This window comes from Diplotaxodon limnothrissa, linkage group LG4 (assembly GCF_057381915.1).
Source record: "Diplotaxodon limnothrissa isolate DT_005_m linkage group LG4, D_limnothrissa_male_GT1.1, whole genome shotgun sequence".
NCBI lineage: Eukaryota > Metazoa > Chordata > Actinopteri > Cichliformes > Cichlidae > Diplotaxodon > Diplotaxodon limnothrissa.
In genome coordinates, this window is record NC_140599.1 from 16,717,990 (window position 1) to 16,790,078 (window position 72,089).

General features: G+C 40.3%; 3 protein-coding genes across 3 annotated transcripts; 2 read left to right on the plus strand and 1 right to left on the minus strand.

The window, feature by feature from the left end:
- Positions 1 to 30,713: 30,713 nt before the first annotated feature.
- Positions 30,714 to 46,029, plus strand: sgsm3 (small G protein signaling modulator 3). Its single transcript, XM_085352316.1, has 21 exons — positions 30,714 to 30,890; positions 34,648 to 34,716; positions 34,856 to 34,941; positions 35,690 to 35,753; positions 36,388 to 36,599; positions 36,722 to 36,829; positions 37,058 to 37,201; positions 37,325 to 37,520; positions 37,650 to 37,795; positions 37,994 to 38,227; positions 38,365 to 38,547; positions 38,729 to 38,884; positions 38,983 to 39,037; positions 42,736 to 42,785; positions 42,984 to 43,136; positions 43,228 to 43,298; positions 43,525 to 43,573; positions 43,710 to 43,795; positions 43,901 to 44,023; positions 44,237 to 44,297; positions 44,996 to 46,029. Exons 2-21 carry the CDS (start codon positions 34,710 to 34,712, stop codon positions 45,077 to 45,079), a joined length of 2,268 nt encoding a protein of 755 aa, XP_085208442.1. The 5' UTR covers positions 30,714 to 30,890; positions 34,648 to 34,709; the 3' UTR covers positions 45,080 to 46,029.
- Positions 46,030 to 48,152: 2,123 nt separating this feature from the next.
- gtpbp1 (GTP binding protein 1) lies at positions 48,153 to 55,399 on the minus strand. The gene is made up of 13 exons (XM_085352317.1): positions 55,046 to 55,399; positions 53,424 to 53,535; positions 53,106 to 53,286; positions 51,301 to 51,484; positions 50,886 to 51,050; positions 50,626 to 50,749; positions 50,353 to 50,467; positions 50,125 to 50,269; positions 49,850 to 50,032; positions 49,529 to 49,664; positions 49,147 to 49,325; positions 48,793 to 48,954; positions 48,153 to 48,317 (listed from the first exon to the last, which is right to left on the minus strand). Exons 1-13 carry the CDS (start codon positions 55,238 to 55,240, stop codon positions 48,201 to 48,203), a joined length of 1,998 nt encoding a protein of 665 aa, XP_085208443.1. The 5' UTR covers positions 55,241 to 55,399; the 3' UTR covers positions 48,153 to 48,200.
- Positions 55,400 to 64,422: 9,023 nt separating this feature from the next.
- On the plus strand, positions 64,423 to 68,731 carry LOC146633537 (beta-galactoside-binding lectin-like). Its single transcript, XM_085352318.1, has 4 exons — positions 64,423 to 64,506; positions 67,200 to 67,279; positions 67,770 to 67,941; positions 68,191 to 68,731. The coding sequence occupies exons 1-4, from the start codon at positions 64,498 to 64,500 to the stop codon at positions 68,335 to 68,337; spliced, it is 408 nt and encodes a 135-aa protein (XP_085208444.1). The 5' UTR covers positions 64,423 to 64,497; the 3' UTR covers positions 68,338 to 68,731.
- Positions 68,732 to 72,089: the final 3,358 nt, after the last annotated feature.

Genomic DNA, 72,089 nt, shown 5'->3' on the forward strand with positions numbered 1-72,089 from the left:
GCCACTAGTGTCATTTCAAGCTGCTGTGAAATGTAAATGTACGTCACAGCACAACAATGTGTATACCAATACTGAATGGTGGCTGTGCAGAAAGATGAATTCTATGAGGTACTTAAAAACTGAAGAATTAATGTCTGTAGCTAGTATCAGAACTGTGTTTGTGCATGGGTAATTCTATTTTGAGCAGTCAGTTTTATTGCCTTTTCCTGAGAAATGTGTGTTTGCATCTCACAGTCACAGACTTAAATTGTGCCCACTTTCTGATTTGTGATGTGATAACAGCCTATGTCTATACTCGTGCAGATAAATTTAAAAGCAATAACCTTGTTTTTATATAAAGTCTTTCAGTCCATTTGCTCTTTGCAGAATGTTTTCACAGCGTTCAACACAGGTTTTGTTAAATTTGGCAAAACACAGAAATAATTCATTGATACACATAAAAACATAAAAACTATAAACAAGTATAACATTAACTGAACCACCCATTGCTTTGTTGCTGGAAACCTGGTATAATGCCCATTTGAGCCAAGTTAGTAAAAAGTTCAGATTACTATTCATGAAGTAAACCAATCACTCACCAAAATAAATTAGTTTAACTAATAATCTGGATTCAACTCTTATGGAAACTAATGGGGAGAATGCAGGAAAGAATCAATGGAGAAGTTAAATCCAGCCATCACTTTGTGAATATTTAACCCTCTCAGGCTCAAATTGAACTTTTTGTTGCTAATTCACAACCAAGTCCTGCAGTGGTACTTCTGAGCAAAATAAACTCATAAAATATGTATGTGGGGTAATCAGGTTGTTAGTTTTTAACTGTTGCAAATCAGCAACGCCTGCCTCGAGAGGGTTAAGGAATTTTTTTTCTTTTATCAGCATTATTTAAAATGAAGTTATCATTAATATAAGTCATGATTTGAGTCACAATGAGCTTAAATAGCAGGCTGGTTTGATTGTTATTTGTTCCTTCTTTGTTGAACAGTAACTTCACAGAATGTTGCTTAATTTACTGGAAATGGGAAAACACAGAGTCAGATTTATTATTGGTTCACATCTGAACAAAAGCCTCTTTTGATGCTGATGCTGTCTATTTTGTGACACAGTTATGTTGCAGCTGGCCTTACTGCAGATGTGACTGTAGGAGTTTCCCTTTCAGAGCACAGAATTTGTGGAGGAGAGTAAATGAGTCATGCAATCTGTCATAATTTACTTAGATTTACTAAGGTTTAATTGCTCTGAACATCACCCTGAAACGAAGTATGTCTTTTTTAAAATCTTTTTTTAAACAGGACAGTTGATTTATTTGAAATATTTGAAGTATGTAGAGCCAAAGCTTCCGTGTGAAATCTCACCCTGCATGTTTAGCATCTAGCATCATATATTTCTGGTCCTCACTTTAAACTGAACAGAATGTGGAATGTCTGAGGGAAGGGGAGCATCGGAAAGAATCTCAGGGCTGCGCACAAGGTCACAATGTCACTACAGGTTCAATACCACAGACTTCCCATCAGCTGTCCGACCTTGAATACGCAGTTTGGATGAGAGATGAAATGTCTTTAAGAACGTAAAAAAGAATTCCAGTTGCAGTCAACTGAAGCCCTTATGACCTTGTATGTGTCTTGTATTATGCAGTTTACTTTTCATATTATTGGGAGCCAAGTTGGTTTTTACAATGATGCTGTTCCATTTGCTGTGTTTTACATTTTTAGTCACATTTCTACACAGAAATTGGTTTAAAATAAAAAAATAAAATAAAATATTCTCAGGTGGGGAAGGAGCCTGAGTTAGTGCGCGAGGTTGAGAGGTACCGGCTAGATATAGTCGGGCTCACCTCTACACATGGCTTGGGCTCTGGAACCAGTCTCCTGGAGAGGGGCTGGACTCTGTCTCAGTCTGGAGTTGCCCCTGGTGAGAGGCGGCGGGCTGGGGTGGGTATCCTAATATCCCCTCGGCTTGCTGCCGGTACGTTGGGGTTTTTCCCGGTGGACGAGAGGGTTTGTTCCCTGCGCCTTAGGGTCGGGGAACGGGTCCTGACTGTCATCTGCGCTTATGCGCCGAGTGGCAGTTCAGAGTACCCAGCCTTCTTAGAGTCCCTGGGGGGGTGCTGGAGGGTGCTCCACCTGGAGACTCTGTTGTCCTGCTGGGAGACTTCAATGCTCACGTGGGTAACGACAGCGAGACCTGGAGGGGCGTGATTGGGAGGAACGGCCTCCCTGATCTGAACCCGAGCGGTGCTCTGTTATTGGACTTCTGTGCTAATCACAGTTTGGCCATAACGAACACCCTGTTCGAACATAAGAGTGCCCATAAGTGCACGTGGCACCAGGACACTCTAGGCCGTAGGTCGATGATCGATTTTGTAATCGTATCAGCAGACCTGCGACCATATGTTCTGGACACTCGGGTAAAGAGAGGGGCTGAGCTGTCAACTGATCACCACCTGGTGGTGAGTTGGATCAGGTGGCGGGGGAGGACGCTGGACAGACCTGGTGCACCTAAAAGCGTAGTGAGGGTGTGCTGGGAACGTCTAGCAGAGGCCCCAGTCCGCGAGATCTTCAACGCACACCTCCGGCAGAGCTTCAACAGCATTCCGAGGGAGACTGGGGACATTGAGTCCGAATGGACCATGTTCAGCGTCTCCATTGCCGAAGCTGCTGCATTGAGCTGCGGCCGCAAGGTGGTTGGTGCCTGCCGTGGTGGTAATCCCCGAACCAAATGGTGGACACCAGAGGTGAAGGGAGCCACCAGGCTGAAGAAGGAGTCCTATCGGGCTTGGTTAGCCTGTGGGACTCCGGAGGCAGCCGACAGGTATCGACAGGCCAAGCGGAATGCGGCTCGGGCAGTGGCTGAAGCAAAAACTCGGGTGTGGGAGGAGTTCGGAGAGGCCATGGAAAAAGACTTTCGGACTGCCTCGAAGAGATTCTGGCAAACCGTCAGACGTCACAGGAGGGGAAAGCGGTGCTCTACCTGCACTGTGTATAGTGCTGGCGGAGCGCTGCTGACGTCGACTGAGAAAATTGTCGAGCGGTGGAAGGAATACTTCGAGGACCTCCTTAATCCCACTGACACGTCTTCCGAGGAGGAAGCAGAGTCTGGGGATGAGCGGAATGACCCGCCAATTTCCGGGGGCGAGGTCACTGAGGCAGTTAAACAACTCCTTGGTGGCAGAGCCCCTGGTGTTGATGAGGTCCGCCCCGAGTTCCTGAAGGCTCTGGACGTTGTAGGGCTGTCCTGGTTGACACGCCTCTGCAATGTTGCGTGGAGATCAGGGGCAGTACCTGTGGATTGGCAGACCGGGGTGGTGGTCCCCATCTTTAAGAAAGGGGACCGGAGGGTGTGTTCCAACTACAGGGGGATCACACTCCTCAGCCTCCCTGGGAAAGTCTATGCCAGGGTGCTGGAAAGGAGAGTTCGTCCGTTAGTCGAACCTCGGATACAGGAGGAACAATGCGGTTTTCGTCCTGGTCGCGGAACACTGGACCAGCTCTTTATCCTCTCCAGGATACTTGAGGGTGCATGGGAGTTTGCCCAACCAGTCTACATGTGTTTTGTGGACTTGGAGAAGGCATTCGACCGTGTCCTGTGGGAGGTGTTGCGGGAATATGGGGTGTCTGGCCCATTGCTACGGGCCATTCGATCCCTATACAACCGTTGCAAGAGCTTGGTTCGCATTGCCGGCAATAAGTCGGACTCGTTCCTGGTGGGTGATGGGCTCCGCCAGGGCTGCCCTTTGTCTCCGGTTCTGTTCATAATTTTTATGGACAGGATTTCTAGGCGCAGCCAAGTGGCGGAGGGCTTTCGCTTTGGTGGCCTCAGAATCTCATCTCTGATTTTTGCAGATGATGTGGTTCTGTTGGCTTCATCGGGTGAGGGCCTCCAGCTCGCACTGGAACGGTTCGCAGCCGAGTGTGAAGCAGCGGGAATGAGGATCAGCACCTCCAAATCTGAGGCCATGGTTCTCAGCCGGAAAAGGGTGGAGTGCCCACTCCGGGTCGGGGATGAGTTCCTGCCCCAAGTGGAGGAGTTCAAGTATCTCGGGGTCTTGTTCGCGAGTGATGGGAGAAGGGAGCCGGAGATCGACAGACGGATTGGGGCTGCAGCTGCAGTGATGCAGACGCTGCACCGGTCCGTCGTGGTGAAGAGGGAGCTGAGTGTAAAAGCGAAGCTCTCAATTTACCGGTCGATCTACGTCCCTACCCTCACCTATGGCCACGAGCTGTGGGTAGTGACCGAAAGAACGAGATGGCGGATACAAGCGGCAGAAATGAGCTTCCTCCGAAGGGTGGCTGGCCTCTCCCTTAGAGATAGGGTGAGAAGTTCGGCCATCCGGGAGGGGCTCAGAGTAGAGCAGCTGCTGCTCCACATCGAAAGGAGCCAGCTGAGGTGGTTCGGGCATCTGACAAGGATGCCCCCTGGGCGCCTCCTGGGTGAGGTGTTCCAGGCATGTCCCACCGGGAGGAGGCCCCCGGGCAGACCCAGGACACGCTGGAGAGATTATATCTCTCGGCTGGCCTGGGAACGCCTTGGTATTCCCCCGGATAAGCTGGAGGAGGTGGCTGGGGAGAGGGAGGTCTGGGCCTCTTTGCTTAGGCTGCTGCCCCCGCGACCCGGCCCCGGACAAAGCAGATGAAGATGGATGGAATATTCTCAGCAGTGTGCAAGTACAGAAAGATTTTTTTATCACATGTATGTAAAAATGCTCCTTTAATGGAAGTCAAACAGATCTGAAATGCTTTACATTAAAGTGTGATGCTAACTACCCATACTGGTACAAGTGGTTGACTGTGGTGTCTACCAGTTGGAAGGTCGGTGGATTCATTTCTGACTCCTCCAGTCTGCCAGAGTTGCCCTCAATCTACTTTATGAATGAGCGTCTGTGTGTTTGGTTGAATACTATTTGTAGGAAGATATAGCTTTGAGCACTCAAATGAGTATAAAGTGACCATTTATCAGACACCAGACCTTTTAACATCTTATAAATAAACAATAAACACCTGCAGCCTCATATATGCACATTTTGTCACAGTAACATTAGTTTATTGTGTTGTTTACCCGTGCTGTTTTGGCTTGACTAATCTTACTACTACTACTACTACTATGGGCAGCACGGTGGCACGGTGGTTAGCACTGTTGCCACACAGCAAGAAGGTCCTGAGTTCAATTCCAACATCAGGCCGGGGTCTTTCTGTGTGGAGTTTGCATGTTCTCCCCGTGTCTGCGTGGGTTCCCTCCGGGTACTCCGGCTTCCTCCCACCGTCCAAAGACATGCAGCTTGTGGGGATAGGTTAATTGGATAACCCAAATTGTCACTAGGTGTGAATGTGCAAATGAATGTGAGTGCGAATGGTTGTTTGTCCCTGTGTGTTAGCCTTGCGACAGACTGGCGACCTGTCCAGGGTGTACCCCGCCTCTCGCCCTATGACAGCTGGGATAGGCTCCAGCGCCCCCCGCGACCCTGAAAAGGATAAGCGGAAGTGAATGGATGGATGGATGGATAATCTTACTACAATGCTGGATTTTTACACTGTCCTCTAGATTTGCATTCCATGAGCTGCTTAAACCTCTCTCCCTAACCCTAATGCTTCCTGTTGCATTATGACTAACCTTTACTTCTCTCCCCCTGCCTGTAGAACTGACCTTCCCAGAAGGCTGTGCACCATCAGCCTACTGCCAGGCCTGTCATGCTCCACTTGGAGCTCATCACGCTACGGACCCCAACTGACAGCCTGTCACGGCTGCAGATCTTTTTGCCCTCTAGTGGGACATGAAGGTGTTCATTAAAAAGGCATTTGTTCTGCTGCACGTCCACAAAATCACCAAAAAATAGCACAATTTTTATGACAGCTTTTTTAAACAACATCCTTCATATGCATTTTCTTTTCTAAAACATGGTATTATAAATAAAAGATGAATCAGGAATAACAAAGTGGGATAAAGAAGCATTCACAGAGATCTTACTGAATTTAATTGTTATGTTATTGTTTGAATGAATGAATTTATTTCATTATTTTATCCGTATTCTTATCATACTTTAATATTCACTCGACACTGTTCTCTAAAACAAACTCAAAAACCAAAAGTCAATTCTGTGTATTTTAAAAGTTAAAAAAACAAAAAAACAAAACAACAACAATTCTGATTTGGGCTAATTTTGTAGTTCTACTACTTCAAGTTAGATATGAAATTTGAAATCTTTTAAACTTTAAACCTGGCCCATCTGGGCATGAGGTCCATCACTGTAAAGACACCAAAGATTAGTCAGTGCCAGAAATATGTGGTTACAGTGGCTCTGAAAGCTAAATACTCAACTAAATGACAAATCAAGCAAAAAAATGTCCAAATCTGATGGAAATTGAGAAAACAAAATGTGGCAAACACAGAAAACATTGAAATTTTGGAAAATCTGACTGACAGATTTCTGTAACTTTTTGATTCAGCAACCATTTTACTATAGAACTATCCCCTGGACTGTTGTTTTTATTCTAGTGCTTTTTTTACGTTGTTTCTGCCTTCAGAGCTTTCTTTCCCAAAGCGCAGCACCTGTATACTGTGTTGTCAAATTGAGGATGTTTTCCAAATTTGCTTGTGTTTTATGTATTTGCATGTTTTGTCAATCTGCAGTGTTTTGGGCTCTCGAGTCCCAGCATCAGATTAAGGGACAGCGTGTCGCAAAGCATATTCTCAAAGCACCTTTCACCTGCCCTCAGGTTGAAGTGAGATATGTATATATGTTCTCAGGGTGCTACCAGGGAAAAAACATTAAAATTTCAAGGAGGAATAACCTCTCAGAGTGCCCTCATAAATGTTGAATGTGCTCTATTTCTCCATGAGAGACCTCTAGCGTGTGTGTACGCAGACTGTGATTACCTTACTGCTGCAAAAACACCAGTCGAAAAAGAGAGGGAAGGGGAGTGGAGTGGAGGAAAGAGCGAGCATAACGGAGGGAAGAAAGAAGCCTGACATGATTATGATGACTCCAACTATTCAAGGGGCATTGTAAAGGTTTCAACTCCTTTTCACTGTAATTAGATGGAAGCCTAAGAGGATCTGAGATAGATGCACAAATAGGCACTGACACACAAATATTCAATGCTCCCTTTTTCTCGCTGTTTTATTTATCAAACTGTCAATTTAACTGCTAAAAGACATAGAATGTAAACAGCCAAATGATACTAATATTTAATATGTAGTAGTACGAATTCTGACAGAGATGACCGATAGTGATCATTATAAAAATTATGATAAGGCCAGGGTTGCCTTTGAGCAGAAACAATTGTTGAGGTAACTGAAATGAGATATTAAGGAGAGTTAAGCACACATGGACACTCATGTTAAACTTGTCATGGTCATTCAGATCTTTTGAATGATAACTTCTCATAACCCCTCCAATGTCTCGTCTGCAGATGAGAGTACTTATTGATAGTCTCTGTCCACATGTCGAAGTTGCCAACACAGAACACAGAACAACTTCCTATTTTGGCTCAGCCCATTTTAAATGAGTTGTGGCCCAGAGAAGAACATGGTTTTAACTCGCATGTGTGGATGGCGCAACAAACTGTATTCCTGAGCCATTGCATTTTTTGTGTTTTTTTAGCAAGGTTTCGCCACTGGTCAGTGAGCCTGTCCTCATTCTAAGGATATCTATTTGTAATCTACTGCATATTTGCAACAGGAAATGCCCTTTGTCAATAATTCTGAGACTGGTTAATCCAAATGATGACCTAAACAAATAATGATGAAAAACTTTAACAACCTAACTTTAACAATTTTACATGTAATTTTGTTTAGGTACAAAATGTAAACATGCTACATTTAATGAGATTTGGTCAAATGAAATTTACTTTATTGTTATACTCTGAGTTTATACCAAGCACATTTTACTTAATGATTAATATTTAATTTGAATACAACAAACCTCAGTTGGATTTTACTATAAAATTACTGCTTAATTTTTCTTGAGGGCGAAGAATCACCTGCCTACTGTTTAAAACAGTCAGGTACAACTTTAAAAAAAAACCATTGAGTAACATTTTTTGGATGGATTACAAAGTAGGTTTTTAATGGGTTAATAAACAGTATTAGTTATGATTTCATTGTTTGAAATGGAATAGTTATAGTAGTTATTATTTAAAAAAATGAAATATTGCCTGAACAAATATGCTCATGTTAAATCTACCATAACAAAGTAAATGGCCACAAGGACTGTCCCATTCACAAATTAAATCACTGTGAAATTTCATGCATGTGGGACTTCTTATAACCTGAGGTAACAGTCCAATTACAATCTTCATCTGCAAAGAGTCATGCAATAAAAATGCTGACATGGACCATTTGAATGAGTTTAATATCACTCAGATACTGTGGTGATAATTATATTACACCAACCCATGGAAGAGAAAAAGCATTTGAATACAGCTTTAAGCAGTTAATCTTTTTTTCATTGCTCGTCTGTATTCAATACAGAAATCGAGTATTGTATCAAATTAAAGCTGCACAGGGTTAAAGCACTAAACCACACAGAGAACAAGATGCAGGTAAAGATCAGGCAGCATTGCACTGCAGCATGCATCATCTAATGCTTGCTGGTGATGCATCACATGATCAGATGATAGTTTAGATGTGTATGTTTGTTACACTAATACATGTTACATTAAATTTAGTTTGTGCATTGATAAAATAATGTATCAATAAAAAAAATGTTGCATTAATGGATAAAATAATTAATGTAATGCAAGTACATTCCTAAACAATTCAGAGGCGTGAAGATAGAGGGGTTAGTACTGTCTCTCTCACAGTGCTGGTTAGACATCACTGAGCAGGAAGACGTTACTATTTCTGAGTGGTAATAGTAAGATTTTATAACATTATGTTATGGACTATGCTAGGGTTGTAAAAACTCCTTTTACATTGTGGGCCACATACAGCCCACGTTCATTTTGGCCAATTTATTGCCCCCTTTACATTTTCCAAAGCCATTCAGTGGGTAAGATTGGAGAATTGGTTTTGTTATTGTAGTTTTAACAGTGGCTGTTAAGACAATAGACTAATGATATTGGGTGTTTGTTAGCAGATGTCACTTTTGTCACTGACAGTTCTTTTTTTCTAAAACAGGTGAGCTGATTGAAATTCAGAGCTACATCCATCACCTCCTGTGTGGTGTCCTTGGCAGAAGGAGGACAGCATGCACCTTCAATCTTTGTCATAGATGTGACGAAGCCATTATGCATATGAGCAGAATGCATATAAAAAAAGAAATCATCACATACCTATAAGAGGGAGGCTGATCTGATTTGATCATGTATAGGCAGCAAATATCACTTTATAGGAGCAGCAGAACACTTAATGGGTACGTTTCTTTTGCTGCAGTTTGCAGAGCTGCAATATGCTAACTGTCCAAGCAATACTGTTACAGTCTAAAGGCACATGTTGTGCTCATCTTGAATTTAAGAAGTGTGTTTGTGGTTTGCCTGCTGGGTCAAGATGATTCATATCTAAAAGGAGCACTAAAGTCTTTCTTAGTTATAATAGAGATATACAATTTGTACACTCTGGCCTATCCCACTCTAAGACATACAGTCACACACACACACACACACACACACACACACACACACACACACACACACACACACACACACACACACACACACACAGTGCACTGAAGGGCAGAGGGATCAGTCATGGACTCCCCAGAGCATGTCTGTGTTGTAGAGAATGCATTGCGACAGGGAACCTGACTCACCACTGCACCCGGGGGAGATCGGCATCAGCAGCGACCCAATGTAGCCAGCCGCTCGCAGCACCAAACCTCCTTTCGGATAGGAAACAGCACCCAACACACAGTCCTCCTACGACTGTCAGCGTCAATTACGTTGACTTTTTTCAAATCATCTACACGCTTCAAGTCATCTTGTTGAACTGGCGGTGAATTGCCATCATCCGTTACGTTTTCAGAGATCCGAGTAAAATCACAAGCGCACATACTATCAGAATCGTCGTTTTACACCGACACCTCAGCTTCAGCGCTGTTTGTATTAGTAATCTGTAACCTCATGCACGTCGCTCTGTGGGCAAATATTTAACAATTAACAGCGTTTGTTAGGCCTGTCCCATTACTTGTGTGCACAGCGCAAGTCAAATGTAATAGGATCAGTATTGCATGTTAGAGCGTAAATGCTTTTCAGGCTTTGCTTTTCTGTCCTGTGGGAGAAAATCCCGAGAGAAGTTGTGTCAAAGGCATGTCACTTTCAAAGGCATGCATGTCATTTTGCAAATCTCATTTCCACTCTGCTATATTTTAATAAGCTCCATCCACACTGAGGTTTTGACACAGGTTTGTATGAAACAGGTGAATCTGCTTAAAGCTCTTGTGTATATGTTCTCTGATTTTTTTGTCTTTCTTTTTGATGAAACTTAGTTCAAATGTGATGTTGATTGCTGAGGAATTAAGTGTGAGCTTGCACATAGATTAGTAAATCCTTTTATTCATCTTGCCTTCAACAATGTTAAAAATTTAGATGAATCGTTCCCTTACTCCCTGGGATGGATGAAAGACTTGCTGCGGTTTTAAAGTTACTTGGGGGAAAACAGCACAACGCTCTTGCTGTAGCAGCTCTGGATTAATGACTATTAGAAAATAATTAAAACTACAGGAGCCAAACAGTTATTAGAACCGCTCTTGCACCATCAAGACACCAAGTATCTTCTTTCTGTGTTTTTTTAAAGCTGAAACAAATTTGCAGTTTTCTTCTTCTCATTTCCCCCCTATAGCAACAACGCTTGTCCTCATCTTAATATTCATCTTAATTTTCACCCAGCTTATACTCCCTTTCCTCCTGCTCTCTTCTTTCCCACTGCATCTTCACATGCACATCACTCCCCATATCTCTTGCAAGCTCTTGGTCAATGGCAAACAGGATTCAGGGCCTTAATTACACCCCAGAGGAGCCTCCTCCCCCTTCTTTTCCCTTTTCCCTCTTTGCTTTGTTATTCTTCACAACTTGCCCCTTTTATGTACCTACATATTCTCTTCTCTTGCTTTTAGTTTTTGCCTTTTGACCTGTCACTAAACCCTGCATTGTTCCTCTCTCGTTCCACACTTTTGCTCTTTGCTTGGATCACTGTGTCTTGCTTGCTTGCTTCCTTTCTTGTGCCAAACACGCCACTAAGGCATTCATCACAAAAGTCATGTATCTTTTGTCAACACCACCTACTGCCTCTTAAGGCAGTCGTATTCACTCTTTCTAACTAAAAGCGTCACCATCAGCATCAGCATGTTAACAGTCTCATAGTTCCAACAATAAGGTTTGGTATGTCTATGATCTTAGCTATTTTGTGCTAAAAGGCACTAAAAGCAAATTATTGCTGAAAGCAGTAGGCATGCCTTGCTCCTAGAATGACTGAACGTTTATCATATTTTGTTCCATTTCTCTCTTTCTGTGTTGTTTGCATCTTCTATTATGATTTTTCTTCTTTGCTTGCTTTTTGCCCAACAGTGTTGGTTTTGTGCGGAGAAGCCTTCTTTATTGAGCTGCTTGCATACATCGGTCAAAGTTCAGAGTCAGTACAGTAACATTTAAACTGAGTGGATGTTTCTTGTCATCCAGGCGTAAACTGCCTGCCCTTTCCTCGCCACCATCCTGCCATAGGCATACACTGGTCATGATTCACCGACAGGAGCAATAAGGCAGAAAAAAACAACCCCAAACAAGCACTAATAACTTTAGATAGAATTATGATTAACATGTTTTTAATTAATTAAGTCATCTGCTGAGCCTTGTGCTATCTTCACCCTGGGGATATCAGCAACTAGAGTGGGGCTTTGGGACCAGGACTCTTATGAATTGAGAATTCAAGATACGCACTGCTAATCAGAATACTGTTAGTGTCCTCTTCTTTGTTCTTATGTCATTGGAAACCAAAAAAGCACTAAATTAATTTTTATATGATCTATAGTAAGTTTTTGAACAATTTATATATAACTTTGTACATTTTATGGAGCTACATGTATTGACATATTTTAAGCTATGTTGCATCCTATGAAGAGCCAACATACCTGGTATTTGTATGACACGCTCAATCATTTTAATGATTTTATATTGGATGCAAGCATTGTTTAGTCTACAGCTGTTTTGGTGTTTTTTGGCATCTATGTATTTTTTAGATGATTACACTTTTATCCAGTGTTTTGGCTCTACTATAATAATAGAATATCACTGAGAAACGTACATTGCTTAGTCATTAAGGAAGCAAAAAGAGTACATCATTTTAAGGGTCTTAAAATGACAAAATACGTCTTCAGAAGAACTACAAAGCATTGTACAAAACATTTTCAGCTAGCGTGATCACTTCTCTAACAATACAAAAACGCATGCTGGCAGTTCGAAGCATTCAGGTGTTTGTTAACACAATGCCAAAGAGAAAAGACATTGTCAGTGACCTTAAAGAAGCAATTATCGCTGACCATCAGTCTGGAAAGAGTTAGGAGGCCACTTCCTGGAAATCTGAAGTCCATCATTCAACAGTGAGAAAGATTATTAACAAGTTAAAAACATTGACAACAGATGCCAAAATCTTTTCAAGACAGGACTGGTCAGAACAATGAACCCTCAAAGAAAGTGCAAAAATACACAAGCTAACATTTTAAATGTTAAAGTTCGTGACAGTACAATTAGAAACAAATGTATGGGTTGTTTGGCCAGGTGAAAGCTTCTCCTCTCTAAAAAGAACACTACAGCATGACTTAAGGTTTGTAAACATTACATTTGAGCAAAACACAAGACCAGACCAAAGTGGAGATGTTGAGCCATAATGCACAGCACCACATGAAGTGAAAATCACGAACAGCACATCAGCACAAACACGTGAGATCAACTGTCAGCACAGAGGTGGAGGGGTGATGATTTGAACTAATTTTGCAGCCACAGGACCTCGGCATCAGTTACTGTATTGAACACGAGCTCCTCTCTATGACAAACTATTCTAGAGTTAAATGTGAGGCTATCTGTCCACCAGCTAAAACTTGGCCAAAATTGGATCATGCATCAGGACAATGATCCCAAGCAAAGCAGCAGATCTACAACAGATTGGCCGAAAAGGAAAAGAATCAAGGTGTTGCAATGGCCCACTCAAAGTCCAGACCTCAACCTCATTGAAAAGCTGTGATGAGATCTTAAGAGAGTTGTGCATGAAGCAACAATGTATAGAAGAATGGCCCAAAACATGTGATGAAGTCATTTATTGATGCTAGAGGTAGTTCTACAAGATATGAAATCAGGAGGGTAATTATTGTTGATATGATGATTTTGTATTTTGGCTAATTTCTATGACATGTAATCAGTGCTGCTTGTACACTACATTATATTATATTTTGTTATCACTGGTACTCCCTGGCTTGTATTGAGTTCAAAGGAGACAAAAAATAAACCTCTGTTTGGATAGAGCAAAAGGTGCTAGACTGTAAGACTGGATTAGTTGAATAAACAAAAGTGAAACCAGAACTCAAAGAAACAATACAGTCACACAGAGACAGGCAGGACACATGGTTGGGAACAGGAAGGTATGGGTAGTTAGCTGGCAGACATATACAGGAAATGTCAAAGACAGGGGGATACAAAGACTAATCAAAACTCAGAAACCATAGCAACTAGTCATTCATGTAACTCCTCAAGCTTTGTTTTCCATCCTTCCTGCCCCCCAACTCGTTTTATCATATTAGTCAACAGTTTCCAGCATTTTTAGAGAGGTGTCAAGAGGGTTTACCCTGCCAATTAATATTACCATTTTTACCCACCCCTGCTGATAAACAATCTGTTTCCGTGCAAAATGTCAGCATCGTGGAAGAGGAACAGAATCGGACACGGCGTTTCATGCTGCGAAGCGCTTCTAACGGTTGCACCTGGAGCTTCTTTCTGCCTGTTTTTATTTATTTATATTATATTTTCATTATATTTTTAAAAAAACATTTTAGAAACATAAAACTCAGTTAACTGAGTTTTTTTTTAATTTAGACTTTATGTTGGACTTTGATTAGTTTTAAGTCTGAAATACCTTTTTGCCCTTCTTAAGATTAGAGAGAGTATTCAAACTAGACTGCATAATATAATCCGGAATATTTATGAGCATTACACAGGCTGCCTTTAGACTTCCTCTTACTTCTACTACACGTCGCCCAGCCCACCCCTTAAAATCCTCTTGCATATTCATAAAGTGTACACGTAACTTTATTTATTGTAGCAAAAAGCATCGGAGCAGTCCTGAGCTATGCAAAATATTTCACAGGGATATAGAGCTGGCAAGCTGGAAAAATTAATGTTCTGGACATAAATTATGGCATTATTCATATCCATGTCTTGCTGCTTCAGCACTCCCATTGAAAGTGAAGTTAAAGACAGCTTTAAATTTCATTACTTCATATAGGGTGCTAGCCTCTCACCAAGATGATGACTCATGGTGAAAATGGATAAATCAAATATTTCAGTGTACTGTGTGCATAATGTCTGTGTGTGTGTGTGTGTGTGTGTGTGTGTGTGTGTGTGTGTGTGTGTGTGTGTGTGTGTGTGTGTGTCTGTCTGTGCAGGGTTACGTGTGTGCACCTCTGTTTCTCTGTTTCTCTGTGTATTCACTTTTTTTTTTTCATGTGCAGCAGAAGGAGAAGCAGTGAAGCGTGGCATTGCACTAGCCTGCTTGTTATCAGGTTGCAAAGACGAGGACAGAAAATGGGCATACAGTGCTCGCGAGCGGTGGGAAAAGGGGTGAATAGAGGAATGAGCAGAGAATGAGAAAAATGAAGGAAAGGGGCACGGATGACTGGAGAGACAGAAAGAGAAAGGACGCAGGGCAGCACGCGTGGACAAATGACTGGGAGAGGGAAGAGAGGCAGACAGAATGACACTTGAATCTCTGCTGTGAGCAAACGAGAGAAACTATGACAGGATTAAAGTCGATAGAGATGGAGAGAAAAATTTGATGAATTACAGGAGACCTAAGTGTCAGGCAGAACAGTGACATCTATGCTGTTAGCTTCCTGAAATATTAATCATGTACAGAAACTGACAAATACAGAACTGCACAGCATATAAAGTGTAACCATCAGGCAGCCCCACGCCAACATGTTCACATGAATACAGTATTTACATGCTGCATAAAGCTCAGAATAGGAAATACAAAATTATATAATAAAAAAAATCATTGTAAATATTTACTATAGACTACAACAGAAAGTAGAACAACTTTTAATATTGTATGGACAATAATTATAATCATTACAAAACAGCCACATCTGAGTAAAATCTCTTTAACAAGAATAAAAAAATGTCATGAGATTTTTGGGAAGGTTCATTTAGAGGACAAATTATTCAAATGTCCAGCAGCCATGAACTGGCAAACAAAAGACAAAAGGCTGAACTGCTGGAAATCGGAAAAGTTTAGCGTCCAGCTGTCTTCAGCAATCGTATCACTGCATAAACCACCACAACACAGATTTGCTTCTCCCTGTCTGAGACCAGTTGTCAGTGGCTTTTATGTCATTACTGTCCTAAGTACATCTTAGACACACACTTACACTTGCACACAGCCATGTGTCAGCACATATCAAACAAGAAGGAAGAGCCGTATCCCCCTAATCTTCCAGTCCATGTGGACCCCCTGCCTATAAAGTGTTTCAGAGGGAAGGAGATAACTAGGCAACATGCAGAGCCACGTACGCAATCAGGGATATATATGTATGTATGTGTATATATATATATATATATATATATATATATATATATATATATATAAATATAAGTGCTAAAAAAAAACAACAGCAACAAAACTGCAGTTAATATTTTATTTTAATGCTGTAGTTAAAGGCGGTGTGTACTTTTGTCTTTTACATGCACATCCCTCTTAAATGTAAATCTGTAGTTTTACATGGACACTTGCAAATGTGCACATGGATGCATCAGTGTACAATTTAAAAGCGTGCACGGGAGTATTTATTAAACTATTTATTGAAATACAGATTTTAAATATTTGATTTTTTGTGCTAAAGCTTCAAGGATGAGTGAGGTGAAAGAATGTTAAATATTTGATCTGACCCAGAAAGCGCATACTGCCATAAAAAGCTGACTGCTTGAAAATAGCATTTCTGGCCTTATTCATTGAATTTTTATAAATAAACTAAAACTCTGGTTCTCATTTTCAGGCTTTTTTTTTTTAATTGTATTGACGTACAGATGATTTAGGTCATAATGGGAAAAGAAATCAGACTAGAAAGAAACAACTGGAGGAATATTTTGCAACTAATTAGTAAGATTATTCTGATAAACATGATGATACTCCCTTCACCCCCAACATCTGGTTCTTCCAGGGGTTTGTTCCTGTTCAAAGGGAGTTTTTCCTTCCCACTGTTGCCAGGTGCTTGCTCATGGGAGTGTCAACTGATTGTTGTGGATTTCTCAGTATTATTGCACAGTCTTTGCCTTACAGTATAAAGTGCCTTAAAGCAACTGTTGTCGTGGTTTGGCATAAAAAGATTCTAAGAATTTAGAGAAATCCCTGTGCTCAAAAAACAAGGCCAAAAATCAACAGAAACACTGGAAAACTTACACAGCAGTATTTTTTGTTTTGGAATTGGGGTTGTATGTTTGGGAGGAATTTTAAGCTTAATACAGCTTATACATGGATACATTATTACCACTCACCAGCATGTTCAGCTGTACACATAATAAACATTCACATTCAGTATCACCATACTATCTGTGTTTTGAAACCAGATGAGACAACCGAGAAGATGAACTGGAAGAGAAACGGAGATGCAGCCCGTGCACACCGGGTGCTGCAGCTGTCAATCCTAAAGCATTCTCTTTATTTCTGTTGCATTAAAATTTTGCATATTTTGAAAACAGGTGTGATTCTCTCATGGATCTCTCACTGCATGGACAGGAACACTTCCAGAAATCATTGTCTGTGAATACAAGTTGCCATCCACAAATTGAGGTTAAAGTTCTGTGATGCAAAGAAGAATCCATGTGATCCGGTAACATCTTCTTGTGGCCAATGCTCATTTAAGATGGAGCGAGGCAAAATGCAAAACCATTCGGCGGTGGAACAAATCTAAATCTAAAATTCCTTTCGGGAAACATGTACACTGTGAGAGGGACCATCTGGTTTGTAATCAGCACTCACATAAAAAGCCAGCATCTCTGATGATGGTATGGGGGTGCATTAGCGCCTATGGAATTGGCAGCTTGAACACGAGGAAATGTACCATCAATGAACATTTACATTAAGTGGCACCATTCCATCTCGCTGTTTTGTTTGCTAAATCATACTCTTTATTCTTGTCCTTGTGGATTGCTAAAATTAGATGTTATATTAAAAACTTAAAGCATCGGGAACGTGTTTGCTGAGGTCATAGATCGAAACCTGATGGTCAGGTTTTAGAACACAGCTGTATTTTCACTTATCAGTGTCTGTATCGTTTTGTTACAGTTTATGGCACTTAACAAAGTGAAAATGACTGAGTAAGAATTTAGCATATTTCCAAAATAACTCAAGCGTGCTTTCCACATGGGCAGAATAACACAGCTAGGAAAGGATGACACTTGTTACCTGTTGCAGGAAATGAGTTAGCTTTTTGCAGAGGATAACAGGAGGTTATTTAGTTGAGTCTATTCATAGCCTACTGTAAAGCTACTTTTTGATTTCTTGCAGTTACCTTTAGGCTTTTAGGTTTAAGTAGGTTTATCTTTCAGAACAAAACCTGTAAGTATCACAAACTTTTCTCCCACAGGTCTTGTTTATGAGGTAATGCAAAAGCCTCTGATGAGGGAATCAGCGCATGACTACCATAAAATATAAGCCCATTCAAATCCTGTGACTTACAAATTCAAGCTTAAGCCTTATTTTTTCATCTCTATCTTCTAATCATTGTTATTATTATTATTATCATTACTATTATTTATTTATTAACGTACTAATTTTTTGGGCACTGACTGGGTCGACGACAAAGAGAACCATAGCTGCATATAAACGCTGTTGAGTAATATTTTATGTGAAGCTGAGCATGTAAACCAGGGGTAGGCAACTCCAGGCCTCGAGTGCCGGTGTCCTGGAGGTTTTAGATGTGTCCATGATCCATCACAGCTGATTTAGAGGGCTAAATGACTCCTCAGCATTTCTTGAAGTTCTCCAGAGGCCTGGTAATGAACTAATCATTTGATTCAGGTGTGTTAACCCAGGGTGCGATCTAAAACCTGCAGGACACCGGCACTCGAGGCCTGGAGTTGCCTACCCCTGATGTAAACTGACGTGACCTATTTATACTAGGTCATAAATTACGACCAAACCAGAAAATGCTCTTAACCCCCTGTTACTGTCCACGTAATCTGATGTGCACCTCCTGAAAAATCCAGCTATATGTCAGGGCAACACAGCCCATATTGAACTGAATGGCGTTAAAGGTTGCTGTCATGTGTCGCTGTGTGCAAGCAGGAGTAATGGACCCAAAGTGCAGACTCACGGCAGGCAAGTGTACTTCAAACTCAGCTTTTATTGCTGGATGGCAAAATGTAACAAAAATCCAAAAACCCAAATAAACTTACATAAGCAGGCAGACAGAACACAGCATAAATGAGGGTAGATCGCAACACGGACACAGAGAAACACAGGGCTTAAATACAATACAATAAAACAGGAAACATAACACAGACTGAACTAAAGACACAGACTCACATGCAGGCACTGCAACAGAGGGAACAGAGACATGGGACCAGGGCAGACAGACACTGACTGGACACGGGGTTATAGCAACTAGAGAACACAGAGACATAAATCATAAGACATAACTCTGAAACCAAAGACTAGAAATGATAAATAATATAATAAACTCAAAAACCCTGGGTCAACGACCCAGGCATCTAACAGTTGCATCTTAGGGTTAAAGGGGGTTACTGGTTACGTCGTATGTTTGGACATAGATTTCCTGCAGTGGGAGAATGTAGTGCGTTGTAATTGAAGTCAGCGTATGGATGAAGGACAATCTTCCCGCAACGGCATGAGAACTTCATCAAAACGTCATGACAAGAGGTAATTTGTTATTTGTTCGGTCCAAAGTGCTTTGCATTTTTATGCCATTTTGTGTACATGCTAGGCACTGTGTCATGGGCTTTTTACTGTTCATTCACTCATGAATACAGTTCTCACAGTGTCACTGGGATATCGGAGAAAAACTCCAGCAATAAAACACTGGTTTCGAAGAAGCGACCTGTGTTTGTGTTGTCATGGAGAGAGCTACAGATGCATGCTTTGAATAGGAGAGTAAGTATCTCTCACATTAGCACACTAACTGTATTAGCTGAGTTCATTTTAGCTTTAATTTATGTTTTTCTGTTACTTATATCCAGCAATGATATCTTGTTTTTCTTTCCTCAGGGCTAAGTGCAAGCTAGCATCTTTTCACAACCCAAACTAAAAACATGCAGAATAGGCGAATAACTGCTTTTCATTGTGGTTAGAAGTGGTAAGTGTCTGGACTTTGAAGTGATTAAACAATGCAGACAACATTCATCATAATCAATAGGTGCATGATTACAAGTTAGCTCTTGGCTAAACCAGCTATGGTTCATTTTATTTTGACTCAAGGGGCTCTTCAGACTTTGGCTGCCCTTCATTAACGTCAAAGGTCGTACAAATGAAATGAACCTATCCTGTGACAGCTTCAATGACGTCATGCAAACATGTGCACATGAACGGACAGCATTCAGACACCAGAACACTTATCTCCCAACGAAAGCTTGTTTGTAGCGTCTAGCTAGGGTTGCCAACCGTCCCTTAAAATACGGAATCGTCCCGTATTTAGAAACAAAAGTACACGTCCCGTATTGAGCTAATAAGGGACGCACTTTGTCCCGTAATACAGTGAGAATCAAAAGTAGTCTATAAATGTTAATGGAATTAACGCTTTGTTTGAAAACATAATTCCCAGCCCCTCTCCTGCTTTGTGACCAATGAGCTGACAGCACACTTATGACAATTCGAGTATGACAATTCAGATTACCGCTCATCTCATTGGTCGAGGAAAGGTCGCTTACGGAGAAAATACCGGAAGACAACAGATGACCACAACAAGAAGCATGGCCAACAGGGGAATAAACGCCGTCACTGCGGTGCAAGTCTCGGACGACAGTACACCTAAAGCTGGGCAGACACTGTGCGATTTTTTCAGTCGCGTTATTCAGCTCCTGCTCAAACTGCACGATTGACTCGCAGGGGTTAGAAGTTGGTAGGTCACGATGTACTCTCACACTATACCGCCCGATGCTCTGATGCGACCTGAGTGCTCACACTGTGCGTCCATAAAATTAAGGTTATAACAGAAAATCTGTCGCTCGCTCTCTCTGTCTCTCACTCACACAGACACACCACCACCATCAACTTTGCTAAATTGCTAATGAAAAACATGATCAGGCAGCTGTGATTTAGCAGCGATGTAGATCCAACTATTTTCACGGTTGTTGTGGTCGTGATAATTTTGTGAGGCCACATCGAAAAGGCTCGGATGAGCTTTTCAAAGTTCTACAAGTTGTGCCTCCATCGCTTGTGTCCAGATCACACGCTGCACAGCCGTGCTGCTCCGTCTTTTTCACGGCGTTTACGTGTTTGCGCGCGAGCAGTGTGAGCGGCTCACGAGCGATTGATGATCGGGAGCTGGTCGTGAGGTGTTAATCACTTCTCGTTACCCCACGTATACTACACGACGCACGATGAAGGCCAAAATCGGTCCGATCACTCAAAAATCGGCTCAAAATGGGCCTAAAACCGCACAGTGTGAGCCCAGCGTTAGAGCAGCAATGTTTGTTCCCCCTCAGAGAAAGGGAAGAATGGGAAAAGGAAAACACCTGGCTGGAAAAAGTTAATATGGGCATGTGCAGTGAATATCAGCGCTATGTGGCCAGAAGTGTGATAATATTTATTTTGTGTAATAAACGACTGCAAGGATAGATGATTACAACAAATAGATGACTAATACATAAAAGTAATACATAGATGAATAATGATGATGAGTTAAGATGCGTAATCATGGGAACAAGCGGGTTTTCAAACGGGAGCAGCTGATTAGCATTAGAAAAGCTGAAATAATACCTCAGCTGAAGCCAATTGTACTAAATGCACTAAATGTGCACTGTTACAAGAATATTTTTCTTTCTATTGTTTTCTATTATTTTAAGTTAAGCAGGACAGAGTGCTTTTAAAGAAAGATTTACTTATATTCTCAAAAGTTAAGCATGACAGGCTTCTGTTTAAGAAAGAGACCTGTTTTACTGTGTTAATGTTGTCATTTTGAGCTAAAAATAAATGGCTAAATGATCATTTGTTTCACATGTGTTCATATCACAAAGAATACACATCTACTTAAATCAAATTCAAGTCAAAGGGTTAAAAAAAATAATTTCACACACAAAAAAAGAGCTAGAAAATTCACCACACTGGGAAGGGTGAAGACAACTGGGTCGCCCGGCCCTGGCCACGAGGTGTCCCTTATTTATTTTTCAGGGAGTTGGCAACCCTACGTCTAGCCCTCGCGTTGATATTTTAATTTGCACCCACTCATTCTGACATGGAGAGTTGCAAAGCTTTTCACACTAATAAATAAACCATTGCTCTAAGCTCAGTGCTATGTTTCTCTCTCACACATACGCAAATACAAATGGACACAGAGAAAGGTGCTTGTGTAAGAGAAGAACAAGAAGACTGTTGTAGCCCGGCACACAGTTGAATTTATGCCACTAAAAAATGCACCAAAAGCTCTTCAAGTTGCCATTTTGGGGTTTTATTTGATGTACAACGCTACAGGATGTCTGTTTGAGCTATATTCCTTATAATCCTCCTGCTTTACTCTTTCATTTGTTATTTGAATGCATATTAGAACTACCAATTTGACCAGCTGCATGTATCTAAAATTAACAAGTGTCATCAGTCATATCAAAATTATAACCTGTAGATGATTTTCGGTCTATGGACAGTTCATTTAAACCCAAGCAAGATTGGAATCACTGTAAATGTTTATGCAGGAAGTTAAATTATTATGTAGGCCAACATTTCAATTAATGTGCACAGGGACACAAATTTGTGAAGAAATAGAGCCCATAAGTCTGCATATGTGGGCGTGCAATGATATGGACACTGTGTCAGATGGCTAACTGTGTAGATGCTCATTATTACGAGCAGTCCCTCCATCTGTATGTGCCTTATGGTGATTGTTTCTGAGTGTACCTACACCTAAGTATTGAATTCCATCCCTTTAATTGTGTTTATGCATGCTTGAGCTTTATAGATATTGAAAACTGTTGTTCACTCGGTCCGGATACCCACTGGGACGTGTTTACTCAAAGCAGGTTTTAATGAAGTCTTGGTGGTAACATTTCAGGCACTATTTGAATCCAGATTGCTCCGAGCATTTTAAGTGAGTCTTGGTAGAACAATTTTAAAGTCTCTTTTTCGCTCTCTGTTTTTTTTTTTTATATGATGTGAAATGTTGTTGTTCTTTTTTTATGTCTATAACTCTTGGCTGTGACCTGCGCACTTCTTTTTGTGCTGTGTAGTAAAACAGACTTGTGAAGAGTTCATAACAGGCCAATCTGGAAAAGGCCTTTTACTGGAGGCTGCAAACCTTGCTTTGCTCCCAGATGCTCTCCCACTTACACATACACAGTCATGAGGCAGTTTGTTAGGAACACCAGTACACCTGCTCATCCGTTTTGTCATGCCACATGACTGGCAGCAATGCATAAAACCGTGTTTACGAGTCCCAGTTAATGCTCACGTCAGACACCAGCATTGAGGGGAAAATATGATCTTAGACGTGTGATTGTTAACATCACAACAGTTGGTTTTGTTTTTTTGTTTATCTGAAACTGCTGATAACAGGATGATCGTAGTAATCTTCACATATACAATTCTCTTTAGAGTTTACTCCTAATGAATGGAAAAGGTCATCTACTTAGAAGCTACTTTGCACATGGAAATGCTCTGCTGATGAGGTCAGAAAGGCTATAGCAACCCTGATAAACACATTATACGACTCTGTGGGGAAAACAAGCATCTGAGATTTCATAACACATACCAGCTTGAAGTATACAGGACACAGTAGTAAAAGATGATGTCAGGTTTCTCTCCTTACACAGGAAAAAGCAGATGGCTGAGGCTGGAGTGGGCACTGATTCACTGGCAAACAAAAATAATGGAGTGTTGAAGACTTGATTTTTGATTGCAGCCAACGATGCTCAGAAATCAGCATAAACAGGATCCAAGATATCTTCTGTCAACAGTTCAGGCTGGTGCATGTGCAATGATTGACTTTATGGACATAAATTTACCCAGAAGTGCTTTCATGAACATGGGAACGACTACCAAATACTTCAGGGTCCTCAGAAGCCTCCTAAATCCACCTGAAGGTCTTTGGATTTACTCGACTCATGACATGACTGTTTGCAAAACTGCAGGAATCCTGAGACTCACGTCTCATAAGTGCATCACAAATTTCAGATTAGGACATATACCTAGGATAGAAATCCTAATTAACTGCACAGTAAGCATAAATGAATATAACTTCCTGCATACACACGCAGAAAATCGCAGTGTTTATCAACAGCCAGACAGAAAATGGACCGTGTGGTCTCCATCAGTTGATGTGTATCAGGGCTACCGGGACACTATTCATTTCTGTTATCAGTGATAACCGCCACCGAGTGCTCTTGCTGCTGCTGATTTTTATCTGCACCTCTGGACCGAAAGATCTCTATCAGACATCCTTGTAAGTACTGCAAAAAGGTGAAATATTCTAAATCATAATCAAGAGGACAAGGTTGGATAAGATGGGTGATGGTGTTATTAAAATGAAAAATTATTGTCCTTGAGAAAACTGGGCTAAAGTCAGATTTATCTGTGAACATGTAGTTTCTATTAGCACCTGTATTATTTCAAAGTTAAAAAAGATTTGTGCGAAAAAAATACGCTCAAGAATTTAGGTATATTGTGCTTATACAATAGACTGTATATAAAAGATGAACACGGCCACTGTAATGTTGCCCGACGTTTTGTGAAGCCCAGGTTTGAAACCTTTTGTTCACTGCCATTATGATTTTTGAAGTGAAATTGTTATTATGTAAGCAAATTATAATGGCAAGATGCATTCATATGCACTATTGTTGCATTGCTAAGGCACCAACACTTGTTAATTAATGCTAAGAAACATCCAAACATGCCAGGTTTTCCTCATAAAATCTTCTTGGATGCCCTGTTAGCGCAGTTAACCCTGGAGAAAGTTATATTTCTTAATATATAATAACATTAAGAGGCTCCTCAATGCATCTACACTACAAACACAGTCAAGAGACTTAAATTAGCACAGCAGACAGCTGCCAGTGACAGCTGTCTGTGTCAGAATTCACCTGTGGATATTCAGGTTGTCAACTGTCTCAAATCTGTAATTGTTTTTGACTGATATTTCTGCAAGAGTAGGTGACATCAAACATCACTCAGAGTGGGTCAGGTAGATTTTGATGACCTTGGGCCCCCATATTGCAGGTAGGGGCGTTCATGGCTCAGTCTTGTGTTGGCACATCCTACAAATGCATGATCGGATTGGGATCTAGGGAGTCTGGAGGTCAGAGTAAATGCCATGGGCTCTTTGTTGCTGTACGCGGTTTAGTGGGGCGCACTCGGGGATGCTGCAGCATCCACAAGAGTGGCAGGAGCCAACAAGATAAACAGTGGACTGTATTGATCAGTATCATCAGTGTTTTTAATGTGCTTCTGGTGGCTGTACGATCATCATTTTTGAACACAAACTGACAAACTGCAACACTAACATCTAAATTACTTACAAAGCAGCATGTCAAAGGATCATCTGTGGTTTACAGCTGCATTGTCACACCTATAAAGGCACGCATTTAAAGGCAACACATTAACATAAAACAACTTTATTAACTGATGGTCTTTCTCTTATACTTTTTATGTTCCTTGTGATGTTTACATATTAGGCTTTCAGATCAGGCTTTCTATGCAAGCTGCTCATATACTTAATGTCAGTGCGCATGCAGAAAAGTATGTGTACACACTATTATTGCAATATAAGTCACCATATGGATAAAGGACACGCTGTTCTTTCATTACTTTTGGCAAAAGTCACACTCACACACACACACACACACACACACGCACGCACACACACACACACACACAGATATACGGACATAAGTTATTATCTCGGTTTGGACTATCTACACTGTCGTTGTCCCCTCACTCTTTTGCACTCTCTTTCTTTTGCCTTTGACAAAGACTAATGACAGAACTGAAGACTAGCTACTTTGAAATTCATCCCAATCTACAACATAGACAAGTCGCGTTTTTGTTTTGTTTGTTTGTTTGTTTTTCCTGCATTCAGAAAAAGCGAGACTTCTCTGTGGTCTTCTGAAATGCTATGACCAGTGTAAGAGATGACCATAAGTTCATGGATATAAGCAAATTGTTAGCATGAGCAGCATAAACCACAGAGAGGTAGAAAATACACAATGATAAGGAAGTGATCACAAAAATCCACAGCTTCTAAACAAATCAATGCTGAGTCAAAGCAAATAAAACAGAGAAATAATTATATAAATGGACTGTATGAAGGAAAAACCTTTTGAAAGAAACCTAGATGGCAACATCCATCCATCCTCTTATCCAGTTCAGGGTCACAGGGGGAGCTGGAGGCTCTCCCAAATATGATATAGGGCAAGAGGCGGTGTGAACCTTGGACAGGTTTCCTGTCTATCACGGGGCTAACAGAGAGACAGAGAGAGAGGCAATCATTCACTCTCACATGCATTCACACCAGCAGCGTATTTGGAATCACCAACACATTTTCTGGATGTGGGAAGAAGCCTCACAGACACAGAGAGAACATGCAAACTCCCTCCCATGCAAATTTGAAAGCAGAACAACTCTTGCTGTGAGGCTAACCACTGCACCACCATGCTGCTCAAGTAACTGTATGCGGCACAAAACCAGGTCATTAATAGGCCTGACGCAAGTGCTCACAATCTTATATCAGCACTAAATAAATCAACAGTGTATGAGCGAGTCGTAAAAAACAACAGACAAAAATAAACTTTAACAACGATCCCCAAGATGATAGTTAAGCATATTTTAATTGCATTTTTTTATAAAGTAGCAAAATGAATGTGGGGAAAACCTCATCTGAGATTTTTTTTTATTATCCCTTCGTATTCTCATTTCTCACTTTCACTGCAAATGAAACATTGGAATGAAATAGAATTCTATAAATTAATGTCTATATACTTTAGAATTTTATGATAATGTGAACACACACAGACACTGTGACATACAGCACAGTATGGGGTTCAACGGTTAACAAGCATGATTCGCAAGGTCCTAAATACTGCACAAGAAGGGAAAGGAAGAGGGATGGAAGAGGTTAAAGGGATATATGTTGCTACAGCATCTCTTTTTCTGTCTATCACTAAGAAAATTAATGACCATCCACCCACCCAGCACATGGCCATAGCAGATGGAGATAATTGGTACACAAACAGCACATCACTATCATCACTCGTGCCAACAGCAAACAATGTACAATCGGGAAGTGTTTCATGGGAGCTTTAATGATATTTTTTTAAACTACAGTATAGAAAAGACTTTTTTTGATGTTTTGTTAAGTGTTATAACAATTTTGATTATTTTATTTTATTTTTTACAAATAACCATATAGCTGTAATAGATATCACTCTGCAGTAAGTAGCATTTTTATTCCTTTGCTGGCAGTAGATGTATCCTGAGCTGTCTTGTAGCATTGTGTGAAGGTTCATATACACAGGTTTAAGGGTAATTAAACATTGATGGTGGTCTTTGATGTCCTGCAGGAAAATTACCATCAACAAAAATTCTGCTTTATGATTTGTACCCTTTGTCTTTTGCTCTGTCTTCTGTTTTCATGTTAGCAAAGTTCAGCATCTGTTCTTCCCTCTGCTGCAAAACGGCATTGATTGTCTCCTTTGCGGTCAGCATGCACCATCAAACTCACGTTCTTCTTTACATTGCATCACAACAGTCACATTGCTATCTTACATCTCATAAGTTAACCTCCATAAATGAAAAACAAGTTTTTATATATTAGTTGTTTTTCTTCTCACTACATGGACCAGTGTAGAACATGTTTGTCTTCCATATTTATTTATTTATTTATTTTGTTTCATTTATTTATATATGTTGCAGCAGTCCGTGTTGCACCTTGCAAACAGTATAGATTTAAAAATACCACTCCCTTCATGTGACCCAAGAGAAATTAGTTGCCGTTGCCACATGTAGCCCCAGAGCCCCTGCCTTTACCTTCAATCTTCCTCATCACATGATAAGCCCTCAGAGACTGGGGTAACAGCTGTATGAAAGCCCCACGATCCAGCCCAGGAGAACCATTCAAGCTAGGCTAACCTGACCTTATGAATAAGTGATGCAAATTATCCCAGAGGCCAAATCATGCAGGTTACATAAACCTGTGCACTGTACTTAAAGTGTGCCTTATACATTGCCTGCACAGCAGTAAAGACTTAGACATGTTATAATTTTAAAAGTTTCAGGTTAGTTCAAGCTGAGGCTAAATTCCTGTAAAATTCAATGTGGACATAAGTTAGATTCATCCACTGCAATATTATATATATAGAACAATTTAAAAAAAAAACATAACCCACACATATACTGTATCCATGCATATAAATTAGTATGCATGAACAGAAGTAATGCATGTGCCCATTTTCACGCACATCAGTGCATCCTTGAATCCATGCGCACGTGAGGGCACGCAGACCTTTACGTTTACAATCTAATTTCCGCACATATGGCCCACTTGCATAGTTAATTGTATGCTGCCTGATGCAATGCAACAGCGCTATCTTCTGTCCTGAAAGATTACTGCAGGACTGCAGTAAATTGATCCAGAGTGAACAAGTGGTCCTTTCAGAGTCTTTTTTCTTTCTTTCACCTATCTGATGTTAACCTGCTGATTCATCTGGATCACTAAACTCTGCAAGACACACCCACATGTGCAGTAGAAGCTGTAAGTTTCTAAAAACAATATATCAAGGGAAGGAAAAAAACTGTCTCTTCAGCCCACATGTTCTCTTCTTCCTCTGCTTTCTGTGTTTGTACAGCTTTGGTCCTTGCCTTACTATTAGCCTAATCATTCCCCTCTTTTGCTTCAGTTTCACACACACACACACACACACACACACCTTTTTAAGCTAAACCTCTTCCTCATTCTCCTGTAATTTTTCAGCTCATATTTGCCTTTTCGCAGCATTATTTTTCCACCCGTCCGCCCTCTGCTCTCCCATCTATTCTCCCACCCTGGATGTACCTCGATCTCTATCCATCTCCTTATTCCTCCCCTTGCAGCTCCCTTCACCCGTCTCTGCCTCTGCCTGACGTCATTGCAACTGCAGAGTAAGATTCAGAGCTTGCTCGACAGTGGGCATCATTCTATCAAGAGTGACAGAGGCAGTCAGACCGATGAGCACGGGTAGAAGGTGGGTCATTGAGAAAGAGGTAACACAAAAGGGACTGAGCCTCGCCCACACTGCTGTGGCATGTCGGGTGAACACACTATGCGCACTATTTGGCCAGGCAGATTGTGGGCAAGGTCGGCAGCTAGAGCATTTTTAATGATGTGACTCACTCTGGCATGGTGAAGCTAAGCAATGTGAGAGGGTTAGAAATAGAATATAGTGTCATACTGATGTGTCAACATACAGCTAGAAAAGGGAAAAGGAGACTTGTGGAAAAGAGAGATTGATGGAAGGGTATATAAAATTAGTTTTTTTTTTATGCTGAAGACTTGCTAACTTTTGTTTATATGTATAAATGTGTCTGTAAGCAAAAAAACAAAACAAACAAAAAACAAAAAAACCAACATAAAAAAAGACATGAAGACCGCTGAAAGTCAGGATGAAGCTGTGAAAATGCATTTGATATACAGATGTGTTCAACACTTATAAGATCATGGGTTCACAGTCAGAAGGATGTGCAATATGAGTTTTCATACACACACACACACACACACACACACATGCACACACAGATAAGTAAGAAATTAAAATGCAGTGGCACAGTCCACATTCTCAGCTACAGCATCAAAGAGCTTCCTCTCGTCACGCACAAGTTTCCTCTGAGATGGGAAAATAACTGATCATTTGGTTTTAGCATTCATTTAGCCTGGCTTCCAAATACTTACATAAAATGTGCAAGGTGCCATCCCCAAGTGCCAGTTTCCTCTAAGAGTACACAGCAAAGATAGTTGGCTGGCATATGGAGATGGATAATAGTGGATGGTGGGAGATGTGCGCTTTAATGTTTCCACAGGAATCCTCACTGCAGTCTAGTGTTTTAAAAAAACAGCAACAACAAAAAACTATCCAATAAATAACAAGTATTACCAGGAGCTGTATGAGGATAAAGCTGAAAAGTGCTTGTATGAGAAGAACAGCACGTGCCTTGAGTTCTGTGGGTTACATTATGCAGATCATATTAGCTTTGTTAATGATTTTGTAAAGAGGTAAATCACTGACACTGACAGTGGCACCAGCAACTTATAAACACAGAAGCCAAGCAACTGCTCTGTGGCCCCGAGAGCCAACAAACTTCCCCTCTCCTCGGTAAACACCCAATGGATAAACTAGTTGGCATCTTAGAAGGAAAAGAAAAGGACCACATGGATTCAAAATGCAACAGAGCATCACAAAGCTGATAGTATGTTCAAATGTTCTGATGTTATTTATGTTGTTATTTATCATTTCAGATTAAATTATTATTATGGAACTCGCTGAGAGGCATTGACGTCAAGCTGTGGTTTGCATGCTCATCACTCAGAATTCTCATCACTGTAAAATAAAGATGAAGAATATTGATATAAAGGACAAAAGCATGAATCCCTTTAAAAAATAATGAAATGATGATTAATGATAGTAAACTTGAAATACTAAACTAACAATAACTAAATCTGAAAGACGTTATTAATGTTAAAACGAATTCATTCGAGAGGGTAGGAGAAGGCTTTTGTAAAACACAGCCATCTTGTGGAGTAGTCATGTAAGAGCAACGTGATGTGGCTTCAATCAGCAGCTAATTAGATTAAAAATTAAGCTGCTGTCTAATGCTTAACAATATTAGAAAGAAGGAAAGAGAAGGGACAGTGGAATACGCTGTATTGTGCGTGAATACACTTTAATACCAATAAGAGTAAATAAATTAAATAAACATTAATTACTGTGAAATAACAGTGATATATGCAGTGACAGTTGAGGTTTCTCATTTGCAGTTTCTGTCTTTACCTATTTTTAAAGAGGTTTATTTGAAAAAAAAAAAAAAAAAAACAACTCAAGCAATTGGAGTTAGCACAAACTCCCATAACAGCTACTGGTTGACCCGTCATGACTAGCACTGTTCTGAAACGTGTCTGGTTGTTTTCGTAGCTGGTCTGAATGAGGTAAGGGAGTATCAAAAAAAAGAAAAAAAAGAATGAATGAATGAATGGAACAAAAAAGAGATACGTCGTGTGCCTGCGTCACCTACTCCCCACCTGCGGAAGGATATTTTTGACTGAGAATTGTAGTTCCGGGATCTGGCGCTACTTCCCACGATGGAAAAGGAACTGGGAAAGCCTTACAGGGCGTAAGAATACGTCGGAGTTACACGTCGCCACTAGCAGGTGCACAGTATTGGGAAGTCTTACGTCCGAGGCGAGAGATGGCAATGGCATAGCATATGGCGTTTTCTCTTTAAAACTATAGGGGAAAAACGAAAAGGCACGTCCTCCAGAAACCTTAGCGTGCGTTCGCTAGAATAATGTCACGGTAAGTTAATCGGACAGGCCTTCCGTGGTACACCGTTTTGCACCTAACTACTAGCTAAAAGCTAAACGTAGCATGTTTGGCTAACAGCTGACAAGTCAATATGAATGTATGAGCGTTAAATTTCATGGCTTATTGTTTGATAACATTTGTGGTGTTGACCAAATGTGTTGTCCCTGATGGGGGTGTTTTTTAAGGAAAGAAAATGTTGTGTTATTGTCTCGTAGCTGCAACTGACGTCAGCTGGGGGTTTGACGTAACAATAATTGAATCATTTCTGAGCATTGTGCTTCATACATATCTTTAAGTTAATAAAAAAAACTGAATATTCAGTGAGATTTGTGTGTGTGTGTGAGTCGGTAGCATCACGTGTGGTCTACCATTAACGTTTCAGCATTTCTGGGTCAGCTGAACGGTTTAACGATGACACATACAAAGCTGACAGATTCTGCAGTCTGTACCAACACAACAGATGATTTACACTCAAACGTGCCTCGTAGTGCTATCAGACGCAGGAGAGTCACTTGTTGCCTTATGCATAACCTTATGGCTTACTGACAACAGAGCTTAGGTGTTGCAGATAGATGTTGACAAGAGTGATGCAGTGCTTTTTTGTCATACAGCGCCTATTCCCTGCAGGTTCTTGCCTTACACTCCATTGAAACGAGGAAGTAAGGGTATTTAGACGGGAGTTTCCAGCACTTTCACTCAAAGAAGTGGCCTTCCACGAGCATCCCTTTGCGTGTATGTGTGCGTAAGTCTAACTGAGACTATAATTAGATGCGATGCATGCCAGTGTGTAAGAGGGGAGACACACACAGATGGACTGCCAATGAGACTGAAGGTGTGCGCCTGTCATTCTTCAGCCAAAGCTAGATTTGTTGGGCACAAGGCAGAGATGCTCTGGCATACACCGACACCCTTTTTTTTTCTTCTTCTTCCTTTGGTGAGGAGGCGACATGAGTCACCAATGTTGTGGTTAGTGAAAGGGACAGCTGGGGGAGGTGTAAGGGGAAGTGGAGTGGGTAGAGCTGATTGGGCAGGCTGATGGGGCAGCACAAACTCTAATTAGAGTAGAAGTAAGAGCTTCCTTATAGTGTTTAAAAGGAAGGGCTTTGCTGTGCACGATGCATACTCTTGGCCTGTTTGCACAGCAGGATGTTGCTTGTTGGTGTTCTTACAACAGGGTGTTGACCAGTGTGTGTGCAAACACTTGTGAGTACAGCCACACCTCCGCAGTGAAAAGGATGTTATTTTGTTTGGAGAGGAAAAAAGCATGAAAGACCCTTTGTTATAGGTCCAGGAAGGTCCTCAGATGAAGTGATTTGATTTGTCTGTGCTGTTTACATCCTTGGGAGAACAAAACTGTAACAAGTTAATGATTTCCATTTATCACATGCATGTGAGAGCATTAACTTCCAAGTCACCTTAGTTCTGTTCATTTCCTGAAAGTTGTGACTTGTTTCTGCCCAAGTTTTGCCTTTCTCGACAAAATCTAAAATACTCGATGTGTTTTATTAATCACATGCAGAGTCACAATCGTATTTTATGTATCCGTGTTTGCAAACTTGGTGTTCTTCTTTGTAGTATAGAGCGCATTCTGCGATGACTCTGAGAATAAGGATTGATATTATGAGAATAAGGATTCATAGTGGGTTACTCAGAACTTGCTCGTTATGTTTGTTTTGGGTTTGCGGATGAATTTTGCTGTCAGATTACTGATATGTGCAACAGTTTGCAGGATGGATTTTGTAATGTTTGGTTTTCTTTGGCAGGTGTTTAAACTGTTAATGTTCTTGTAAAGGAGATGCTCTAAAATCCCAGGCCTCCCTCAGTTAGACAGAGCTTCCCTGAAAACACTTGGCCGTCCTCCAGACCTCAAATTGATTTCTCGTCTCTTAAGTCCTAAATCTCCCTTCATGCCGCAAGCCTGCTGCTAGAATGAATCATTTTGGCAGCGTGTTTGCATGCAGGCGAGCCTCTTTTCACAGGTTATGGTTGTAGTTGCTTAGATTCCAAGTAGTGGTTTGTCTTACTGATATACTGTATTATTTCTTCTCTGGGGCAACAACTCGTTTGTTGTATTTGCCCACAAAACATCTATCAAACACAAACCATATATAGTGTTTTACTATTTGTATGCAAAAGACAGAACTGAGACTTGAAATCTTCTTAGATGCTAATGGCAAGAATCCATCATTTTAGAGGGATATTTGAAGTTGTCCAATAACCATATATCGGCCATTACACATACATCTTCCTGATATGCCTATGTGACTTGTACTTTGTTAGAAATGCTGCAGTGATTACTTAGAAAAATTGAGCCAGAATCATCGCACAATTACTCCAAGAATAGTTTTCTAGCTTTCTGTTTTGTAAAGGGTAAAATACAAACTGCATCTTTTCATTAAAGTCAGATTTCATCACAAATCCTCCAGAAAAATGTTGGGTTGTTCCCAAGCACAGTGCTGTTTAAATGTACACACAAAGGCTGTAAATAAATCAGTGTCCTCTAGACCATTCTGACTTTAGAAAAATGTCCTTTTATTTTGTTGTTGATTGTTTTGTTTTATAGTGAGCAGAATCATGGTCTGAATGCCTTAAGGGCGAAACATATACAGACTCTCTGTAGACTTCTCTTGTTAATCTTTTTGTTTTATTTATTTATTTTATTTTATTACATTGTTATTAGAGTGGATATTATACCGGAGCAGACAGTGGGTGAAGGACAGGTTCACCCACTGCAGTTACATAGTGTGCAAAGTGTGTGAACCTGAGTTAAAGTTGTGAATATTAACCTGTGGAAACACCATTGTTAATGATAATATCTAAAACACAGAAAGGCTGTACTGAGGTTAACAACTTTGTACCAACAGTTAGATGAGATCATGGTATTTGTCGCAGTGCTGTAGAGGGATGGCCCACTTTGCTCCCCTTCATTGCCAATATTTGCCATGTAATTTATTTATATGCTTAAACAGTCACTTTTTTTAGCTTTAATGCAAAGGCTAAAATCTTGCAGACAAAAGCTCATAAATACATGGTATGTTAAGTCTTTGTTGTGTGTTTGTAGGCGCAAGTCATTTTATGGTTTTCTCACAGAATGTTAATTTTACCCCAAGATGTGCGCTCTACATTTAGAGCATCACAACACACATTTGTACATACACAAAGAGTTTAGTAGAATAGTTAGCCTCTGGTAATTACAGCAGTCATATTGCCTTGAAGAGAGAAACAAGAATTCTCTTTATCTCGTGGTTTTTTGTTTTTTTTTTGTTTGTTTTTTTGTTTGTTTTTTCTCCTCTCTGTGTTTGTGCCGAAGCTCTGCATGTCCTGGAGTTCGTTCTAGAAGAAGGGGCACTGCCTTGCTTGTTACATTGTTGTTGGTCTGTTGGACAATTTCTTTGTACTTGATTGGTTTGAAGAATGGCGTATTTGTTTAGCAGTTAGGTAGGTTTACATTATAGTAACTTGGATAGTATCAAAATGGACTGAGGTCCTGAGTAACTGATTATGGTATCCGAAGGATTTCAAACATTACAGTTGCTACTGAAACAGTGAAGACAAACACATTTATAATGTCTGCTAATTTGATGTGGTTAGTGGTTGTAAAGGTCATTTATGTGTCTGGAGATTTTCCCACAAACATACGGAGTGCTGTCAGCTGGAGGACTGACTAGCTTCAGCATCGTTCTGAAATATGCAAATGTTGACGATCTAAACTGCCAACTGATTCTCAGCACCTGTTTCTTTCCTATAGAGTGGCTATCTGCTGACTTGTTTACTCCCAGGTGTCCCACCATATTGAACTCAATCATCAAAATGTCAGGTATATTTGCAAAATGTAATTTCTTTGCAGAACTTTGGTGTGTGTGTGTGTGTGTGTGTGTGTGTGTGTGTGTGTGTGGATTTAGCAATAGAAAGATGGATATAATAAGACCTTTTTTTTTTTTCTTTTTTTCTTTTAGGTACCTACACACCAGCTCCTGGTGGGCCATTCTCGGCTCTTACCCCAAGCATGTGGCCCCAGGACATTTTGGCCAAGTACCATCAAGTAAGAATATGGTTTCCCACATTGTTGATAAAACAAGTTTCTTGAGAAATCGAACATTTCAGATTTTAGAAATTGAGAAAAAAATATTAAAGGCTGTCACACATCTACATCCATCTTTATTTAGTTTTCTTCAACAAAAAAATGGACTAATCAAATGCTTGCTGCCTACTTCAGTTAAAGATGTGAGTTGTGGAGGTTAATAAAGAATATATTAAAAAAATTAAGTGCATTCAAGGTTATGGTCCCACAGTGAAAGAGGGGTGGAATTCCCTTTAGTGTTTGCCCAAATCAAAGTGAAATAAAAGTTTTTGATTGTGTATAATCCATGAATTGGTTTGGTATGAATATCAGTAGACTTATCGTTTTTGTTTTCTGTGTTCTATCAGTTTCATTATCAGGTATTTACGACTAACCTTAAATATTTAGTTTTTAAATCACCAATTAAATAACCCACAGGTTTGTATATAATGTATCTGAGGTTACTTTTAAATTGAGAGGAAAAACGTAGTTAAAATGTGTTTTTGTGCTGCCGGTTTATATCTAAAACATCTACTGTAGCCTGTTTGGGCGACGGTAACGTTGTTCAGCAAAAGTTACCATGGTGATCTCATCAGTTTAAAACACTGCTCCTTTAATGGCACTGAAACCATTAATCTCACTTCTTTATAGCCACGTTTGTTTGATATAGTCATGTTTCTACTATGAGATGTTCACCGATTAAATGCATGTCACTGTTTTGTTTCTGCAGAAAGACTCTTCACAGCAGCCTGAACTCCAGTATGATGAATTTGGCTTTAGGGTGGACACAGAGGGTATTTCATTTATCCATGTCTTCTCTTTTGCTCTCTCTCATTCACACACAGACAATTCTTTTCTGTCTTAAAACTTTTTTATCATCATTTGGTGAATCGCAGTAGGGAAAAATTTTGTTTTTTAGATATGAGCATAGTAGCTCTATTATGTAGGTGAAGTGCATGTGATCTCAGGGTTTTTCCAGCCTTGACCTATTATGACAATGAAGAAGGCTATTTATTGAATCGTCTTTGAGTGTGTATTTTGAGTTTTAAACCCCAGAAAAAGGTTTTGTTAATCTATCAGCCAAATTTTAGTGATTTTAAAAAACAATCCAAATACACACAATTATGGTTCCAATGTCATGAATGATGAAAGCAGAATTCTCTGCTTCTCTGAAGTGTGCTGGTTGACAACTCATGCAAAAGTAGACTACTCTCTCCAGTCCTCCTGGAGACTCAGCTGAGTTTGTTTTAAGTGAAGCAGCTTTCATATCTCTGCAGTGAATGCCCACAGTATTGTAGCTGGTACCATTTTCCATTATTTTGTTCTCCTTAATCCAAGAGTTTGTAAGTTATAACAATTTTAATATAGAGCCTGCACAGATAACAAACTAAAGCTGAAGTTAAGGCTGAATATATTACTTTCTCTTAGATGGTGGGGAGCCTAAGTCTTGGCTGGGCACTGAGGGCTCGCCCCAGCGTGAAGACCCCCAGCAGCGACTGCGTTGGCAAGCCCACCTGGAGTTCACCCATAACCACACAGTAGGTGACCTGACCTGGGATCTTATTGATCCTGTCCTTCCACGCTCTGAGCGTTTGCATTCCTTGGTGCTAGGAGGAATACCTCATAGTATGAGACCACAGGTAAGCTTTACCATCAGTGTTGTTTCTTGTAGCATTGACTAGAAGTCTAAAATACTGTTAAAGCAAGCTAGTTATATAGTGATGTTACTGAAACATCGTTTTTTTTCCCCCTCCTCTCCTAGCTTTGGATGCGTCTGTCTGGAGCCCTTCAAAAGAAGAGGACCTCTGAGATCTCTTACAGAGAAATCATCAAGAACAGCTCTAATGATGACACCACAGTTGCTAAACAGGTAAAATGCCTAACTGTATAAATGTGTGAAGACTTATTATTGTAATTATTATTATTAAGTTCAAAAAGTACTGCCTAAACACAGTCAACAAATCTGTCTGACACATTTGGAGATTAGACTTCAAGCATTAGGGTGTTTTGCACTATTTTTCTTCATTTGCTCTGCAGAATCCTTAAAGATCTTTCAAATAATAATGGGATGATCCCATCTTAATCTTTTGTCCCTCAGATAGAGAAGGACTTGTTACGGACTATGCCAACCAATGCGTGTTTCAATAGTCTGACCAGTGTTGGAGTGCCAAGGCTGAGACGTGTACTGAGAAGCCTAGCATGGCTCTACCCTGACATTGGGTACTGTCAGGGCACTGGCATGGTAAGAACACATACATAGAGAGTCTGTCTGATCAGTTACATTACTCAGAGCAGCTGATTCAGCATAGAAGGTATTCTCCTCTTTACGCTCTCATTGTTTCTCATATCTGTCTCATCCATCCAGGTTGTTTCCTGCCTGTTGCTCTTTCTCGAGGAGGAGGATGCACTATGGATGATGTGCGCCCTGATCGAAGATCTTCTTCCTCCATCTTACTTTTCCTCCACTCTGCTGGGCGTTCAAACGGATCAGAGAGTTCTCCGCCAACTTATTGTTCAGTACCTGCCGGCCCTTGACCGCCTTTTGCAGGAGCATGACATAGGTAGGATCAAGCATCAAGAAAGATGATGAGAGTTTAGTCCTTGGGTTGTGGAAAAAGGGTTGTGAGTTGCACCCTATACTGTACATTGTATACAGTAGGTAACATCATCTTCTTTTTTTGAACATCCAGAGTTGTCACTGATCACATTGCACTGGTTCCTGACATCATTTGCCAGTGTGGTGGATATCCGTCTGCTCCTAAGAATCTGGGATCTGCTCTTCTATGAAGGGTCACTTGTGCTTTTCCAGGTGACACTGGGCATGCTCAAGATTAAGGTTAGCCACAGTACTTCTGCTGAATCTCAATAGCCTCTTGCAGTTTGTATTTTTCTTGAATGCTTTACATTTATTGTTTTCTTTAGTCGGTGTGTGCAGTTACCAATTAGATTTTTTTCTTTGGGGGAGAGCAATTAGGATGGAAGATTAAGCCATCATCCTAATCCTAATCTTATTTAATTTACTTCTTTACTCCAGGAGGAGGAACTTGTGTCATCAGAGAACTCTGCATCCATTTTTAATACTCTTTCGGATTTGCCGAGCCAGCTGAGAGACGCACCTGCAGTTCTAGGGGAGGCTATGAGGCTAGCAGGGACACTCTCCCAAGAAACTCTGGAAGCTCACAGACACAAGCACCTAGCCTACATCCTAAATGAACAGGCACAGCTCAGCAATGGCAACAACACAACACTCAACACCAATCTCAACAAGGTCAGTCATTATAGTATTGGCATAATTTATTAGTCATGTGGTTTAGACAGGGAGAGTAGGAGTTGTATATTTACTTCTAAAAATTTTGTTAAACAAAAAGAGGGGAAAAAATTGAGATTTTATTGATAAATGTTTAGGTGGTGAGGAGGCAGTCGCTGCGCAGGAAATCCACCCTGACCTCCCTGCTTTTTGGGGAGGATGAGGCAGAAGCTCTGAAGTCAAAGAACATAAAGCAGACTGAGTTGGTGGCCTCCTTGCGAGAGGCCATAACCCGCATTGCAGAGCACTTCCATTGTCTGGATCCACGCCACTCCAGCACTGTGAGTGTTTATGTCCTGTTCTGAACTACCAATCAACCAAAATAAACAGAGCATCAGCCATGCTGTACTTTCATTTGCTGTCTGTAGCATTATAATACTTCCAAATTGTGGAATTAATTTTAAGATTATTATTTTCTCACATTTTGACTTCATATCGATCCGTTCCATTTTTTCTGTCTAGGATCTGACTCCAGACTACTCCATGGAGAGTCATCAGCGGGATCATGAAAACTTTCTTGTGGTATCTCGCAACCGACGGAGACGAGCAAAGGCTTTGCTAGACTTTGAGCGTCATGATGATGATGAACTGGGCTTTAGAAAGAATGACATCATCACTGTGAGTCATAATTTACAGAAATGCTGGCAAAAAAGAAGCACAGCTTTAACGCCGTCTGGTCTCTGTGTCTCATCCTGCTGTATTCTTCTGTCGCTCAGATTATTTCGCAAAAGGACGAACATTGCTGGGTTGGTGAACTCAACAGCCTTAGAGGTATGTGGGATTTAAAAAAAAAAAAAAATATATATATATATATATATATATATATATATATATATATATATATATATATATATATATATATATATATATATATATATATATATATATATAAAAAAAAATAAGAAGGCATCGGTGGGCAAGGGACGAAAACAGGGCGTTGTTGGAATGCTACTACACAAGTAACCCCGGCGGAAGGGGCTACATGAATAGGATGAGGGACCTATGGATTCTTCGATACCCAACATCCACAATGACGGCGAAACAACTAGTAGCTCAGTGTTCCAACATTCGAAAGAAGGGACTGCTCTCACAGCTAGAGATTGACGAGGTACAACACAAATGCTACGGCAAGGAGGAGTCAGGACGCCAGGTCAGGGGGGAGATATCATCACCCCCACCCGAGATTGGGTACATAGCCCCAAGTGCGATAGGAGAAGGATCGTTGAGTGCGAGAGGAACTGACCTGAAAAATAGGATCATGGCCAAGCTTGAAACCTGGATCCCCCGTAGCCGGTTACCAAGATTACGTGAAGTACCCTCAGAAGGTCTGCTAGATGATGTTAATGCAGCACTACGGGCAATACCTACAACCACGATTACCGACACTAACAAGCTGATCTACAATACGGCAGCAGTGATCAGTGAGATGCTTGGCTACAAGTTGAACAGCCACAAGGGGCAGTACCCTCCATGGAGAAGGAGGCTAGAGGGCAAGATCAAAGTAGCACGGAGGGAGGTTAGCCAACTAACGGAGTTGCAGAAAGGTGCGACAAATAAGGTGCCTAAGAAATACAGCAAGTTGTCCATACCTGAGGCCTTGGAAACTGCCAAGCAAAGACTCACAGCCTTGGCCAGCCGCTTGAGGAGGTACACCAGAGAGATAGAAGGCAGGAGAATAAACCAGCTGTTCTCCACAGAACCAGCAAAGGTGTACTCTCAGTGGCAAGGGAACAATAAGAGAACAGCACCACCAAGGCTGGAGACGGAGCAATACTGGAAGAGCATATGGGAGAAGGATGCAACCTATAACGGCAATGCTCAGTGGCTAGAGGATCTGAGGGCAGACCACAGCGACCTCCCTGAACAGGGTCCAGTAACCATCACAGTGGCAGATATCCAAGAAAGGGTCTCCAGTATGAAGAGTTGGACAGCACCAGGGCCCGACATGGTTCACGCCTACTGGCTGAAGAAGCTGACTGCACTCCACGAGCGTCTGGCAGCACAAATGAACCAGCTGCTAGTTAACGAAAGACACCCGGAATGGCTAACTGAAGGCCGGACGGTCCTGATCCCCAAGGACCCCAAGAAGGGACCGGTCCCCTCCAACTACCGACCAATAACCTGCCTCAGTACTACATGGAAGCTCCTGTCAGGCATCATATCGGCTAAGATGAACAGGCACATGGGTCAATACATGAGCGGGACACAGAAAGGAATTGGCAAGAATACCAGAGGCGCAAAACACCAGCTACTGGTAGACAGAACAATCAGCCGAGACTGCAAGACCAGACTGACCAACCTGTGCACTGCCTGGATTGATTACAAGAAGGCCTATGACTCAATGCCCCACAGCTGGATACTGGAATGCCTAGAATTGTACAAGATCAATGGGACCCTAAGAGCCTTCATCAGGAACTCAATGGGGATGTGGCGTACAACACTAGAGGCCAACTCCAAGCCCATAGCACAAGTTACCATCAAGTGCGGGATCTACCAAGGAGATGCTCTGTCCCCACTGCTGTTCTGCATAGGCCTGAACCCCCTCAGTGAGATCATTAACAAGACTGGCTACGGATACCGACTACGGAACGGAGCAGTTGTCAGCCACCTCCTGTACATGGATGACATCAAGCTGTATGCCAAGAGTGAACGAGACATCGATTCACTGATCCACACTACCAGGCTATACAGCAATGACATTGGAATGTCGTTCGGACTGGAGAAGTGTAGTCGGATGGTAACAAAGAGAGGGAAGGTAGTCAGAACTGAGGGGATTGAACTACCAGAAGGCAACATTGCAGACATAGAGGACAGTTACAAGTACCTGGGGATCCCGCAGGCAAATGGGAACCATGAAGAGGCCGCTAGAAAGGCTGCAACCACCAAGTACCTGCAGAGGGTCAGGCAAGTCCTGAGGAGTCAGCTGAATGGTAAGAACAAGATCCGGGCCATCAACACATACGCCCTGCCCGTGATCAGGTACCCTGCTGGGGTAATAGGCTGGCCAAAGGAGGAGATAGAAGCCACTGACATAAAGACAAGAAAGCTCCTGACCATGCATGGAGGGTTTCACCCCAAGTCCAGCACCCTGAGGCTGTACGCTAAGCGGAAGGAAGGGGGCCGGGGACTGGTGAGTGTCAGCACCACAGTCCAGGATGAGACAAGGAACATCCAAGAATACATTGGGAAGATGGCCCCAACTGACCGAGTGCTCAGTGAATACCTCAGGCAGCAGAAACCCAAGAAAGAGGAGGGAGACGAGGAACCATCATGGAAGGACAGGCCCCTGCACGGTATGTACCACCGGCAGATAGAGGAGGTGGCTGATATCCAGAAATCCTACCAGTGGCTGGACAAAGCTGGACTGAAAGACAGCACAGAGGCACTAATCATGGCAGCACAAGAACAAGCTCTGAGTACAAGATCCATAGAGGCTGGGGTCTATCACACCAGGCAAGACCCCAGGTGCAGGCTGTGTAAAGATGCCCCAGAGACTATCCAGCACATAACAGCAGGGTGCAAGATGCTAGCAGGCAAGGCATACATGGAACGCCATAACCAAGTGGCCGGCATAGTGTACAGGAACATCTGTGCCGAGTATAACCTAGAAGTCCCGAGGTCAAAATGGGAGATGCCCCCAAGGGTGGTGGAGAATGACCGAGCTAAGATCCTGTGGGACTTCCAGATACAGACGGACAAAATGGTGGTGGCTAACCAACCGGACATAGTGGTGGTAGACAAACAGAAGAAGACGGCCGTAGTGATCGATGTAGCGGTTCCCAATGACAGCAATATCAGGAAGAAGGAACACGAGAAGCTGGAGAAATACCAAGGGCTCAGAGAAGAGCTCGAGAGGATGTGGAGGGTGAAGGTAACGGTGGTCCCCGTGGTAATCGGAGCACTAGGTGCGGTGACTCCCAAGCTAGGCGAGTGGCTCCAGCAGATCCCGGGAAAAACATCGGAGATCTCTGTCCAGAAGAGCGCAGTCCTGGGAACAGCTAAGATACTGCGCAGGACCCTCAAGCTCCCAGGCCTCTGGTAGAGGACCCGAGCTTGAAGGATAAACCGCCCGCAGGGGCGTGCTGGGTGTTTTTTTTATATATATATATATATTTTTTTTTTTTTTTAATTTTTTTTTTTTCTATTTTTTTTATATAAAGAGCTCTTTTTTTTAATATAAAGAGCCAAAAAAGTTTTATTGATCTAGCACATTTAAAATTTTAAAAAGCTGATCCAAAGGCAGATGTATTTACATTCCACATTTAAAAATGAAAAACAAAGTAAAGAATTATACAAGTGATAATAATAAAAATGTGCAAAATAAGTAAAATTGTGTAAAAGATATAGGATAAAATTATAAAAGGAATCAAGTTAAAGTAAATGCATAAGTAAAATGTAACAATAGAAACAACTGATATAAAAGATCAGTAAGTAATTATCTGCTGTATGATAAATTTTGTCTTTAACAGGCTGGTTTCCAGCAAAGTTTGTTGAGATCCTTGATGAAAGGAGCAAGGAGGTATGCACATTCTTACGTTATTCTCTTAATTAAAGCTAAGCACTTTGAAATTGTCCAGTTAGCTGATGTTTCTTCCAGTGTTCGATGTCATCAACTATGCACCAGGTTTTGTCTTTGCTTCTTTATTATTGTAATGTCCTGACTGTCGAATCATACAGTGTCTTCAACAGTGATTGACGATCTCGTACATGTCTTCAGTACTCACTAGCAGGTGACGACTCTGTGACAGAGGCAGTGACAGACCTGGCCAGAGGGACTCTATGTCCAGCTCTGAAGGCTATCTTTCAGCATGGTCTGAAGAAACCATCTATACTTGGAGGGCCATGTCACCCGTGGTTATTCATAGAGGAGGTAGGAAAACGTTTTGTCATCATAGTACCATGTATCACACATGCGTCTGTCAAACTGACAATTTAAATTAAATCCTCTTCTTTTTACTCAGGCGGCCAGCAGGGAGGTAGAGAGGGACTTCAATTCTGTTTACTCAAGGCTAGTCCTGTGTAAAACCTACAGGTGAGGTGTACATAAAGTGTTATTCTTTGCTATATTAACCCAAATTGTAATGTTCTCCACGGGCCATCAGGGATGCACTTGACTTTAATTAGCATTGCATGATGCTTTGTTAAGAACATAAATGGGCCATTTACCGTTAACTGTATGCTCAGTGCACTGTGTGCTTTTTGCACTACTGCTAGTAGAGATTTGGAAGTAACAAGTGGTTGTCTTTGGGATTTACCAGGTTAGATGAAGATGGAAAAGTACTAACGCCAGAGGAGCTGCTTTACAGAGTGAGTGAACACTCTATTTATTAATAACCAAGTGTTTTGTCAGTAATATGAGGCTTAGCTTCTAGTCTGTAAAGTTGCCGTGTAGCACTGAGGACTGATAAAGTGCATGACTGTTTCCCTTTGATTACCTTCTCAGGCAGTGCAGTCAGTCAACATGAGCCATGATGCAGCACATGCCCAAATGGATGTCAAGTTTAGGTCTCTTGTGTGTGTTGGCCTGAAGTAAGTTTCATCACACATGCATGTGGAATTGAAATCATCAAAGTCACTCTGTAGAATCATATTTTCATACCGAGTCTGTCTGAATCTTAACATGTTTCTCTTCAGTGAGCAGGTGCTGCACTTATGGTTGGAGGTGTTGTGCTCCAGCATGGCGGCTGTAGAAAAATGGTATCACCCATGGTCATTCCTTCGTAGCCCCGGATGGGTTCAAATCAAGTGTGAGCTCAGGTCAGTCTGCTCAAATCATGGATGGTTCCCGAGTGTTAAATTCTTGAAGTTGGCTGTATCTTATCCACGAGCCATCTTTTGCATTTTCCACACAGAATTCAGTCGTGTAAAAACAGGAATATACATGTGAAAGAAGCTTGAAGGGTAAAAGTTAAACAAAGTGAAGCTGTGTATCAATCAGGATAATGATTAACAAACTTGTTTTCTCTTCAGGGTCCTGTCAAAGTTTGCCTTCAGTCTCTCCCAAGATTGTGAGCTTCCCGACAAAAAAGAGGTGAGTCAAGGAGCATGTGACAGCTTCTCAATATAGAGCGGTTGTGAGCCAGTCTTACTATCAAGGACGACTTGTTAGAACTAAGTGACGAAAAACATTATGACTTATACTGTTTCAGAAGTCTGCTATTCTGAAAGCAGAAGTTATGGAAGTGCTGGTTCAGCATCACCTCTTTAGTTGGGATCTCTAGGTAATGTCGCTCATCAAACTATCGGTAGATTCGCGTAGGTATTAGTGTTCTTTGTCTTCTTTTACCCTTCATTTTCAGAGTGAGGTGGCACATTTGTAGAATAAATCTTTGAAAGAAGAAAATTTTCCATGTCACTGTAGAAGTAGACTAGAAATGGCAGTTGCTAGTGCTATTAGTGACACGCTGCCATCTCCTTCCTGCAAGTCATACTGTCTCCTCTGGGGGAAAAAAAGCTGCATCTCTATAAGATCTACTGATTTTCACTTCTATATTATTATGCTGACTGTCATCATGTGCGGTCAGTATCATGATTTTTTTTTTTCCCCTTCAGACTCCAGATGGTAACTCGTTGTGTTGTTTTGTTTTGTTTTTTAATTAAGGCAATATTCTTTTAGGCAGATAATAAAACATATTTTCATTAAAATTGCTGATTAGTGTTTCTGTCAGGTGATGCATTACTAACTTTTGACTTCAAGTAAAAGCTTTCCACATTTCATTTATGTCCCAGGAAAAGGAGCAGAAGCCACTGAAAGAGGGAGTGCAGGATATGTTGGTGAAACATCACCTGTTCAGCTGGGACATTGATGGATAAATGTGCAGCAAAAATGGCTGAAACCTACAACTTGGTCTCAAAGTCATAGCTTAGCCCTTTTTTTGTTTTTTTTTGTTTGTTCTTTAAATGTTAAAAAAAAGTGCAGAGACAAGAAATCTAGACACTACTGTCAGCCTGCTAAAAGAAGTGACTACTTCACCAACCGGTTCACCCTCTCATCCTGTGTCAGTTTTGGACAATGGTAACACCCAAATGACTGAAACTCAACTGGCTCGTGTTGGCTGAAGCATGTGCACATCATTGTACATAATTTAAACGGATCAATACCCAGTACTGGAGGTTTCACTGCAAGGTTTAAAATACATATATATCTAATATATCTATATAAACATCTTGCACACTCCTGCCACAGAAAGAGTTTGGACAGGACAGACTACAACATATGACCGAACAGCATTTTTTTTCAGTACCTGAAGCTCATGGTGCATGAGTGGGTGAGAAATACAATCTATTCTTTTGTTCTGCTCATAATGTTGCCATGACGAACACAAGTTTTTGTAACCTTATCCTAAATTTCATCCTCATCATCCTTTAAAGATTTAAGGCCAAACTAGAACATTACTAAACACAAAGCTGTAAAGTTACAAACTATTTTCAAGTGGAATGTATTTTACCTCAGTATCACAAATTCCACAAAATACTTCATTAAATGTTGCACATGCCAAGTAAAGCCTTGTGAAGTTGTGATATAAAACTATGGGTATGTGTGCTACCTAAGCAGTGGTAGTAAAACGTCTGTCTTGTATAATATAATGTACATGAAGCAGATAATTTGTGTTACACCTATATATGTATAAAAGATAACTACACATACAAGTCTATACTTTGTAATGTTTTTTGTATATTCTTGTGACTATATGTACCATTAAGGCAATTCAAACATAGGACTTTTTATCTGTATTTTACCAGACTGATCTCTAGCTTTGACATAAACATCCAAAAATAAACTGTATCAAGTTCAGTGAGCTGTGTTACATGTAATGAAACATGTTCATTACTGTTTTTAAGACAAAGGTTTTGACTTTGTTCTTTTGATTTTTATCCCTTAGACTTAAAGAAAATACTTAGAGCTGTTTCTTAGGTCTACATGACTTTTTACTTAATTGTCAAACTAACAGTTCTTTCTTTTCACTAATATCATTTACAGTAAATAATATTTCACCAATCCATAAGTCCTGCTGTACAAAATTTAACTAAAGATTTACTGAAGAAAAACATCTATTCTCCTGGCAAATCATTTTTGCAAAACATTGAGTTACCCCACATTTCTTCTTCTTACTTTGCTTCCAATGAAACAGACTTAAACTTTTCTGAAATGGTCTTGAGCAATAGTTTTGCAGACATAAAATAGCCAACAAAGTGAATCCATCAGCCAAAGGTTTGCAAGGTGTGCAATCTGTCCTTAAGAAGATTGACAAAAGGGGCACAAAAGAAGTGGCAGGTCTCAAAAATGACAACAGAAGAACAGTATCTGAAAGTAATTTTTCTGAACTAAGAGGGGAAAAAATTCCAGCAAAGACCTGACAGGGCTAGAGTTGCATTTGGCTCTGCAGTTGATTCATCTACTGTTCACTGAAGCTTCGTCAGAAATGGTCTCAAGAATCGCTGGCTGTCAAGAAGCCATTTTTGAGGAAGGGAAACTGGCAGAAAAAGCCTGGGGTTACACAACAACTGGACAGAAAGGCAGTGGCAACAGGTCTGATGGAGTGATACCTGCACATTTGAAACGTTTGGTACATAGGAGGTCTGGAGAGAGGCACAACAGTGAGTGTCTGCAGGCATCTGTAGAAACTGGTGGCAACTGTAAGGATTTGACCTGCACTTCAGCCAGTGGTGTAGGGGATCATGTCAATATTGATGGATTTATAAAGCATTAGTACCATCTGGAAAGCATCTGTCAACAACCTCAACATAACAATGATTTTGAATACAGTGCCCCCAAAAAAGCACATCTGGATAGAAAAACACAATAGAATGCTGTCAGTCATGGATTTTTCTTCCCAGAGCCCAGGCCTCAACATAGCTGAAGCAGTGTGGGCTTGTCTTGATGGAAAATGAGGGGTTACATCCATGCAAATAATATTACTGCAAATAATGTCAGAAATATTGAAAATATGGAAACACAATAGCCAGCACTGTTGAAAAGTTCAGTAAACTGTGTTTATTAATGGTTCTTTTCTTGTAGCAAGGGATTTAAAATGTCACAATATGTCTACAGCAACAAGCCATAACACATGGGATATGAGAATTACAAGTAGCACTGCAAGTACGGCAAGTATTACAATCAGTAGCAGCTGCTGAAGTGAGAAACTGTGCTGTATTGGTACTAACACTATTATAAGGTTTGTATATAGACCGACGATGGAAGAATGACGCATACTACTGAATCTAGGTGTGCAAGTGAACTTATCTCAAAAGATAAAGACCATCCAAGAGTAAATGTTCTGCATGTCAAATAAATAATTATAAAACAAAACAGCTTATATTTTCTGTATACCTAGAATCTTAAATCAACTGCTACATTTGTGATTTGCATACATTTTGTACATCATTCCAATCTGTAAAACTAAGAGGCAATTAATGCTGTATAAATAGTACAACTGTTTATCATTGCAAATACACAGGGAATTCATGGGTGTCACTAATAGCTGCTCGTAAATATAGGTATTGGACCCTTGTCTTGGGTTTATCCTTCCTCCCTGCCCCTGAAACTGAGCCAGAGGACTGTTTTCAGACACGCATAAAATATGGATAAAATTAAATATATTCATCATCCTGAGTGAGGCTAACCTCAAAAACCACACTGCTTTCAATCACCCAAGCCATTCGAAATGGTAAAGGCAGCTGATATTAAATGCTTAGGAGGTGTATGCTTTTAGTGTGAGACATACCCCTCTGTGTTCCCTTTCAAAAATAATTAAATAAAAAGTATGGGACCTGGTGTAAAAAAACAAACAAAACAGAAACCCAATAAAACTAAAAAAGGCGAGGAGTAATAAGACTGAGGAGAGTGTCTTGCTCCAAACATCTGCTTCCTTCATGGTGTGTGGAATGAAGACACTTGGTGGAGTGACAGGAAGAAATGGGACCCGTGGGCTTTTCAGCAGCTCCCTATCCCCGATGAGGAAGGCGCTGCTGTGGGGTTGGTGCTGCTGTTCTGGCCTTTTCCTTTGTGCCTCTGGCCACCCCTTCTCCTTCCACCACCTCCAGACTTTGGCTGTAACGTAGATAGAACGAAACCGCTCAATAAGGCAGTCGCTGCACTGCATCACAATGCCAAAAACAACAATAAATGCAAAGACCAGAGTCCAGTCTCCACAATTCAGCCTCACTGTTGCTTTTGTTTTCTGTCAACACAGTTTACCTTGTTCTCTTTGTTGCCCTCCTTTAACTGAGGGTCATCATCTCCCTCTCCCTTTGAGAGCCAGCCACGAAAGCAAAGGAGATGGAGAGAGTGTACAGGAGTGATGTGGGTGAGTTAAAATTTAGGGTGAAATATTACAAAGCAGTGTATAGATTCACAGACAAGATGTTACATGAGAAAAAAAGAGGAGGAGGAAACAGAAGTTAGAACAGCAACTTCGAGGTAAGTAATCAGAATCTGAAGAAATGCAGGAACTGCACTACTGCGCACACACAGAATTTGTACATACAGCATACAGCTTTAGTACTTTTAATGACTTGTGACTCACCGGTTGTGTCGAGTTGGAGGCTGCCGGTTGAGCTGCTGCTCCCACGTCGTCACCGGCCACCACGGTGCCGTCCTCTTTTCGCGGCGGCGCCTTTTTGGTAGACTGCATTTTGATTTGTGGCGGTTTTGAGTTTGATGGCATGTTATTGGTGGATTGCAGCAGCTGAAAATGATATGATACAACACGTTAGTTCCAAAGAACTATCTGTGAGCACATAAACCTACAATGATTTCTACATTTTGGACATAATCTTAATATTATTTCCAACTACAGCTTTAGAACCTGGCTCATGATCCTCAGATCGCTGTAGCATTAACTCAACATAAACCTTCAGCTTCCAGAAGGCTTTGCTACCTTAGTGATGGTTCCTACAGCTTTGGTGCGCCCCTCCCTGAACACAAGCCTCTGGTCACAATGCAGGTACTCGGGGGTCTTGATGAAACGGAAGTGGACTGAAGCCTTGTCGCCTGTTCGTAAGCAGTCTCTGTTCATGGACAGGATGGTGGCAGTCTGCCTTATGCTGCCACAGTGGACTGAGTGTTGGGGAATATATACGTAAAGGAGAATGAATTGATGCTTACTGTGGTTGTAAAATGACCATTTCAGTCCCATAACATTTATACATACAAATGTTCAATGTCATTTAGAAACTTTGCTATAAATCTTTGCTGAAATGTCCTGCCTTTGCCTTAAGGTGACTCTAGAAACACACACAGAGCGTGTCACTGCTACTCACCCATGGCCTGGTATCTCGGGGATATTGTGGTGGGATGATGCAGCACCAGGATCTCAGCCTCAAACTCCCAAGTTGCCTGTGGGTTTAGCCTCGGGGACACCATTACCATGCCTTTCCTTATGGACGAACGCTTGATCTTTGGAAGGAAGCATATGACAAAACATGTCATCATTTTCACTGCCCTTCTATTATCAAGATGAATAACACTTTTCAAGACCAGCAATAAGGCCTAATGAGTAAAAAAAAACTGCTAACATTTAACTGACCTATGCAATGCCAAGCATCTGCACTAGACAGTGGATGATTTTATTATTTCTCTACCTTTTTAAGAGCAAACGAGGCAGTCTGGCCACCTCTGACCTCCTTCACAGGCATTCTCTTACGGTGTATTGATTTGACAGCAATAGAGATGAAGCTCCCTAGAGGATCGGGTCCCAGCAGCATGGTGTCATTCAGGCGTATGAGCCCACGTAAAGTAGTTCCCGATACTACAGTTCCCACACCCTAAGACATAAACAACACATGACCTGTTTTTTTGCATTAAATTTACATGATAAAATACATTAGGGAGAGCAGTTTATCAGTGTTCATAGTACCGGTACAGAGTAGGTATCATCTATTTGAAACTCAGCAGGCTGATCGTCCCGGTAGGATGTCCTGGAGGAAAGCAGGTTGAGAAACATCTTAAGCAGGTCCATGTTCTCACCGGTCACATTGGAGATCTGAAAGATGGGGCACATCCTGGGGGTGCACAACAAACACACGTAGCTTACAGTGAGACATTGTCTTTCTGCTGCTGAATCTCGCAACAACAGACCCAGTACCTCTCCGAACTGAAGTTTGAAGCGGTGACTATGACGTCGTCCTTGTTCTGTACCAGGACAGGAATTTTTCTACAGCCTGGGGACTTCAGTAACCTCTGCAGCAGCTTTAGGGTCTCTGATAGAAGGAAATGAAGAACACACAAGTTATTCAGTTGTTACTGTAATTTTTTTAGCACGTGAAAATGCAGATAAACAGCATATAAGCTAATAGAAGATGTATTTTTTGCATAATAAGGAAATATTGCAAAGCAAATAAAACCCCAGAAGGCTTACCTTGCAAGATGTTGGCTGGGCACATGTCTATCTTGGTTACCACTACAAACACAGGCACGTTCAGAGCTAAAGCCAGGCCCAGGTGCTCTTTGGTCATTCCTACGATACCTGCGTTACTGCCCACCTGGAAAGGAAGGGAAAAGTGAATTTTATTCCTACACTTGTATGAAAAAGAAAAAAAAAGAAAACGATTTTTGGGACATCATGGATATTGTACATAGACACGCACACCATCTTCCCTCCCCCTCCCCCTTTCTGACCATAAGCATGCAGAAGTCTGGAAGGTGTCCTGTCATCCCAAACACTGTGGTCTTGAGGTATTTCTCATGGCCGGCCAGGTCTATGAAGGTAATGACCTTAGAGGACTTCTCGCAGATTTTGGTCCAGTCCAGACTTCCTCCATGACTGTCTGGTTTATTCACCACCTGGGAAGCAAGTACAATAACAGAAATCCTATGTAAACATACAGTCTTTCATCTTCCATCAACATTTTCTGTAGATCCTCCATATTACTATTAACGTTCACCTCACCAAACTCATTTCTTCTCACACTTATTTTAACAGTCAACATATTTCAGCACCTCATGACTCAATATATGAACCATCATTAAAAACACGAGTCATTTTCAGAGTTACACTTCTTTTAGAAGTAAAGCACTGAGCATACACACTCACCTGTCCCTCTTGGTCAAACCCCAGGATATCATTGCCCACACTGCTGGTCCTGCCACTCTCCATCTCATGCTTGTGTCTGAATAGTTTCTGGCGGGCAAAGCCCCTGCCGTTGTCCAGCTCACCATGTGTTAATACTCCCAGCAGAGTACTTTTACCAGCATCCACATTGCCCACCACTGCAACCCTGAGAGACACAAGGATACCATATAGGTTGAAAAAAGAGCCCTGGATGCTTCAGGGAACAGAATAGAACTGAACAGAATAACTTTCATTGTCCAAACTGGTGGAAAACTGTCAGTTATCAATTCATACTAAAAACTGATAATTATCAGCACACATTCATACACACACATGCATAAACCATTGGTAAAGTTATAAAAATATATTGCAGCTTATTATTCATCATACTAATTGAATTTGGTACAAATCATCCTCTATATAGCTTTTTACAAGCCAGAGGCATTCTATAACATTGACCTGAGTGCAATTCAGATTCAGTCCAGTTTGTTCCTACTTACCACAGTCAGGCTACCACACCAGACTGAGTATTGAACATGAGGACGATTTCAATCAAGCTGACATTTACTCTTTCCAAAACGTATTCGCTAACTTCAAAGCCTCTTAGCTTCCTCATAAGAAACAGTCTCTGACTAACTTTCTTATTGATGTAATCAGCATTAGCTGCAAAATGTAATTCCTTATCACAATGTTTTCCCAGATACTTAAACCTATTAATGACTTCCACAGACTGAACAGAAAATGAAAGACCTGTTTTAGGGCCTGTGTAATTCAAGACAGGCTCTTTTGTGTTGTCAATGTTAATCAACAAATAGAGAGATTTATAGCATTCCTCCAACCTACGCAATGATGCAAAATCATCAGGGTTGGTATTCCTATGACCGGGACCAACAAGAGTTATATAATCAGCATATTACACCAGCTTCATATTCCCATCCTGTAGCTGTACATCATCTATATAAAGAGAAAATAACAATTGGGATAAAACACACCTTTACAGGTTCCCCGTATTACAAATTATTTCATTAGACAACATGAGTAATACAGACCTTCTGCGAACAATAAATTTCAAAATATCTAATCCACTGTTACCCTCTTATTATTTGTTCTTGCAATAAAATGTGTCCTTGTATTAAAGGCTGAAGTCAGATTGACAAATATAATCCTTCCCTGATCAGCTGTTTTCTGTAAGCGATGTGTAACTGTATTAAGTAGTATCAGTGCAGCGTCTTTTGTGCTCCTTTGTGACTTGCATGCTAACTGCATACAGGCCAACTGATCCATAATAGCTGAGGTGAGGTGTTTTTTAAGCACTCCCTCCATATAATTAGACAGCACACGGGTCAAAGCCACTGGACAAAAGTCAGTAAGGGATTTGGAACCCGGCCCTGGGATTGGTTTAATTACAGAAATCTTCCATCATCATCACACTATCATGATCGTAGCTTATGTATGTCTGTATGTTTGTTCCCAAAATCCTCCTAGATGAAACCTAGGTTGTAAACCACCTAGAGTACCAATATTCATAACATCTACAAGGTGATTTATGACTATTATTATTATTATAAATATTTAGCTTAAAATAAACATTTCTTTAAATTTCCTTTAAAATTCTCAGCTGTAATTGTACCAAGTGTGCACCTGACTTTTTCCACACCCGAGGGGCCTCTGGGTTTTTTCAGTAGTTTATCTGATAAAAAATTGAAACAGTCTGGTCAGGACACATGTCACCTGTACTGAACACACTGTGCACTGTTGAAAGTAAGTGTGACTTCATTACTGCTCACCTGACCTCCAGGAAGTCCAGCTCACCCACACGCCTCCGTATCAGATAGTCACGTACCAAACCGGCAGCCTCATTGCGCTCCCGTAGAGGGATCAGGTCAGCATCTAGCTGCTCACACATGGAGTGAACTGTGGCTACTGAGGCCTCCATATCTTTCTCATCCAAACCCCAGTCACCACCATCTGCACAGGAGGAGAACAAGAACAGATGTGTTACAAACTGTTACAGAGTGAATAGGTGAAAAGGCGGAAGAGAGAGACTCGTAATTTACACTACAGTATCCTTGGAATTTGGACAAGGGCTTTTATATATCTCTCACCTGAGCCCATTCCAACCACATAAATAGTCTCTCCACATCCCTCTTCCATCCTGTCTCGTAGCTGCCGAAGTAACGAATCATACTGCTCTCCATTTGGGCTAACAAGTGCCAGCTATTGGGTTCCAGAGAGGGGAAGAGAGAAAACATAAAGAGTAACACTGGCCATGAAATTGTTAAATCAAATATTCTTCTTCTAATAACAGTTAATAACAGTCCCGGGAGAGACTGCATCAGGTAAGGTTGTTTAAAAAAAAAGAACAGGCATTGAACCAAACATTATTACTTATTTGGGACATTTTAGTTTCACTGGAGGACACTCTCATACCCTGTAAGCAAAAAGAAATCTGAAGGGAATGACAGGGTCGAACGCATCACCCAACTTGCAAACACAGCTGCTTCTTTTCTCATGACATACCTCAAGGTTACATGAACACAGTGTTGTTATCCCTGCTGATATGGACCTAAAAACACCTTGAAGTGCAATGCTTTTTGTATAAGAAGAACCTGCTTGTTTTATGTTTATTTGTTGTGAATGTTGGCCTGAGTGTGTAAGACCTTGGGAAGAGTAGCTAAGGATGAGCGTGATGCTCATGGGGACCCTGATTAAACAAACATTTTTTTATTATTATTTGCTAGTTTTTGTTTCTATCTTTAAAAGAAACCAGAACAAACGCACACAAAATGAAATAAGTGAACTATTGAGGAAATGTAGTTTAGGTCCAGTAGTAGCAGAAACATACTTTACTTAGTGGCAGTACATTGCTTTCCCTTTAAGGGCGGGTTACAAGTGTAATAGTACTATCATACTTTATACTAAGAGATATGCATTTGGAGCTACAAGGGCTGTGTTAAAGGCCTGCTAGATGAATAGTACCCAGTGGACTGGGTTATTGAGAAGTTGCTACACAGAATAGCATATCAGTTGCTAACATGCTGAAACTATCAGGAGCCAAAAGTCAACAAGGGACTGCCTACCTGATGCAACTCTGTGCAATGTGTTTATGGGACCAAAAAACACCATTGTAACGTGCAATTTAATACCTGTGGGCAAAGACATGATTGCTTTCACTCTTACATTCAAACATTCCGGATTACGTCAGGCCAAAAACTCTTTTTTCATGCTACAAGTTTCGGTATTTAAGAGCAACTTTCAGTTGATCAGAATGGTTCAGCAGCACATATAGCTACAGCCAACAATATATATCATAGGTACACATTATAGGCAAAACATGTCGGGTATTTTAGCTGGTACCCTGGAAAGCCGACCATATTATCTCATTGTTCTTTATTATCCCGTATGTTTTTGTTTTGGGTTCACAAACCGTTAATAACAGATGAACCATATTCACTTGTTTTGAGAAGTGCTTCTATGTCCAGCTAACGTTAGCGCCGGGCTCCGCTGCTATTTTAGCTGGAACTGCTAACACTTGCTAGCTGTTTAGTGTCAACAAAAGCAGCTCGGTGTCCAGAAAAATCACTCGTGTGTTATATTTGGTGCTTAAAAATACTCCGTAGCTATAAAACGTTAATTACATAGCTGTAGAGGAGAGGCGCATTATTTTTCTCATTCATTCATTCACTGACAGCAGCAGCTAGCATTAGCTTGGCGAGCTTAGCTTTACCTTGCTAGTAAAGTCAATCCCCCGATCCTCGGGCTCGCCATTGAGCACGTCTCCATCCTCGAAACACTCATCCCCGGCGTCGTCGCTGCATCCTCCACGGTCTGGAGCAAATATACTCGCCGGGACTAAAGCATCGGCCAGCGGTACGGAGCCTGGGCTAATGCCTGGCTCATGCGCCGCCGCTATTGATGCCATTTTTATGCCAACTTTGCAGTAATTAATTGCAGGTTTTCTAAACTGTTGTGATGACGGCTGGCAGGCAAACACACACACATATACACACTAACCGGTGCACCTCGAGCTGTCAATTCCAGTATTAGTTAGATATTTGCTACGCTACAGTTAATGACGTTAGCAAGGGTCTCACCGCGCTTTAACTAACATTAAAATAACGCTTACTTATGTACCGTCTGTCCGCGTTTGAAAATGAAACCTACCAGCACCTGAATATTAAGAAGGAGGGCGTGGATAACCGTGTGTTTTGACATCATATTCACCAGTAGAGTTGAAGTCACTGGGAAAATGTTAACAGTGGACCAATACCAGTGAGGGGGTCGTTCATATGATTACAAGCTGGATCAGCCCCTCACACTCAGAGGGCAACAGGGCTCTAATAGCACGTATTCCTGAATTACATGTGCAATAATAACAGTGTGCAATACACATACACTTCTTCTTCTTTTTTATACTAAGTTAATATACTGTGTTGTGTTGTTTGTTGCGTTGTGATGTGTCATATCGTGTCGTGTTGTGTTATATGTAGTGCCGACGTAGGACAGTTTTCCAATTTCATTGTACTACTGTACTATGTACAGTGGGGCAAAAAAGTATTTAGTCAGCCACCGATTGTGCAAGTTCCCCCACTTAAAATGATGACAGAGGTCAGTAATTTGCACCAGAGGTACACTTCAACTGTGAGAGACAGAATGTGAAAAAAAAAATCCATGAATCCACATGGTAGGATTTGTAAATCAGGGTGGAAAATAAGTATTTGGTCAATAACAAAAATACAACTCAATACTTTGTAACATAACCTTTGTTGGCAATAGCAGAGGTCAAACGTTTACTATAGGTCTTTACCAGGTTTGCACACACAGTAGCTGGTATTTTGGCCCATTCCTCCATGCAGATCTTCTCGAGAGCAGTGATGTTTTGGGGCTGTCGCCGAGCAACACGGACTTTCAACTCCCGCCACAGATTTTCTATGGGGTTGAGGTCTGGAGACTGGCTAGGCCACTCCAGGACTTTCAAATGCTTCTTACGGAGCCACTCCTTTGTTGCCCGGGCGGTGTGTTTTGGATCATTGTCATGTTGGAAGACCCAGCCTCGTTTCATCTTCAAAGTTCTCACTGATGGAAGGAGGTTTTGGCTCAAAATCTCACGATACATGGCCCCATTCATTCTGTCCTTAACACGGATCAGTCGTCCTGTCCCCTTGGCAGAAAAACAGCCCCATAGCATGATGTTTCCACCCCCATGCTTCACAGTAGGTATGGTGTTCTTGGGATGCAACTCAGTATTCTTCTTCCTCCAAACACGACGAGTTGAGTTTATACCAAAAAGTTCTACTTTGGTTTCATCTGACCACATGACATTCTCCCAATCCTCTGCTGTATCATCCATGTGCTCTCTGGCAAACTTCAGACGGGCCTGGACATGCACTGGCTTCAGCAGCGGAACACGTCTGGCACTGCGGGATTTGATTCCCTGCCGTTGTAGTGTGTTACTGATGGTGACCTTTGTTACTTTGGTCCCAGCTCTCTGCAGGTCATTCACCAGGTCCCCCCGTGTGGTTCTGGGATCTTTGCTCACCGTTCTCATGATCATTTTGACCCCACGGGATGAGATCTTGCGTGGAGCCCCAGATCGAGGGAGATTATCAGTGGTCTTGTATGTCTTCCATTTTCTGATGATTGCTCCCACAGTTGATTTTTTCACACCAAGCTGCTTGCCTATTGTAGATTCACTCTTCCCAGTCTGGTGCGGGTCTACAATACTTTTCCTGGTGTCCTTCGAAAGCTCTTTGGTCTTGGCCATGGCAGAGTTTGGAGTCTGACTGTTTGAGGCTGTGGACAGGTGTCTTTTATACAGATGATGAGTTCAAACAGGTGCCATTCATACAGGTAACGAGTGGGGGACAGAAAAGCTTCTTACAGAAGACGTTACAGGTCTGTGAGAGCCAGAGATTTTCCTTGTTTGAGGTGACCAAATACTTATTTTCCACCCTGATTTACGAATAAATTCTTTACAAATCCTACCATGTGAATTCATGGATTTTTTTTTTTCACATTCTGTCTCTCACAGTTGAAGTGTACCTCTGGTGCAAATTACTGACCTCTGTCATCATTTTAGGTGGGGGAACCTGCACAATCGGTGGCTGACTAAATACTTTTTTGCCCCACTGTATGACTGTGCAGTGACAATAAAGAGTTATCTTATCTTATCTTATCTTATCTTATCTTATCTTATCTTATCTTATCTTATCTTATCTTATCTTATCTTATCTTACATACATACATTTAAGATTAATGTATGCAATAATTACTGTGTCGGTTTGGTCTGCTTTGGTCTGACACCAAAATGTATTCAAAAGTTAATATTGTCTGACCTATGTCATTATGACAAGGAAATGATATGTTGTACTTTTCAATTATTATTGTGACCAATGCTCAGTCTAACATTGATCTGCAGTCTGAAAGGTCACTTCTGTTGTACAACCTGTTGTACCTGTTGTACAAAATGTTGTGCTTGACTGGTAAATGTTGTGATTAAATAGCCAGTTTAGTGTAATTTACCTGATTACTGTTTTGCATTTCTTAATGGCAACAATGTGATGTAATGTGTACAATTTTTCATTTTATATTTTCCTTTTGTTGTTGTTGTTGTTGTTCTCCAGTGACAGAAACACTATACTCATAGAGCATAGTGAAGTGCTTTTTTCTTTTTTTTTTAAAAACCCTCTTTTTTTATGCTTCACACCACATTTTTTTTCTCAGGGATAATATGGGAGGCTGAATTGTGAAAAATAGCCTATTTGTTTTTTTTGTTTTTGTTTTTTTACTGTTTTGAGCCCAAATTGTTTAAAGTAAATTTCAATTTTGAAAATCTCTAATAAGCATTAAATATTGCTATTTATTTTTGCTTTCTGTTTTTGAAGCTAGATAATCCTTCCTGGTGTATTACCCTCACACAAACTCTGATGCTCCTGCATTTACCCAAGAATGGTGGCGTATCTATGTAGTTTGATTGACTTTTGTGTAGCTGAGTGGTGTGTGACGTTTTGCATTCTATTTTGTTATAATTTTGCATCACTGTCAGATTGATATTTTTGTTTGTTTGTTTGTTTTTTACTTTTATGTTACTTTAGTTAAAGCTATACATCCTCAACACTAATTGGGAATATCCTCAGAAGATTTCCCACCTACATTAGCGCTCTATTGGTTCTCCTTGTCACCTTGTAATAACAGCTGCCTCCAGTAGTAAATAGTCGTTACAGAATGTGGACTGTTGTAGTATTGCACTCTGACCACTGGAGGACAGTGAACACTCAGATCACCTTTGTGTCAGACCACAAACAATATAACTATTCTCGAATTCTTCTCACCTTCAAGCATTTTCACTAATAACTCTTAAGTAAAATAATGAATTTTGATAATTGTCTGCTAACTACCAATCAACAGATAGAATTTTTTAAAATAGTTTGCATTTAATCTTAAGAAATACACACAAATATAATTGTTTTGTGCTGGTGTGAAGCCTGGAATAAATGTTGTAGTGGTTTGCATTTCATTATCTCATATAATTAAAGTATGTAGCTGAATTACTGGCTTTCATGTGATGATAATAAATAGTTATAATAAATATTCAGTAAATATTGTGTGTGTGTGTGTGTGTATGTGTGTGTGTGTGTAGGCGGATATGTGTGTGTCATAAGATCTGCTGACTGCCTTAAGACCACAAGCATGAGCAAACATGTCACATCTCTTTGTCCCACTGAACGTCTGATAAAGGAACTGGTTTTCACAATACTAGCAACAAATATGACATAGCTTTTCCAGATTGATCCTGTAGAGAGATGAACTTTAAAAATAATAATAATAATAATAATTCCACCTGCTACACACTACACACTGTTTGTTGGCAATACTCAAAGTACAGCTGAACTAAGATCCTCAGTCGTTCACTTGTAAGGTGGTACATAACTTTGAACAAGCTGATCTGAAAGTGAAGATAATCTTTCCAAATACAAAATTTGCCAGTTTTGATCACTTTTCTGAGAAACATAATTAAACACTAGTAATAAACTCCACCACACCTTCTTGAAGGAGTCTTTGTTAGTCCCAATTAGAACAAAGCTTTTTCTAAAATCGTGTTAAATGGAAACAGGCCTATAGTTACTGAGGGGATCAGGGTCCATGTTGTGTTTCTATAGGACTGTGTGAGTGTGTGCTGACTGTGTGCTTTAAAACAAAATGAGTGACTCGGTTTACTGCAAAGTTACTAATTATAGCCATGTTTAAATACTTTTACCATATCTGACAAGTTTTACTCTGGTTTGAAAAGCATACGTAGAAAAAAACTACTCTGTTTAAGGCATATAATAATCTGCTTTTGTCTGTCAGTCTACTATTTAGTCATGCTTGATCTCAGCATAGAATCTAACAAGTTCTTTAAAAATATCTGGAACACAAACTTTGTCACGTATTACACTGGTTTCCCTCCTCAAATATAGGAACGTCATGATCGAAAGATGAAGCTAGTCGGCTTCCAGAACCTGTTGCATCCCACAAGGATCCACTTTTGTTCCTCTTCTGTTTTTAATCATATGTGCTACATACATCATGCATTGCCGTTATATTTCTGAAATAGATTAACACATGTTACCATTTTTCTATCTCTGTTATTTGAATGATACACAGTTTTATCTACCTGCCACACTTGACAGTGACTGTTCCTATGATGACCCTTTTTGACTGTTTCAATGAGCTGAACTTCCTTCAACTAAACAATACCAAAACTGAAGTTATTTTATGTGGCACACCCAGCTCTATAAATATTCTAACTAAGGCATTCTATCCACATAAATTCGGACTCTATTTAATGTTTCAGTGGATAGTTTCATGTCTTTTAATAATAAATCAACTGAGAATATTGCTACATTAAAGCTGTTTTTTTCTCCATATATAGGATGTTGAAACAGTTATCTGTCTGTGTCACCTTTCACCTGGATTACCATAACTTGCTGTAAATAAGACTGTCCAGTTTTTCACAATACTAGCAACAAATATGACATAGCTTTTCCAGATTGATCCTGTAGAGAGATGAACTTTGAAAACAACAACAACAACAACAACAATAATAATAATAATAATAATAATAATAATAATAATTACACCTGCTTTCTGAACAAACCACACACTGTTTGTTGGTACAGCTGAACTAAGATCCTCAGACGTTCACTTGTAAGGTGGTACATAACTTTGAACAAGCTGATCTGAAAGTGAAGATAATCTTTCCAAATACAAAATATGTCAGTTTTGATCACTTTTCTGAGAAACATAATTAAACACTAGTAATAAACTCCACCACACCTTCTTAAAGGAGTCTTTGTTAGTCCCAATTAGAACAAAGCTTTTTCTAAAATCTTGTTAAATGGAAACAGGCCTATAGTTACTGAGGGGATCAGGGTCCATGTTGTGTTTCTATAGGACTGTGTGAGTGTGTGCTGACTGTGTGCTTTAAAACAAAATGAAGTGACTCAGTTTACTGTGAAGTTACTAATTATAGCCATGTTTAAATACTTTTACCATATCTGACAAGTTTCACTCTGGTTTGAAAAGCATACGTAGAAAAAAACTACTCTGTTTAAGGCATATAATAATCTGCTTTTGTCTGTCAGTCTACTATTTAGTCATGCTTGATCTCAGCATAGAATCTAACAAGTTCTTTAAAAATATCTGGAACACAAACTTTGTCACGTATTACACTGGTTTCCCTCCTCAAATATAGGAACGTCATGATCGAAAGATGAAGCTAGTCGGCTTCCAGTACCTGTTGCATCCCACAAGGATCCACTTTTGTTCCTCTTCTGTTTTTAATCATACGTGCTACATACATCATGCATTGCCTTTATATTTCTGAAATGTTGAAACAGTTATCTGTCTGTGTCACCTTTCACCTGGATTACCATAACTTGCTGTAAATAAGACTGTTCAGTTTCACCCTTCCTTGATTACAGATGGTTCAAAACTGATTTTTTTAATGGTGCACAGAAAAGAGAGCACATTATCCTGTTTTCGCTCAGTTGCACTGGTTATGTGTGAAATCATTTTCTAAGTTCAGTATTAGTTGTTTTCAAATACTCCATTGATTGGCTCCATAATATACTGCAGATCTTTTAACTCCATATTCTACCTTGAGGTCACTGAGTTCATCCTTCCAGTTTCTGTCAGTGTCAGTGACCCTTTCTTGCCAGAGAACAAAACCAGGACTTTGGTGTTTTTGCCCTCAGGCTCTGGAGCCTGCCATCCCACATAGAAACCATGGACATTGCTAAAGCCAATACAGAAGTGTCTTAAATCTGTATTCCCACTGACATCCAATACATGGCAATGGCTGTTATTCCAGGAAGACATGTGGTATAGAAGTGTTTGGGAAAATGTCTTTCTGTCTTGTCTTCTTGTCAACATGCATTTCCCTTTCATTTCCCTTTCTAACAGAGATGTGAAAGTTCTCTGTTAGAAAGGGAAATAAATACATGCAACATTTCTGTAATTTCTGTCATACCTTCTCTCTTTCACAATATTACCGCTGAGCAATGGCAGAATTGCATTCTGGCCTCTTTGGATTGCTAAACTAGGCAGAATACAATAGAGACCTTGTATCATTTGAGCTTTTTTGGATACAGGGATACATTTGTTTGAAAAGGTTTGCAATATCTAAAATCGCATTAAAAGATGAAATCAAATAAACTAACAAGGTAGAAATCTTGGAAACCATTTTTAATCTTACAAGTATAAGCCAATGACAATAGAAAAGATGATCAAAAAACACATCAAAACTGATTTTGGAATAGAAGCTAACATGAAGCTTCTGGAATGGCCTCCCCAAAGGTCCAATCGCAACCCTGTTGAAAATTTGTAGAATACTCTTAAAAGCCGAGTCCATTTAAGCCAGTTAGTTTAAATGAACTCTGCCAATTTTCTCAACAAGAGAGCTCAAATATCCATCCAGAATTACGCTAAAAGCTTGTTGATGACCAAAAGCATGTGGTCAAGGTGCAACTTGTGACCTTTGCGCAACCATTCAATCAATCAACTGTTAAAGAAACCATTAAAAGTCCCTAATTATCATGACATTATTCCCCAAGAGGAGTGTATATAAGCTTTTGACCACAATTGTAAATAATTCCCCTACTGCACAGCATTTGCTTGTGCAGTAGGGTTAGACCATGACCATCCAGAAAGGTGTGTGAGAACCTATCATGCATCATTTGAAGATAGCACCCTGTTTTGACATATGGTCACAGGAGCACATGGTTCAAGAAGTAGATAAGATTATTTCCTATAGAAATTTTAGCATTCAGTCAGGTTTTTACTTACTGCACATTGCATTAGTTGTTTAGGAATTAACTGATCAAGCTTGCATTTTTGTTATTATAATACTAGTTTTTATTACTTGGATAAAAACCCTTTGCAGTCTGAAGGCCAGAGCCGATGGAAACCCTTTGATGCAGCTGCTGTCTTTAGTTTCTTGTTTGTGCATCTTTCTGCCTTCAGTTTTTATTTAATAACTGAAAAGTATGCGCTAAAGGGCTGAGATCAGATGACTGAGTTGGCAGTTGAAGAATATCTCCTTTCTTTGTCTTTATAGACTGTTGAGTTGCTTTTGAATGATTACCCATTTGCACTGTGTGGACTATGTAAATTAGTTTAAAGCGTTCTTTTTGTACTTTTTACTTAAAGATCTTGTGATTTTTCTATTGCTCTCAGGACATTATTTTGAGGTGGTGGTGCCAAAAAGTGTTTAATCAATAACATGACCCAGAAAGAAGTCATAAAGCACAGGGAGGAATTTTTATTTTGTACCATTACAATGTGTGAAGTGTAGGGGAACTGGTCACAAGGTTTAAGTTTTCAGCCTGGAATCTGAACCTAGATTATAAAAATAGAACGCCTTCTGAAACTCCACTCTTGGTTTTAAATGATGGTTCTTAAATGATTCTTAAATGATGAGATATTAGCCAAATTTAGTTTGGAGCAGCCCTACACTGCAAATATGACTAGAATTAGTAGTTACACAGCAAAATCTCCAGTGTTAAATTAACACTAGAGAGTGTCTATATGGGTCCACTCCTCTGAGTGTTAAATACAACACTGGTGAGTGTTAAATTAACACTTTTGACAGTGTTATATGTTTAAAAGTAACCTAGTCAATTTAGAAGATTAACAATGGCTAACACCGAGCAGTGCTGATTTTCTAACACTGGAAAATAACTCAAAATGTTAGAAATATTCCAGTGTTAGAAAATCAGCACTGCTCAGTGTTAGCCATTGTTAATCTTCTAAATTGACTAGGTTACTTTTAAACATATAACACTGTCAAAAGTGTTAATTTAACACTCAACAGTGTTGTATTTAACACTCAGAGGTGTGGACCCATATAGACACTCTCTAGTGTTAATTTAACACTGGAGATTTTGCTGTGTACAGAGGGAAAAACAGCAGATAACTGTAAAAGAAATTACTTCTTGATAAATGGTTCCTGTGACATTGCTCTGAATTACATTAGTTTGTAATACATTGTAGTGGATATGTGTGGAACTGACCCACCCTGCTGCACTCACAGCAGCTGTCTTCTGTCAGCAGCTGACAGTATACTCTGGCTCTAAGTGTGAGTCATATATTCAAATCATTTTGAGGATCTGACTCACTTCCAACATTTCACTTAATTTCAACTCTACCTAGAATTTGCCACAGATGTATTCCAAATGCCGGCATTTGATCTTATTGTATGGCCTGAGCTATATACAGTAAGTGGACATTAAGACCGCTGGCTCTGCTAAATATTTAGTTGTCTCCCTGGTAACAAATACACTTCTATTTTTAACTCCAAGTCTGCAGTTCCCCTCACAGTCAGGCTCAGCTCCACCAGGTTAAAATGTAACAGTTTGATGTTAACAAATGATCTTTCACTAATTAGCCTCACTTCACCAACATCTGCAAGTATTTGTTAACTGCTACATTAGTTATTTGCAGTTTCTAATCTCACTGTGAGTCAGCTCTTGGGTGTTTAGCAATGGCACAATTCTATTGGCTCTTTGAAATGTCACTCAGGTTGAAGGCACCTCCCACCCTCTATATACTGGAGTCATCTGGTGGGGTGCAGAGAGGCAAGGCCCTGCAGCACTTTCATTTCTTCTCAGCTGTACTTAACCTTCTGCATCTGCCAAGATGAATAATGTAAGTAAAATTTTGACAACAATAGTCAACTTCTATTACTTTGATTTTCATATGACTCTTTGGTTTACTGATATCAACAGTCTTAGGCTTCAAGCCTATTTTAAGCATTGAACTGACAGCTGGTCCTAGCTTTATATTTACCAGGCTGATGTAATTGCATCAGCTAAACTGAACTAACTAAAACAAGTGTTTGCATTTAGTTTTTATTGAGCTGTTAGGAGTTCTAATGTTTTGAATTTTTTGATGACCTTTTATGGTCAAAATATTCACCACAGAGCATATGCTTACATTATTTACTACTTAATTGTTATTTTCTTTTTCTCATCTATAGTAATAGATCAGTGTCATGGCTATGCATGAAAGTTATCCTTAGTAATATAAACACATGATAACACTTGAGTCTTTCATTTCAGTCACGCCTTCTCTTTTCCCAGTGTCAGAGCTGAACAAAGGCTGCATTGCATTCTAGCATCTTTGAATTGATAAAATAGTCAGAATACAATCAAGACCTTGTATCTCTTTTTCTTTTTTGGGGCTAAAGGGGTGTTGTGGTTTAAATCACATTAAGGGATGAAATGAAATAAAGTAATAACATAGAAACAAGAAGAAGAACCAACAATCCTGCAAATCTAAGCCAAACAGGGGTCAACAACAGTTCACCCTTAAGCAGAAGTGTAATTATCTCTCAAATAATGTCCCTGGCACTGTTAAGATTCACTTTTTGTTGATTTCACACAGAAATGACAATTATTCATTCAGTTCAGTGAAGTTTATTTTTATAATTACTTTATTACTAGTAACATGTTACTGTTTTAATAACTTGCCAGCTCAATTTCATCATCACACCAGTGACAGATTCAGTGAAGTATCATGTCTTACACATTACTTTATTCAGATTCCTTCATTAGGCCGAATGTCTGGGAGACATGCAGCGTCACTGCCAGCTCGGACACAAGCCCAGTCCAGCACAGCCAAACACACTTTCTAACAGAGGAAGAATGTTCACATTACTATGCCTCCCTTACTTACACTGGTTGATCTTTAAATAAATTATATTTTTTGCAGTGAGCTGTGGCGTGCCACGATTTCAGCCTGTTTATAGAACAGTGCAGATCATTACATGTTTGTGTGTCTACAAAGGGGATATAAATGAAAGTACTGTTATCTGTGTACCAATAGAAACTCTGATATGGTGGTGACATATAATTTAAGATGAACAGAATTTAGTTTAATTGGGATCTAATAATGCAGATAACAATGAACATGTAACTGGGGTTACAGAATATGCAAAGGTCCTTGGAAAACTTTCTCTTCTGTAGGATTTGAGAATCACAGTCATGAAGAGGTTGAGGTGAAAAATGTTGCTCTAAGGCAGGGATGTCCAACTCCAGGCCTCAAGGGCCGGTGTCTTGCAGGTTTTAGATATCACCCTGGGTCAATACACTGGAATAAAATGATTAGTTCATTACCAGGCCTCTGGAGAACTTCAAGACATGGTGAGGATGTAATTTAGCAATTTAAATCAACTGTGCTGGATCAAGGACACATCTAAAACCTGCAGGACACCACTGCTCTAAGGTATTGCGACCTGTCAGTTTGTTAACCTAGCAATGTAAATTATTTTATCAACAACTAAGTCTTCAAAGTCATGTTCAGTGGGAAAGTTTGGTCTCTTCACAAGCGAATCTAAAATTGAATTGTTTGCATGATCTAATATGATCAAGTATTCATGGTTATTTTTTAGCAAATGTGTTTGGTTTCTTGTTGACTGTATCTAGGATGTTTCTCTAACAACTGCAGCATTTAAAACCCACACAGGTAGGTTTCTGATTTTGTGCCTTGAAATGAAGGTGGGCAGTGAAGAAATACAAATGAATAAAAAAAAAAATCTATAAAAGTTGCGTTAGGAATTTAGGTGGAAATGAATAGACATAAGAGTCTAACAGACTTATATGATAACCTACATCTTTAGAATACACTTTTAAGGACTTGTGCCTTCAGTGGAAGAGTTTGCCTGTGTTAGCTGTCTCTTTAAAGTAGCTGAACCTTCAGAAACAAAGCTATGGAACATGTCATTTAGTGTTTCTTCCTAAATTTGACTTATTTACTTCTATTTGAAATTGACTATGAGAATTTAATTGAGTCAGTAATTTAAGGTAAACGTGGTTTTAAGCCGTGAAACGTGCTTGATTGTTGTTCTTCTTCCCCTTATATTTTACTTACTATACTTATTTCTCTTTCAAATTCCCTATTAGAATGACCATTTCCTAATTGTTACACAAACCACTATTTCCCTGCCACATGTACAGCAGGAACTGAATTTCTGCTAAGCTTAGTGTTTTTCCACTCCCGGTATCTAGTATTGCACTGAGGAAAATTTGACTCAGTTTAACAGTTGTCCCTCATCATTTTTCAACATTCAGTCTCTGCCAAAATCGGCGTACAGAAAAATGTCCCTGGCAACCTCAGGACACATGAGCTGGAATATTTGACCAGCCAGTCAATGGGGATATAACTGAAAACACATGTTCTGCAGTTTCCAGGGATAAAGTGAGGATTGGAGAATTGGCCGAGACTATACCAGTGCTGTTTTTTGCCTGAAGCTGTAATAATAATTGGATCTAATAAAAGTCAGTAGTATTAGTAGACAATAATACACTGTATCACCAAACTTGCCTTCTTTTTATGCACAGGGTATGTTTGTAAAGAACATGTCCTTCAAGGTTGGACAAACCATGACTGTTGTTGGAGTTGCCAAACCTGAGGCTGGAGAGTAAGTATTGATAAAGGACGAGCTGTGTCATGAGTTTGTAAATGAATGAATCACAGAAAAGTTAGAAAAATCTTCAATCGATATTCAGCAAAATTAATTCTTGACAGGGTGTCGTTATCACTGTATTTATCATTTAGTACAAACACTGGTAGCTAGTGTTTTTGGCTAAAAAAAATGAGTAAATTAGATTTTGTCTGTGTTAGCTGTCTCTTTAAAGTAGCTGAACCATCAGAAATAAAGCTATAGAACATGTCATGTATCTTTCTGAACTTGACTCAGTTACTTCTATTTGAAATTGATTATGAGAATTTAATTGAGTCAGTAATTTAAGGTAAATGTGGTTTTAAGCCGTGAAACGTGCTTGATTGTTGTTCTTCTTTCCCTTGTATTTTACTTACTATGCTTATTTCTCTTTCAAATTCCCCATTAGAATGAGACTGAGCTACTTATTTAAAGTAAATGAGGTTTGTCACATGTCTGTACATTGCAGTTTTGCTGTGAATATCGGCCCCGGCGAGGACACAATTGCATTTCATCTCAACCCTCGTTTCAATGCCCATGGAGACTCAAATATAATTGTCTGCAACTCTTTCGAGGGAGGCAATTGGTGTCAGGAGCAACGCGAGCAAAGTTTTCCTTTCTCCCTGGGACAGGAGTTCAAGGTGTGAGAGTGTGTGTTTATATTTTAGCCTTGCATGGGTCATATGTAATCTATTAGCTTCCTCTTTAGTCTGTATAGTGCCTCTCTCTGAGAGTGACCTCTGGTGGAAAATAAGTGCCACTGCATCTTTGAGAACTTCATTATTTGATACCGCACATTCATCTGCAAGACCTTGAGCGTTATACATCACATCTATTACAATATTTGATTCCTTTGTCTGTCTGTTTCTCTCACTGATAATACCTTTTAGATCTCCATTGAATTCACTCCTTCAGAGTTTGTGGTGACTTTACAAGATGGCTCAACATTCCGTTTCTCCAACCGCGTCGGTGCAGAGAAATACTCGGCCCTAAACTTTGATGGGGATGCTCGCATTCGAAGCATTGACATCAAGTAAAGCGCCATCGTTTCTCATATCTGGATGTGAAAAATGTTCTTTTTTTGTTTGTCTAGCAGCAGGTAATATAAAGTCCTAGGTCTTCAGCTTCCTGAAAACTTGTTAACCTTTAATCTAATTATAGATTTTCATAGCTTACAGGATATGAGTTTGTTGAGAAACAGGTCCAAACAGCTATGGTCATAAAAAAGGAGCCTTAAAAATTAGAATCGTTAGCTCTGAACCTGAACACCCCTTTCTGGAACTCTACCAGAAAAGCAGTTAAAGCAAGTTATTGTTCTGTTTGCAGTTTGCAGGATTCATATACAGTACAGTGTGGTCAGGTTTCTTTAATGTGTCTCAAAATGCTCCAAAAGACATTCCACTTTTTAATTCTTACCTGCAACAACATCAATTAAAGGATTTTCTTTTATGAAAAAAAATGACTCTGGTGACTCCTTCTATTTGTTCTGCAACACCTTTCATCCTTTCCCTGTGAAATTACTTTATAGGTGATACACAGCCAGTGCTGGGCTCTGTAATTTAACCCTTACATATAGGCAGTATTTCATGTGTCACAGGTGGGTCTGGGTCTAGTTTGATTTTACAACACCTATTTTTGAAGAAAAACATTGACACCACACCATGCGTGGTTTTACATAAGGCACGAACACATAACGTCCACAGATTTATATATTTTTATGTGAAAGTGAAAATAAGGAGAACATTGTGCAAATGTTAGGATTTATATAACCATGTATAACCACTACAACAAATAAACACTGTCCTCACTGCTGTATTATAAAACCTTCTTCAGCACCCACTGAATATTAACAAGGTGGGAGTGGATAACCACGTGTTTTCACCAGTAGCGTTTCAATCACTGTGAATATGTTAACAGTGGACCAATGAGGGGGTTGTTCATATAATTACAACTTTGATCAGCACCTCTGAGGGCAGCATGGCTGGTAGGCCATTATGTTGTAATTAGCCTTTAGCACTCCTGAACTACTGTGGATGTAATGGAAGATGATTTTAATAGCTAATTTTAATAATTTAAAATGAATAATTGCAATAATTATTGTGGACTTAGTCTGAAAAACACCACAAGGTCAGGGGCGGATTTAGAAGAGTGGTATGAGGTGGCCTGTGCCACCCTAAGATGATCTCTTGCTACCCCAGTTTTGTATATGACAGTGTTGTTTATTAAAATAAGATAACACTAACACTTTGAACATAGTTACAGTTAAGAGTGAATATAAATTCTTAAACTGAATATATTGCCTCCACCATTACCAAATGGATCAGCACCATGGCAATTTCAGATTTCACACAGGTGGTTGGTTGTTACACTCTGGAAATGGAATGAAGGTGAGTGTTATTAACCTTCTGGGGTCCACAGACACGCCACACCTCCAAATCACATGACTGATTTAAACTGACATAGCAACAAGCTGCAGCCACGCTGAGTCTCTGTTTCAGGCCGTGTTGAAAGTTTGGACTTGAAAGTATACACCAGTTCTTAAATACTATCGTCAAGTTTTTTTTGGTGGGTTTTTTTGGGGGATTTTTTAAAGCATTTTCTAATGACAGTGCAAAAACAGTAAATAAAGAAAAAAAGTCACCTCTTTGCTATTGGTTGAAAAACGTACTACGTCGAGCAATTTTTTAAAAAAACTCAACACTTGGGATTTGGTTGGTTAGGAAGAGGGGAAGGTTTTGGTAGTGATGGCAGCGAGACAGAGCGAGTGAGGGTTAGAGAGCAAGTTTTGAGATGTGGGAGATTTGTGATGTTTAGCGTGGAGTGTATACTTAGTGTGTTTTCTTGTGTAGCTAGTCTGTTGTGTAGTCATTGTTTTGTTTTGTGTGTCAGTGAGGGCAGAGGCTGACAACAAAATGAATGGACAAGAGTAAAGATATTAGTATTGAGATTAAGAGCATAGAAAAGTGGTAGTGATGTACTGAATAGATTAGCAGCCAAACACCCAGCAAAGCAGGCAGATGAGATATTACAAATCTTCCCTCTTAGACTTATACATAAGCTTCATTTCTTCCAGTGTAAAAAAACTGGCAATTAAAAGCTATACATCTCCAACACTCAGAGTAAACATCCTCAGAAACCTTCACACCTGCATCAGTGCTCATGATTTTCCTTTCGTCACTGTGCCATAACAGCTGCCTCAGTTTTTTCTTGCACCAATGCTGAAACGTCTTTGGAGAATGTGTACTGTTGTAGTACTTCACTGTGACCACTGGAGGGCAGTGAGTGCCTAGATCAACTTATTGTGGAATAATAACTCAGAAGTAAGCTGATCAACTTTGCTAATCCTCTGATCACAGCTAATTATGTAAATAGTGGAAAAAAATACAAAAATGTGTTTTTTATGTGTGTGTCTGCAAGAATGCGTGTGAGTGCACACCATACTCTGTCTATGGACATATTTTCTGTGGCAATAGATCTGCTGATTGTCAAATGTGCACATTCTCTAAGTACCTTGAACTTATTATTTTATTAAAAGACTCTTTTATACTGCGTGAGATTTTTTTTGCCTATTCTGGGTCAGTTCCAGAGGAAAGGCCAACTTTGACAGTTTGCTTCAAGCATAGGCAACCTGTGTTAAACCACATCATGAACCCACACGCAGAATATCTATAAACACACAGTACACTTATAGTAAATTTACAAGTTTCAAGTGAGATCATGCTTTAGAGACAGCCTCATGAGCGAATAGATAGCCTACTTCCCAGGGTCCATCATTCTTCTCCTCAGTCATGCTTCTATGATTGGTGCAGATGCTCAAAGTGTGGGTTGCTGGTACAACAGAAATCCAGTTTGAAACTACTCACAAGTATGTACTGGTACATATTTGTAAATGAATGTATTCATTTATGTGAAAAGTTAATTGAAACATAGAAGTTGGCTAGTTTGTGATATAGCAGGTAGGTCACACATTTGTCTTACCTCTTTGGATATAACCAAAGCATTGATAAAGCATGGATATAGCATTAGCAACAGTCAACAGCCTGTGATGTTTATGGGTTTTAATAACATTTTCAAGTAAATGTATGTACAAGTAAATGCATCACTTTCTGATAGATTTTGTTTAGAGTAATGATTTAAGATCATCATAAGTGCCTCATGAGAATTTCTGATTTTCAGAAAGAAGTGAGCCACAGTACTCCTGACTTTGGGAATGGGGAGCTTTAAGCAGCTATTGACCAAATAATGACACAGGCTTGGTTGGTGCTATAATTTGGAACAGAGAAATGTGTGAATTTATAGGATTTTATTTATTTATTTATTGTTAGCTCATAATTTTTTAAAGATGTCCCTTCACTCAGTAGCGGTTTTTGATACAGGCGACACGGGTGGTTGCCCAGGGTGGCATCGTGGTGGGGGCGGCATCACCATCGGCAAAAAAAAAAAAAGAATTGCTCGTACTCATGCTGCCCTGACGTCATGCCAGCGCATATTGGGAATGGCATAGGCACCGATCGGTTTTCTATCGCCCATTTGCTGGGAGTAAGGGCGCCCTCCGTTTGCGAGGTGCGCCTGCTGCTTGCGGCACAGGGAGGAGAGGGCGGGGCGGCGGGGGAATCTCTGGCTGGCTGGAGCAGCATCTAATAACCAGCTCGCAAAATAAAACGAAATAAAAACAAACCAACAAACAGAAAAACACCAGACATCATGATACAGACTTATAATTTGCACCGATGTTTTTTCGAAATACGTGAAAAGTGAGCGCGAGAGCCCTCGATGCGCCTGCTTGCTG

Excerpts from the sequence above, each read along its gene's own strand:
- LOC146633537 (XM_085352318.1), top strand. Across the intron at positions 67,280-67,769 it reads GCCAAACCTGAGGCTGGAGA|TTTTGCTGTGAATATCGGCC; the intron begins GTAAGTATTGAT and ends TGTACATTGCAG. Across the intron at positions 67,942-68,190 it reads CCCTGGGACAGGAGTTCAAG|ATCTCCATTGAATTCACTCC; the intron begins GTGTGAGAGTGT and ends AATACCTTTTAG.
- gtpbp1 (XM_085352317.1), bottom strand. The coding sequence starts at position 55,240 with ATGGCATCAATAGCGGCGGCGCATGAGCCAGGCATTAGCCCAGGCTCC. Across the intron at positions 50,270-50,352 it reads TCAAACTTCAGTTCGGAGAG|GATGTGCCCCATCTTTCAGA; the intron begins GTACTGGGTCTG and ends GTGCACCCCCAG. Across the intron at positions 50,033-50,124 it reads ATGATACCTACTCTGTACCG|GGTGTGGGAACTGTAGTATC; the intron begins GTACTATGAACA and ends TTTATGTCTTAG.
- sgsm3 (XM_085352316.1), top strand. Across the intron at positions 44,024-44,236 it reads CAAATCAAGTGTGAGCTCAG|GGTCCTGTCAAAGTTTGCCT; the intron begins GTCAGTCTGCTC and ends TTTTCTCTTCAG. Across the intron at positions 44,298-44,995 it reads AGCTTCCCGACAAAAAAGAG|GAAAAGGAGCAGAAGCCACT; the intron begins GTGAGTCAAGGA and ends TTTATGTCCCAG.